The 71,634-nt window shown below is 44.4% G+C and overlaps 5 protein-coding genes and 1 long non-coding RNA gene across 7 annotated transcripts; 4 read left to right on the plus strand and 2 right to left on the minus strand.

Moving 5' to 3' along the window:
• Positions 1-1,275: 1,275 nt before the first annotated feature.
• LOC109733749 (mavicyanin-like) lies at positions 1,276-3,377 on the plus strand. The gene has a single exon (XM_040401157.1). It carries the CDS (start codon positions 2,676-2,678, stop codon positions 3,189-3,191), a length of 516 nt encoding a protein of 171 aa, XP_040257091.1. The 5' UTR covers positions 1,276-2,675; the 3' UTR covers positions 3,192-3,377.
• An 8,103-nt stretch (positions 3,378-11,480) lies between these two features.
• Positions 11,481-13,178, plus strand: LOC141041835 (uncharacterized). The gene is made up of 2 exons (XR_012203557.1): positions 11,481-11,684; positions 12,049-13,178. It is a non-coding gene; the product is annotated as an uncharacterized lncRNA (long non-coding RNA).
• A 5,384-nt stretch (positions 13,179-18,562) lies between these two features.
• On the minus strand, positions 18,563-20,365 carry LOC109733748 (berberine bridge enzyme-like Cyn d 4). Its single transcript, XM_020292965.4, has one exon. The coding sequence runs from the start codon at positions 20,280-20,282 to the stop codon at positions 18,693-18,695; it is 1,590 nt and encodes a 529-aa protein (XP_020148554.1). The 5' UTR covers positions 20,283-20,365; the 3' UTR covers positions 18,563-18,692.
• A 234-nt stretch (positions 20,366-20,599) lies between these two features.
• On the plus strand, positions 20,600-24,122 carry LOC109733771 (L10-interacting MYB domain-containing protein). Of its 2 annotated transcripts, XM_073509322.1 has the most exons (5): positions 20,615-20,698; positions 21,045-22,067; positions 22,155-22,234; positions 22,314-22,552; positions 22,637-23,082. In XM_073509322.1, exons 2-5 carry the CDS (start codon positions 21,487-21,489, stop codon positions 22,874-22,876), a joined length of 1,140 nt encoding a protein of 379 aa, XP_073365423.1. In that variant the 5' UTR covers positions 20,615-20,698; positions 21,045-21,486; the 3' UTR covers positions 22,877-23,082. The 2 variants fall into 2 exon arrangements, with proteins under 2 accessions (XP_020148572.1, XP_073365423.1); XM_020292983.4 differs by lacking the exons at positions 22,155-22,234; positions 22,314-22,552; positions 22,637-23,082 and adding exons at positions 23,110-23,449; positions 23,525-24,122 and having other exon boundaries at positions 20,600-20,698; positions 21,045-21,117.
• Positions 24,123-58,973: 34,851 nt separating this feature from the next.
• LOC109733765 (uncharacterized) lies at positions 58,974-60,550 on the plus strand. The gene is made up of 3 exons (XM_020292978.1): positions 58,974-59,868; positions 59,989-60,443; positions 60,539-60,550. Exons 1-3 carry the CDS (start codon positions 58,974-58,976, stop codon positions 60,548-60,550), a joined length of 1,362 nt encoding a protein of 453 aa, XP_020148567.1.
• Positions 60,551-68,286: 7,736 nt separating this feature from the next.
• On the minus strand, positions 68,287-69,434 carry LOC109733770 (ethylene-responsive transcription factor 7). Its single transcript, XM_020292980.4, has one exon. The coding sequence runs from the start codon at positions 69,044-69,046 to the stop codon at positions 68,465-68,467; it is 582 nt and encodes a 193-aa protein (XP_020148569.1). The 5' UTR covers positions 69,047-69,434; the 3' UTR covers positions 68,287-68,464.
• Positions 69,435-71,634: the final 2,200 nt, after the last annotated feature.

The raw sequence follows: 71,634 nt of genomic DNA on the forward strand, positions 1-71,634 counted from the left end.
GACCAATGGTTGTGGGCCAGGAGCGAGGCCCATTGGTCCCGATTCGTGCCAAGAGCCGGGACAAATGGGCCCAGACGAACCGGGACCAATGCCCATGAGGCCCCGGCCGGCCCCCTGGGCTCACGAACCGGGACAAATGTCTTCATTGGTCCCTGTTCGTGGCATAACCGGGACTAATGGGCTGACCAGACCCGAACGAAAGCCCATTTTTCTACTAGTGAGGGTAGACCTTGAGGTGGTGGAGTTGCCCGCAGACAAAGAACGGGTCGAAGTTTAGCACCGTGCGGGCCGGCGTCCGCGCCCACTTGGAGTACTCGGGCACCGTGAAGAGATACGTCATGGAATCTATCGTCTCGAACAGGCCGCACCTTACCGGCAGCGACGGCACTGCCGGCACCGCGTGGCTAGCGGTGGCGCCCATCGATCCCGGCCGCCGTTGGAGTTCGGTACGATATATTACGGCTATTGACTACCTATATTTGATGAGCTCCTCTCTCTCCGCCGGGTACGTACGTGGTATTATCATATCATCGAGTCGATTTTCGGTTTTGCCTTCCATGTAAATCATCGGGTTGCCATATATTCCCGGCCGATAGATGGAATGATTGGATTTTGAGACCAGACCACAAGGCACGGTATGGAAAGCCAAAATCAAGGCAAGTGATTTGCGCCCCTCCATATAGCGCGTTGGGAAGTACGTCCCGAGCACGCACGGCACAATGCCTCGTTTCACCCTCAGCAGCCACTCGGGGTCGAACCTGCCGTCGTCGTGCACCGTGTTTAAGACAGAGGCCACGACTCGTCTCTTCACCGTCGCCCGCTACTCGCAATGTGCGCGGAAGCTTGCCGGCTCCGTGCTTGAGTTCGACAGGTTCCGCCTTGGCGACCGCGCTACCGCCTCAAGGTGTACCCCGCGGGCTTGGATGAGGAGTCGGCAGGCTTCGTCGCTGTTCTCGTCACCATGGAAGACCACTGGGACTCGTTCTTATTCGGCGGGGCCGCCAGGACGATCTTCATAGAGATCCTGGACAAGGACGGGGAGCGCGCCGTCTTCGACAACAACACGGCCAGGTCGGAGCAGACGCTGCTCCACCACAACCGCAGCAAGGGCTACGTCCGGTTCGTCCCGAGGAGGGACCTGGATGAGTCGACGTGCGTCCGCGACGACGATTCCTTCACCGTCCAGTGCACGCTGTCCAGGGACGTGGAGGTGACCACCAAGCTCACATATCCAAGACCCACCCCCAAGGCCTGTTGAGAATACGATGATGTTTTATTATTTTATTTGAGTTGAGAATACAATTTTGATGGTTAACTGCAAAGTAATACCTCTGGTCAGTAATAGTTGCTCATAATTGATAAGAAATATATTCAGAAATGATATCGCTAAATCTCAGTCTCAGTCGATACTGTATCATCCATGAGATTTTACGTGGACATTCGGGTGAATTTTTCATTTTTGTTTTGTTTTTTTAATGTTATCTGTATATAAACGTGGTTCATCACTTGACTAGGACTTGATTAGTCTCAATCGGCTCAGATCTAGCCACAACCATTAATGTGTTTTCCTAAGTCTAGGATGACTAATTTTTTGAAAATATGTAGAGTGATTTTTTAGTTGAAAATGTGGACAAGTTTTAATAGGAAAAAGTGTAGTGAATGTACTATTTGCTAATTTTCAAATCCATTTAAGTATGTGTTTTGTTATAGATGACATGTTAAAGTGTCCCATAATGAAATTTTACACATTCATAAAATACATCTATGTGTGTGTGTGCGCCCGCGTGTGTATGTGAAATTGTTTTCAGAAGTTCTTGACACTTCATAATAAGTAGATTTCGTCAAAACAGGGCTAGCTGCATGGACTGAACACGAAAACATATTTCTGTCATTGTCGTGAAGGAGCTTTATTTTTATTTTTTAAATTTACTTGAATTTAATAATATATCACTCAATAATTATTTTACGCATTGTTATTTTGCAATACATCCACGATGATGTAATGTGGTCCTTTGTTCTGCTTAATTCATAGGCTGAAAGCTTCATTTTGCCAATTTTAATCATGTTAAATCTCTAAATAAATACCATTTGCCATCTAAGATGAAAATTGTAACCTTTTGTTTTTGAAACTTGAAGCTAGCATATTATTTAGTTGTGCCGTGGGATTCAGCCAATTGGGAGCTTGTAATTTTAGAGGAGAAAGTTTTTTATTTATTTAGAGAGGAGAATTAGGAGTTGAAATGCGGCTGTATCATTCGATTTACATCTAGAAGATTTGTGAATTGTGAAGATGGTCTACGTCTTTTTTTTAGGGAAAAGATGTTCTACGTCTTGTAGGTAGACCGCGTCGATATTGGAGCAGACGGCAATGGCTCCATGAGGACGCGTGAAAAGGTCAAAGAGCACAGCCCGGTCTTCAGATGTTCAGTATGACCAAGTACATACCAGCTGCCTAGCTTGTGTTCCCACGTAGAACATTCAAAGTCTGGGCATATTTCCACCTACCACACATGTTTCATCAACTGACCTGGGTATAGCCTGTACTGTATATATACCCAGCACAAGCACTTACGGAAGCAAGTCAAGCAACACAATCTCAGCTTGAGGATCAACACAGCACCGGGCTTACACTTCCTCTGCTAGCTCTCGTTGCCTTCCTTCAAGTTCCAACTGCAATGGCTGCCATGAGACTCAGCCTCCTCATCATGGCCGTGATGGCCGTCCTAAGCACCACGTCGGCGGCAAGCTACAACGTTGGCGAGCCGGGCGGTGCGTGGGACCTCAACACCAACTACGGCACCTGGGCGTCCTCCAGGAAGTTCCAACCCAGCGATCAGATCGTCTTCAAGTACTCCCCTCAGGCGCACAACGTCCTTGAGGTTAGCAAGGCCGACTACGACTCGTGCAGCACCGTCAACCCTATTGCGACCCTCAACTCAGGGAACGACATCGTCACCCTCACCGCCGTTGGCACCCGCTACTTCATTTGTGGGTTCCCTGGCCACTGCACTGGTGGCATGAAGGTCAAGATCGACGGCGTGCCTGGCTCCTCCTCGCCATCACCCGCCCCGGCCAGTGGCCCCAATGCAAGCAACGCTCCTCCAACCACGCCTGTCTCTACCGCCACCTCCGTGAAGGCCACGGGGTTTGGCTTCGCCATCCTGCTTGCCTTTGTCGGTTTCATGGCTTGAGTACATCTGTATAGCCCCACGCACATACCTAATTTATGTAAAGTCAAATAATCATTCCTAGTAAATATATGTGTGTATATTCCACTAATTGGATACACGACTTTGAGTTTCTTTTAATTCATTTTTGTTGAGAACGAAGAGCCGAGTGAATCAGCTCCTCTGTTGAGCGACATGTACTATGATTAAGTCAGGGAAGGTGCGTTTTGGTTGATTAGTAATACCAGTAATCGTGTACGTGCACGTCTAGTTTGATAGTAATATAATTTCCTTGATTAATATTGATAGTAAGATTAATATTCTCTTTAATGTAACTAATGTCGTTTTACAAATTACGATCAATGCAATTAACATGTTTCCAAATTATTCATGATGTGATGGATACATCGGTGAAGCAGCGTGTGACGTTGCATATAGGTTGCCCGATTGCTCGGATCATCTGGATTCACCAAGCTCATGCAATACATTTTTTTCTCAGTTCATATTGAAGCAACGAATAATCTTAATTTTTTTCCTAGGGTATCTTAATTTGATTTTACCTATGACTGATGATCTATTTCGTTGTCTGTCAAGAAACAATAAGGATTAGAACTCACACATCTGTGTGTTGCTAGCAATCAGTTAATCAATTGACTCATTGGCGTGTGATCACGCTTGGGCAGCACCACTGTTGTAAAAACAGTGTGTGTATAATATGAAGGTCTGCCGGGTGACATTCTATTAGTCTTCTCTCTCCAGTGTATTTTGAGTTTTCTGGAATTCCAAAATTTGTTGAAGTCCAAAGTTTCAGATTTTCATAGAATTGAAAATTTTCTGAGCATGCAATTTGTTGAAGTTGAAATTTTTGAAATTTTAGCCATAGTTCAAACTTCCAAAAGTTTGAAAAATTGGAAGTTTTAAATCCCATAAAAATTACTTGGGCCTGTTATATTTCTCAAACTATATAATATACTTTCTGAAAGTTACCAAAAAGAGAACTTTTACTTGTAGCATACTTTCTAGAAAGGGAAAACACTAGTTAGAAAGTGAACACCGTGGAGTCATCTGACCGTGACACAAGGGCGGTGGCGTGGTACACTAGACACAGATTCACAGGCCTAGGTCACCAAAGGACTATATTAGCCTGTTGAGGTGTGTTTGATTCGAGAGCGAAGTGTAATAGAATGTCATGCATCCATTCCACTGTAATGGGTCGGTTCTGTCTTGTATTCGGTATGAATAATTCGAAGGATGACTATTACATAGGCTTGCTAGCTAGAGACCGCTGCCTTCCTCCCGTTTTTTCGTTTTATATATTCTTTGGGGTGTGTGACTAAAAGAAACTAGTTACAGAAGGAGTGGTGATGTCATATCCACATATGGTGCTTGTAATCTTCTTGATGACCATCCTCGTATTAATGTCTCGTTGTGCGTACATCCATCTTGCACTTGCACTAACTTCTTGATGATAATCACCACTTAGTGTTGGCACTTCCTATATAGCGCGTAGGTCGCTGGCAAGCAACATACCGCGTAGCACCCCTCCCCCTCCCTCACGTGCTGCTGTTTCTACGGGCCGGCCGATTTCAGGATTTCACCCCCAACCGGTTTTGGGAAGGTTCTATATCCTTCCCTGAACCGGGTTTTCTCTTTTTTTATTTTTTTTTTCTTTCGGTTTTTCCTTTCTTTTCCATTTTTCATTTTTTTTCATTTTCATCTTTGATCCTTTTTCTGTTTTCTTTTTGTTTTTTCTTTTCTTTTCGGTTTTACTATTTTCATCTTTAATCTTCTTTTTTACATTTGCGAAAATAATTAAATTCATGAATTTCTTAAAATTTTGTGAACTTTTTTGGAAATGATGACAATTTTTAAATACTTGAACATTTTTATTGTTATTGTGGTTTTGTTTTTACAAATTAATTACATTCTCTTAAATCATGAACGATTTTTGAGACCATGAACATTTTTTAAAACTCACAAATGTTTTTTAGAAATCATAAATATTTTATAAATTCATGAATATTATTTATAAATTTGTGAAAATTCTTTTACATCATGAACATGTTTTCTAATTTGTGAACATTTTTCTAGAAAGCATGAACGTTTTTTTGCATCATTAACATTCTTTAAATTCAGGACTAATTTTTTAAATCATGAACATTTTTGAATTCGTGAACATTTTTTAAAATTCATGAACATTTTTTAACAAATTCATGAACATTTTTTGAATTCCGAAGCATTTATTTAAATCATTATTTTTTATTCAAAATTAGCAAAAAATTCAGAAATTTATAACTTTTTAATATCCCAATTTATTAAAATATGAAAAGAAGAAAAAAAACAGGCAGTGTCCCGGCCGCACATGGGCTGGCCCAGAAGGGGGTGTGCGCTCGCTTCGGTCGCCGTATATGAGGTCTCCTTAGGGTCATCATCACATAGTCTAGTTGATATCTCTTTTTGACACAAGCCCATGAGAAACACCTGGGGGGATTCAAGGCAGTTTCAGGGCATTTCCTATTTAGCGCCACAGGCGCCGGTTTTAGTTGTTTCACCAAACCGGCGCCTGCAGCACTCCCGCGATGGGCCAGCCCATGTAGGGTTTCTTCTCTGTGTTTTAATTCCGCAAAAGGAAATAGACACAAGCCCATGAGAAACACCTGGGGGGATTCAAGGCAGTTTTCAGGGCATTTCCTATTTAGCGCCACAGGCGCCGGTTTTAGTTGTTTCACCAAACCGGCGCCTGCAGCACTCCCGCGATGGGCCAGCCCATGTAGGGTTTCTTCTCTGTGTTTTAATTCCGCAAAAAGAAATGGACGCTCTTGTGGTGATTCGAACCCGCGCACCTCTGACCAATTTTTGCTGGAGTAACCACTGCGCCACCCTACCGGGATTTGTTCAATGAGAACTTTCTCTCTTATTTGTTATATATTCTCCCGTTTACCTAGTTTCCTTCCTTTTTCTTTTTTCTTTTTTTTAATTTTTCGTTTTCCTTTTTTTCCTTTTCCGTTTTCTGTTTTCTTTTTCATCCTGGTTCATTGAATTGTTTGCAAATACATGAACTTTTTCTTTTGAAATTCGATGAAAATTTTCGAATTTGTGAACTTATTTTCAAGTTCGGTGAACTGTTTTTCAAATTTGGTGAACTTTTTTGCAAACCGATGAACTTTTTATCAATTTCGATGAACTTTTTTTTTAAATCATTGACTTTTTTCGAGGTAGATGAACTAGTTTTCAAATTCAATGAACTTTTTTCAAGATTGATGAACTTATTTTCAAAGAACCAAAAGTTTATGTTTAAATTCAATGAACTTTTTCAAATTCAATGAACCTTTTGAAATTCAATGAACTTTTTCGAATTTTTTGTGAACTATTTTTCATTATTGATGAACTTTTTTCAGAATCATTGAACTTTTATTGAATAGGGCAAAGTGTTTCTGCATGTTCATAAACTTTTCCCGAAATCTGTGAAGTTTCAGTTTCTTTAAAGGAAATCATGTAACAGCGGCTTTAATAGCTTTTAAAGGTTTCGTGCTGCACTTAATCATGTCTAACCGCATGGCCGAGTGGTTAGCTGAACACCTGACGGTGCGCTGGTCGTGAGTTCGATTCCCCTCTGAGCCGCTATTTTATGGAAGTGTTCGCGCTTTTTTTGTGCGTTGCCCCTTCGTGGGCCGGCCCACCCCGCGGCCGCATCTCCTAGTCGGCGCTGTAAGCGCCGATTCGCGCCGCTGGCGCCTGCACGGACGCGAACTGGGCCGGCCCAGGAAACGCAGCGAGGCACACCTAGGTAGGTTGTTGGATCGCAAAAAAGTAACGTAGAACAGGGATTCGATCTCTGGTCGCCTGTGCGGTAACATTCGAACCCTACCACCTCCCTATGCTTTTCATTTGGAGAATAAATAACCTTACTATATACACAGCCTATTATGCTTATTATTTTATGATGAAATGAAATGAAAAAAAAAAGAAAAATGAATGCACAATATAAAAAACGTGAATTTCCTACAAACTGACAATAAAATCGTGAATTTGAGAGAACTTCGCAAATTTTTAAAAAGTTCACAAAAATTAGGATAAAGTTCATGGAATTTCGAAAAAAGTTCACATTTTTTGAAAAAGTTCATCAATTTTGAAAATAGTTCACCGATTTTGAACAAAAGGTTCACCAACTTAAAAAAGTTCATTGATTTTGAATAAAAAAATTTCCTCAAATTTGAAAAAACAGTTCACTGATTTTAAAAAAAGTTCGTTGATTTTGAAGAGAGTTCATCAAAAATTGAAAAAAGTTCATCAAAATTGAAAAAAAGTTCATCGATTTTGAGAAAAAGCCCTGTGACTTTGAAAACAAGTTCATGAAATTTGAAAAAAGGTTCATCCAATTTGAAAAAGTTCATAGAATTTCAGAAAAGTTCATCGAATTCAAAGGGATGCAAGGGGAACCTGGTCGTACAAAAAGGAAAAAACAGAAAACAAAAGAGAAAAAAGGAAAAAGGAAACAAGAGAGAGTAAAGGAGAGGAAACGTTGTAACTGCTAAGGATCAGCTGCGTGGTGGGGTGGTAACGAAAGGATGTAGCGACGAGCGAGGTCTCAGGTTCGATTCGCAACCTGCTGCATAATTTTTTTGCGTTCTAAAAACATAGAAGAAAAAAACCACTGGCACCCCTAGATGGGCCGGCCCATCACGGAGCGCTGCAGGCGCCAGTTTGCGAAATGCACACAAACGGGCGCCTGCAGCGCTAAATAGGAAATTTCGTTTTCAGTGCCCTGGGTTGTTTCCCTGAAACCTGACTGGATGGTTCTGGGATTGGGCCTTGGCATGGCCGATCAAACTGCTGGGATGACAACACAAGGGAGCGACCAAACAAGATTTTTTTTTCCATACGCGCGCACACACATATGCAGTCGAGATAGCGATCGGAGGATGGAGTTCTTGCTTACTTCAAAACGTCCGTTTGAGCGATAAATAATTCCAGACGAATGTAGTATTAGTTTGCTAGTGGAGAGCGTTATTTTGAAACATTCAAAAAGTCCATCTTATTTTTTTTCTTCAAAAAACAATAACGTACATACCGCTGGGTGCTACCCTTACGCGTCGCGCCATGCTAATTGTCCTTGGTGATGTCAACAATCTAATCATGTAACCGGGTTGGCAATCTCAAAGGAGCTGGAAGTCCACAGCATGCAAAAGACTCCCTGGTCCTGGCGGCTGGAACCCAAGCCGCCGCCAAGAGAAGCCATCTTTCAGCACCGTCCTCCGGCGGCTCCCCTCCGCCGGCGACCTCGGTCGTCGGTGGTGAGGGGGTCGCCGGATCCACGCGCGTGGATCGTTTTTACTTCCTTGTAGTCTAGGTTTTTAGGTTGTTCATTGTCTTGGCTTCGGCGGCGACGATGACGGCACTGAATAAAGATTCTTCGGATCCTTGCCTGACGAGGTCATTGGTCCTATGATTGGGGATGGATTTGAAAATCAGTCTGTTCAAGTAAGGATGGCGTGGCGGCGGCGGCATCCTCGTGGTGGACCTGTGTCCTCGGGCTCCGCCATTGCGACGGCGTTTGCCCCAGCGTCGGCGCGGAGCTTGGGAGGTAGTCCAGGAGCGGATGCAGATTGTGGTCTGCATCGACGACATCTGAAAGATGGAACGTGTGCTGGCTTTGTGGTTTGTGGATGACGGATATGGTTTCCTCCTTCGGCGTCTTAGTCGTGGTGGGGCGCCAGATCTAGAGTTTAATCGTGTCCGGGGTGTTGCCCCGGTCTGATTCGTTCAACGGCAATGGCTTCACTCTTGGTGAGCCACCTTGGAGGTCCGCAAAGTTGCATATTAGCGATGGAGCCGCGTCGAGCTCGGGTGAGGAGGTGATCCGTCATTCTTTTCTTCGGTGGCTGCTGTGGTGGTGCCGGAGGCAGGTGACGGACGTTGGTGTCAAGCTCAGAGATGTTCTGCCATCTTTTCAGTTTTGTCATGTCAGTCTTTACGTGACTTGTACTTTGTTCTTTATGATATGAATGAGACGCGTATTACCATGCAAAAAAAATCTAATCATGTAACCTAAAAAACAATCTAATCATGTAACTAAAAAACAATCTAATCATGTCAGAGCAGGAGGAGGATTCGGGTATCTATATCTATACCTACTATTAAAAGGTGTAACGCTTCTTCCTCCGGATTTTTGGTCCGTTTTGTACGTCAAAATTTGGTTCGTCCGTTCATCCACACGCGGTAAAAAACAGGCCACGTCGCATCTGAGCAGCAAAAACAGAAAGCAGCCCTCGATAGCCGGCGGCCTGCGCGCTCCGGTGGGCCGGTCTGGGCCTGATACGCAGTCGACCCTGCGCGCTCCAGTGGGCCGGTCTGGGCCTGATACGCAGTCGACCAGTTAATTAAAATTAATAATAAAAGGTCATGTGGGATTCGATCCCTCACCTTCCTGATAGATAGAGAAGCCTACCACCAACTGAGATAGTGATATGTTCATGCAAAATATAGGGTTGATGGCCCAATAATACCACCTCGGTTCTTTACACGAAATTCTACTGATTTATATACGTTTACAAAGTTTCCTATAGCAAGCCTCGGGAACCAAGAATCAAAGGAACAAATCAAGAATAGTAACTCGATAAAAGAGGAAGGACATGCGGGGGTTGCTTTAAAAATGCAAAATGGTTAGCTGCAAATGCAAAATCCAACACACCAGGAATAGTTTGGACCCCTCATCAAAAAATAAAAAGGAATGGTTTGGAGGATCAACTTGTCTCGGTCTTTTTTTTAGAGGATAAAGTTGGCAGAAACCCTTGAAGCAAAATGTAGTGCTGAAAACTTAGTCCAATCGGTCATTGACCACTCTAACCACCCGTGCTCAAGCATAGGCCATCGAAGCAATACATGCCGTTCACGTCGACGGCAGTGGTCATGTCAAAGAGAACACGACCTCGCCTTGCAGCAGGAGCGATAGGACGACGTCGAGCTGCCCATCCCCGTGGAAAAAGCGGAAGCGCCCGCAAGCTCCTAGGGCAAGTACATAAGTGGCCCCACACATATATTAACCCTCCATCGATTTTAGGAAGAACCTAGAAGATTTCAGTTGCTTTTTTCTTTTCTGGTCTTTTACTGGTTACCTTTTGGGGCTTTTCCCATTTCTTTTTTGCTTTGCCATTTTTTTTCTTTTTTGTTTATTTCTCTAAAATAACCATGAACATTTTCTAAATTAGGGATTTTTTGAATTTACAAAATTATTTTGTATGAATGTTTTTGTTTATTTGAGGACTTTTGATTTCACCAGCAAAATCAAAAATATGAGAAAAATAGGCATGTCTTCTCCCCTATTATTATAGCAAACAACCATGCAACAGTAGAAAAGGTAGGACGAAAAAACCAACGAAAAGCCGGGCCGACCGATCATGAGGGGACCGACAAACGTGCGTGGTGAGATTACTATGCCACAGCCCATGGGCGACACCTGTGCAGTTTGGGCTTTCAAATCTGTTATTCATTTGCATGTATTAGGAAAATTAGGAAGTGTCTTACAGAGAGATGAAACCCTACTTTATCATAATTAGCATTTGCACTATCGCAAACCACAGATCGTTGCACTGCTATTTTTTAAAAGGGTTGCCGTGTCAAAATTAGGTTAAAGATGTATATTTCTTTCACCCGTTGCAACGCACGGGCATGTTTGCTAGTATATCTTAACTATAGCGGTATATGCGGAAAACACGGCTGATACAATTACAATCTCGGTAGATAAACGCATGGAGATCGCAACGCACGGTACATCATCCATCATCGGCGGTAGCCTAGCTTCAATTTCAATCGATCGATCTATATTGAGGGCGACCGGCCAAGATGGGCCACGTCTTTAAGGTAAGCCCTTGCTTCCATCGATCGATCTACCATCGAGCACCGGTCACCGGGCAGGATCAGGATGGGCGCCACCGCTAGCAGCTTCTACTACTCGTCCTTGCCGCCGTCGCAGTCGCCGTCTCCTCCGGCCAAGTGCAGCCTGTGGGAGACGAGGTCCACGACGCGGCTCTTCACGGTCCCCGACTACTCCAACTGGGTGCAGATGGCCGCCGGCTCTGCGCTGCTCTTCGACGACACGATCCACCTCCTGGACCTCGGCTACAACCTCAAGGTCTACCCGGCCGGTTACGACAAGAAGGCGGCAGACTACGTCGCCATGTTCAATGTTATGCCTCAGTGCAAACTAGCTAGCCTCATACAGGAAGGAAGGAGCTCGGGTCAGGAAGCAGAGATACCACCCGAACACACTAAGGCAAAATAGTTACACAAGAAGGAATAACCTCGCTGGAGTCATGGTGGATGAAACCAAGCGGAATGGCAAGAGCAAAGAAGAGGAGCGATAGATTGGGGGAATGAACTCACAGTTGAGATGAATCAACCCTCGGTGTTCGGTCGTGGTGGACAGTCGAGGCCAAGGTCGTCAGACTTGATGATGTCCGCCAGGTCAGATAGGGGTCATCCATGGAGTCGGGCACTTGCTAATCCAAATCGAACAAAGTAAGAGCGCAAAGACTAGTATAATGGCTCACAGTCTTTTCGCTTGCTCAGTTTTTAAGGCTATATTTAGTACATCATTACCTTTCAAAAAGCACTTAGATACATATTTCTAATCTGGATGCAACAGTAAGAATCATCACTTTAATGACACAACAGTAAGATCTCACTGAATTGGTAATTAACACCCTAACCAATCAGACTCCAACACACAGCATAGTCACTACAAATGGGCTCTATTACAGCAGAGAGTTAGAAGTGCAATAATCCGATTCATCACTTCTAATCTGGATGTAGCAGTAAATAGGAATCATCTTTTCTATGACACAGCAGCAAGAATCATCACTTTTATGATTGAATATTTCAGATTGTATTGCATAGTGTGTGGGTGTCATTTCTGAACACCGGTTGTGCTGCCTTGGCCATCGTAATGCCATGTTTAAATAAATTGCAGAGCAGAAGGGTCAGGCATAAGTAACAAATTTATGTTGGGAACCTAAATCTCTACAATATAGAACCTTAATTATCAAGAGTCACACTGAAAGAATTGCGACAAATCACAAACAACTTGAGCAAGCATCTGTCAGGACTGCTACGAAGAAGATGCAGTCAATACTGAAGATCCAGCATACTTGAGATGCTATTTTCTGAAACTGGGATCTCATGAGACAGTATTTGTTCCCTCAAAGATGAGGAGTTCTTCTGTATAGCGACAAAACTGAAAATCAAAAGGTGATGAAAAGAGCACAGGTGCAGCGACCTTGTGCGGCGCGTCGTTGTGGTCGGGCTAGACGGCATCAGGCTGAGGTGGATGTCGTGGTCCTGGTCCATGGAGGGCGCCTGGTGCTTCGAATCGAACAGCCAAAATCAATACATCACACTCGAACCAAAAGAAGCAAACTGTAGACACCTTTGTTGATGCGGAGCATCGTACATCACCATGTTAAGAGTCCATTTGACAAGTGACACGTGCGACATCTACTTCACACACATAAAGGTGAATCATCTCCTTTACACGTGTTTACTTGACCCCTTCGAGGATGGTATACTACTTGACACCCCTCTCGTGTGCATGCATAGGTATTGTCAGAACGCTACGGACGTCGAGGAGGAGTGCAAGTGCCAAGGAACACCTACACCATCCGCGAGGGAAGCATGGAAGAGAAGACGGAAGAAGCGGATCAGCCAAGTCCGGGATGAGCGGTACTACCGCCCACACCAAGTGGTACTACCGCCTACAAGCGGTACTACCGCCCGATGTCCGGTACTACCGCCCCGCCTGTGTGCGCAGCCACGGGCCTTTGGCCATGTATCCCTTTCCCGCTTACCCCTTCGTGGCTTAGACTATAAATAGACCACCTCCACCTCCTTTCTAGGGATAACTAAGAATAGACACAAATCATAGAGCTTAGCTCATGTACCTCCCCTTGTGGGATTCCTCTTGAGAGAGAAGGCTCCATTGGAGTACAAGACCTCCATTGGAGAAGATCCCTAGGGGATAGCGGGGGTAGAGACGCCGGCGACCGAAAGCGGCTAAGGTTCGTCGCCGCGTCCATCGGGCCACTGGTGCCGCCGTCGCAGTAGAGGTGGGCCGCCGTGTGGCTGGGAAGTGGAGGATGGAGGCGTGGCGTTTGGGTGTGCAGATCGAAGGCACCTTCGTCGATGCGCGGCCGGGAAGGCCGCCTTCGCCGGAGTGGCGGTGGGAAAGGAAGTGGAGAAGACGGGTGTCAGAGCTCCGCCCCTGACTGCTCCCTCCTCTGCCGATGCGTGGGCGCGGGTGTGGTTGTGGAAGACGGCGCAGTGGTGGATCTAGGCTTCGCCTGAGCAGCTCGAGGAGGGAGAGGGTACGTCGATGGGAGAGAGGCCGGGGTTGGGGGAGAGGGTACGTCGATGGGAGAGAGGCCGGGGTTGGGGGAGAGGAGGTCGTCGGGGGCGGGGCTGGGGTTGGGGGAGAGGAGTTCATCGGCGGCGGGGCTGGGGAATCGGGAGAGGAGGAAGAAGACAAACAGCGGCGGAGCTAATTTGGGTGGGTTGGTTGGGGAGTCACGAGGTTAAAAGCCGCCGGGTGCTCCTTTCATTTTCATTTGAAATATGTGACCGCAAAACCTTGGCAGCGCCAAAGTTTGATATTTCAAATATGTTTGGGCGCGAGCAAGATGCCGATGTCCGAAATTTCAGAGCGCGGTTGGTGGTTTACATACGGGAGGAAACCCCTGTGTCCTTATTGGTCAATCCGGTCCTCCCACGGATTGCTCCTCTCAAGTCAATCTTAGCCGTCCATCCTTTCTAGATCCGATGGCAGAGACCTCAAGTCACGCAGATCACGCCCTGTAATATTGTCAAAGTTTTTTTACCGCTCCAGACAAAGTTTCTTGATGGCACCCACAAAAAAAAGTTTCTTGATGGAATACCGTAAAACAAAGAGAGGGAAAATCTAGAAAAACAACTTCAATATAAATGCATGGAACCAAAAAGTAAATGTTGAAATGGATCTTTTGTAATTGAAACGTCTACAAGTTTTTCGCCATGCGGACAATTGGTTACCTCCATTTTCGGAGTAGTGTTTGTTTTGTCCCTTACACCAAAATTTCAACCGTGCATTGAGTCGACAATGCCGCAACACCGAACTAGCTTGCCCACAACGACATCTAACCAATCCGTGTATTGTACCACGGTCCCGATGCTTCATGCTGCCCAGTGAGCTCTCTGAGGCCCGGTCTCCTACATTGAACTTTCGGATGACACATGTCGGGTGAGAAATAATACATGGCACGAGACGAGAAATTAGGTTGGAGATACCGGGCGGGAAACATGCAGCGGCATTTGTCGATGGAGATCCTGGACGGCAGCGGCGAGCGCACCGTCTTTGATAACCACACGGTCACCTCCAGGCAGAACGGCAAACTAAACACGGGCTACGTCTGGTTCGTCAAGCGGAGGGAGCTAGAGGCGTCAGGCTGCCTCTGCGATGACAGCTTCACCATACGGTGCACGGTGTCCGCAGACGTACGTGCAGGTCACCAGGTCGTCGGCCGAGGTCATGGAGGCCTTGACCGCGGCCGCTTCTGATCCCTCCAAGACGCAGCTCACTGGGTCCCACGTGCTGACGATCGACCGGTTCTCGAAGATCAAGGCGGTGCTCCCGACCGGGGACCGCGTGCACTCCACCCAGTTTAGCCTCGGCGGCAGCAACTGGTACTTCAAGGTCTACCCCAACGGCAGCGGGCGGTACCACGGTAGCTCCAGCTGCGGTATGTCCGTCTTCCTCGGACGCGGGAGGTCCGACGAGATCGGCGATCAAAAGGAGGTGAGATCCACGAAGCACACGTTCCGCCATCACGATCCCGAGCACGAGTTCCCGTACTTACAGTACTTTGCCGGAAAGACGATTGACGATGACCGACTTGTCGTCCGCTGCCATGTCCGCGTGATCAAGGCTGAGACGCCGACCTTGCTCCCTATCCAGTAGACGTCTGATGATGCGACGGAACATGAGTTTTGATTGTTGAATAAACCAAATGTCAGGGGCAAATTACCAGTGTGTATTGCCCTTACGTTCCTTTTCGTTTCACGTATACTCTTTTTCTCGATAAAGGGTGTCTTTTATGTTTCACGTATACTCTTGCAATGAAGAATATATATTTGTGTTTCACAATCTATGTCGTCTAATCCACAAACAACCAATGATGATTAGAACTCACGTATATCTGCTTTGTAACATCCAATAGGTAGGAGTTGTCTTTAATCTCAGAGCAAATCAACATGCCACGTATTATATGCAGACGGCGCCCTTTTCCTTCTCTTCTCTTTTGTCCCCATTCAGAGTCGCTCTATCCCCTATCTCTTCCTCAGGTGAGTTACCCTGGAGTAGAGAAGGGGAGAGGTCCATTGAAGTCCTTGTATATACGATTAGCAGGTCTAGGTGTAGTGTTGTCTTAGAGGTGAATGGCATGATGTCGGCTAGGAGCGTGTCACCGCCATTTTCGAGCACGTGTGGTGGCTAGCAGTGGCTGGAGATGCTAACGGAGGAATACGGACGAGTCCGTAAATCGATGTGTCTCATGATCCTGTGGAGGGCTTGCACTTCGACCTCAACTTTGGTGGCCTTGATGGTAGAGAAACACGAGAAGGGGAGAGGTGGAGCGCAAAATCTCGACGACCGGGTTCTGGTTCAACAATAGCATTGATGAGGAGCTAGGACAATGCTGCTGCCCACAGGCAACGGTGGACAATGGCTTGTGTGTTGTATCTTCTGGCCGAACGGAGGCCCTATGGAGCGGCACAAATGATACAACGGATAACATACGGGCGAAACCTACGGACTACTTTCTTCCTCTGGACCTGGAGCCATTAAGGGTGGCAGTTTGGCGCACGCTAGGAGTTCATCACTTCTTTCCCTAGTTTCCTCTAGAGCTGGTTGTGGTCCTTCTATGCCAAGTGGTATCGTCTCGGCAATGGCAGGATTGCATCCGAGTTGAAGCCTTGGTTTGGGCATAATTATAATCTTATATTTTGTTCTAGGGTCCTCCGTGAAAATAATATGCGCTTGGTAGTAATTTTCTTTCTTTCAAGTCATATTCTGAGTTTGTATTGTTACTGCTGTGATTTAATGAAGCTCTGGCTCCTTTGGAACATGTGTACAATTTTAAAGTAAAATGGGCCGATGTATTTCTAGCCATTCAGTAAACATGTTACTAATGAAAATGCAAAATAGTAATGCTATGGTAGTGTGCTAGCATGATCGTTGTCGTCTGAGGCGTCAAATTCAACACACATAATCATGGACGAACCAAACAGCCCACGCACACGGAAGCCCTACCTCCGCTTGACACCAACCCCTCTCGCCGCTGACAGGCTGCATCGCTGGGTGCGGCGGCGGCGGCGGCCAAGTGGTCCGGTTCAAGGGCGTTTTGCTGGAAAGGCTTGCAAGTTTTGGAGAGCTACTGCGGTCGGAGAAGGAGATGAGGGGTTGAGTGAAGGTCTTCGTCTGGCGGTGCTCGGTGGTGGCTTCTGTGAAGTTGGCGTCGGCCGAACGAACCCAGCGCGGTGTGCTTCTACGGTGGCCTATCCAGTCTAGGACACCGGAGAAGACTGTGTCGACACAAAGTCCGGGATGGTGGCGGAGTTCGATCTCAGATCTATACTTGGCCTATAACAGTGTGAAAATAAATGTCTTAGGTTTTTGTTAGGGGTCTTCGTGTTTGGTTTGGGGTGAAACCGTGGAGACGCTTTCCTAGTTTATGACTAATGCCCGTGGCACAGAACGCACCACGACTGGCCTTACCGTTACCATCTCAATAGGCATGCACATCGTCACCACAAGCATCACCATCAACCAAATTTCAACCAAGAACGTAACAACCTGTATTCACCAGTACCATCGATCAGCCGATACACCTAGCTAGCTAGCTTTTTGCGCATGGCACCCAACGCGCCACTACTGGCCTTATCTTTACCATCTCAGTAGGCATGCACATCCTAGCCACAATCATCGCAATCCAACCAAAATTTCAACCAAGAAGTACCGACGATCACGATGGATAAGCAGCCAAAATACAATGATCTCGACTTGTAGTAGGCACATCAGGATCGAAGTACCTAACACATTCTGTTTTGTCTATTCATGAAAGCAAACTGATCTCGACTTGTAGTAGGCACATCAAGATCGAAGTACGTAACACATTCTGTTTTGTCTATTCATGAAGAGTTAATTGCATAAAACCAACACATTTCAGGCTTCATCCGCAGAAAACCACATGGTCCTTAATCATTTGCAAAACTCACCGCGCATGCAGTAAACTTTTTGCAAAAAGCACTGATCAGGTGATTTAGCCCGTTTAACCACTTTCCGACAAGTGGGCCCGGAATGTAAGGAGCTGATTTGGCAACAAATTGACGTATACCTCCCTGGATCTTAAAAGAAAAAGCAATCAAGCCCCTCCCCCTCCCCCCACGGAGGGCATCTCCTTCCTCGCGCGCAGCAACAGGGGGGCACACCGGCCGGCGAGACGCGTGACAGCGCAGGAGATGTCCCCGCAAGCGCCGACCGTCTTCGCGAGCGCGAGGGCCAGCGGCGCACTGTCGCCACGAGCCTCCGTACGCTCTCGAGCCGCGCCACCTGGTCCTCTAGCGCACGCCACATCGTCGATCCAGGGTGTGGCGGCCATCGGAGCTCGGTCTGGGCGGCGGTGAGCTCCTGGATCCATGAAGAGGAGGCGACGAGGTTGTGGCGCACCTCTCCTCTGCTCCCCTGGAGCCGGCAGCACGCTCCTGGGCGTCGAGCGGCCTAGGCGTCCCCGAGAGATGGCCGAGGCACGGCCACGGCAGGGCCTGGGCGTCCCTGACAGATGGCCGAGGCGCGGCCACGACAGGGCCGGGGCGCGTCGCCGGCCTTCAAGGCCCTGAGCAGCAGCCACACTTGCGCTGCTTCCGGCAGATGGCAGGGCTGGTGGAGCGAGCGCGCGTCGGAGAACGGCCCCGTGGCCGCGAGTATGGAGGCGCTCCTCCCGCCACTTCTTTGTCGCCGCGAGTAAGAAGACGGGCGCGGCGGGCTGGCAGTGGTCTCCGACGATGGGAGGGGTGCGTCTGACAGCGGAGGAGCGGCGCCGATCGGACAGCAGCGCGCCGGCGGTCAAGGGCTTTGGGGTATTTGGACTGCTCGAGGTTATCCACAAAGGGGAGGGCCTTATTGCGTTTTTCTTTTAGATGTAGGGGTGTGTGTGTGTTAATATGTTGCCAAATCAGCTCCTTACATCCCGGCCCACTTGTCAAAAAGTGATTAAACGGGGTAAATCACCTGATCAGTGTTTTTTATAAAAAGTTTACTGAATGTGTACGGTGATTTTTGCAAATGATTAAGGACCAGGTGGTTTTCTGCAAAAGAAGCCTAAAATGTGATGGTTTTATGCAATTAACTCATTCATGAAAGCAAACTGATCTCGACTTGTAGTAGGCACATCAAGATCGAAGTGTTAATTCGTCTGATACCTCTCGCACATGCATGCAGCTCTCCTAGATCACTTGCGTCGTCGTCTCCATAAACGGCGGGATGCTCTGCTCGTTTCTGAAGTAGTTCGTCGGATCTACGCCGGCCTTCACCGCCGCTAGCCTTCGGTAGTTGCCCACGAAGTACCGCTCGCCCCAGACCTTTCCGCTCTCGAAGGTGCCGTCGTCGTCGTTCTGGCCGATGTCCAGGTCGCGGAAGTTCACGTACGCCCGCCTCGGGTTCGTGCTCACGTGCTGCCCCATGAAGTCGTACAGGCCGCCGATCCAGCTCTTGGCCGCAGCGCCGCCGTCACCCTGCTGCTGCCAGTATGCGATGTACTGGATGACGTACAGCACGCCGTTCCGGTGCGGGTACGGCCTGGCGGCGGCTGGGACGCTGTCCATGAACCCGCCGTGGGGCTCCAGGATGATGTCCCCCGCGCCGTCCATGCCGAACCAGCGCGAGAAGATTTCCTTCCACGCGGCCTTTGGGATGGCGCGCAGGACGTAGTCGGACTTGGCCTTGGTGAAGGCGCTAGTCCAGGCAGTCCTGTCCAGGAGCACTTCCTCCAGCGTGCCGTTGCTGGCGAAGCTGAGGAAGGGTGTGGCCGCGGACTGCAGCCAGGTCATCTGCTGGCAGTCGGCGCTCGTCATGCCGAGCTCCGGGAACTGCTCGCCCATCGTCGCCACCAGCGCGCCGCACGTGCCGAAGTACAGGGCCTGGAACAGAGCCTGCTGCCCCTGCTGCACGAGCACCCTTATGGTGAGGTCGCTGGGGAGCGAGGGCGCGATGTGCTGCCATCTGGTGAGGATGTCCACGGCGCCCTGGTCGACCATTCTTCCGATGTTGAATACCGTCACCGTCGGCGGGACCTGGACGAGCTGGACTTTCCACGAGAGCACGATGCCGAAGCTCCCGCCGCCGCCACCTCGGATGGCCCAGAAAAGGTCCTCCCCCATGCCGGCCCTGTCGAGTAGTTCCCCGTTGGCGTTGACCATCTTGGCGTCGACGATCTTGTCGACGGCGAGGCCATGCTTGCGCGTCATCATTCCGATGCCCCCGCCGCTGAAGTGGCCTCCCACGCCGACTGTCGGGCACTCGCCGGCCGGGAACGCGACCCGGGAGTCGTTCCTCGCGATGGCGTAGTACAGCTCCCCGATGGTGGCGCCTGATTCGACCCAGGCCGTGGACTCGATCCGGTCGACGCGCACGGCCAGAAGGCTGGCGCCGAGGTCGACCACCGCGAATACCTCGGACGGCCGCACCGAGCGGTACGACAGGCCCTCGTAGTCGTGCCCGCCGCTGCGCACGCGGAGGCGCACGCCCTGCCTGCGGCCGCACACCACGGCGGCCTGGACGTGGGAGGCGTCGCCGGGAGTGACGATGCAGAGCCGCGGGCTCACCGTGGCGGTGGTGAAGAACTTGGGGTTCTTGATGGAGGAGAACAGCACGTCGGTGAAGTTGCTGGAGCTCTGCGTGTACACCAGCTCGCTGGGCATCTTCTCCCGTAGGCATTGGAGGAAGCCATGGCCATCGGAGGAAGCTAGCGAAGGAACAGACGTCAGGTAGCATGAGAAGAAGCTCACGGAAAACGCGAGTGCCAAGCCTCTCAGCATTGTAAAGTTGAATGATCTGGAGCTCCACAATCCTCTGAGCGAGTGTTGTACTACTTCAATTATTACTGCTCCCTCTGTTCCACGTGAAACACGAGGTCGTGCACGCATTGCATCAACACTATGTTTGGATGTTGATATTCAGGCCAAGATATTGATATTGGCATTGGATAGGCCGAATTCTGCTGTTCAGATGCATTTGGAATTGAGTCCACCGAATTGGCCCAGAATATTGGATGGCCCGCTCGAAAGCCCGCCTCTCTGTTCCCGAATTCGGAGGGGCCAAGCTAGATTTTCGCTGTGATATTCGGTAACGCGCCCGCACTTACCCCTTCGACCGCGCTCACGAAAAGAAGAGGCAGAGCGGCGAGCGGGAGAGGAGGCGAACAGGGCGCGGCGCAGAGCTTCCGGCGGCGCAGGTCAGCCCCTCTCCGCCCTTCCCCTTCTTCTCCGTTCTCTCCGGGCGGTAGATCCACTCCTCCCCCACATGTGTCCAAGTCCCTGTGCCTCGCATCACCCGACCGGCCCACCTCCCCGCCTGTTCCGTCGTTTGCCGCCGATGGCCGTCCGCTTTTGCCATCGCTGCGGTGCCCCTCCATCGCTGGATGTCACGGGAGCCCTCCCCCTCCGCTTATTCATGAAGTCCCCCATAGCCCTCGTCCCTGTCCCAATCCCTAACCCCATACAGAAACCCTAAATCCCCAATCCCTTCTACTCACCATGTATGTGTCAGTATGCTAATTTATTTTTCCTTTTGATGAACAGCAACTTAGTGGATTGGTCAGCAGATCTGAAGGTCTGTGGATCGGAGGATGGATTCGGAGCAGGCAGATCAAAGGTAACTGAAGAACACACCATTCCTCGGTTATGCTTGTGATGGTCTGACATTGTAGAGATGTTCTTTTGATGCTTGTGATGGTCAGATTTGTTACATCTGATAAAGTAGCAATGATTTGTTACATATTTGTGATGGTCTGATAGTTGTAGAGATGTTCTTTTAATGCTTGTGATGGTCAGATTTGTTACATCGGGTAAAGTAGAATGATTTGTTACATACTTGTGATGGTCTGATATATGTACAATTATGCATTGTCCTTTCGATGCTTGCTTGAATGTGTAATTTGTTGATTCATTTTTTTTTTGTAGAAATGATTGATGCCTAATTATGTAATTATTGTGTAGTTCCATAACATGAGATCAAGTAGACATGATTTCTTACATAACTGAAGAGAACAAAAGGAGAAAGAGGAAAAGGATAATCTTGACAGAACTTTACTTTGAATCGGTTCTTCTCGGAATGGCATACCTTATTTCACAGAGAGCACCTCGTGGAATAGGTAGTTTTAGTGATGATGAGCACAAACACACACTTAGGAAGTACTTGTTGAAAGATATGTATGATGGCTCAGAAGTGGCATGCTATGATCAGCTACGTTTAACCAAAAGAAACTTTCATGATTTATGCACCATGTTGCGTGAGAGGTGTGGTCTAAGTGGTAGTGTGTATGTGACTGTGGAAGAAAAGGTTGCCATGTTCTTGCTAGTAGTGGGCCACGGTCTGAAAATGAGGTTGCTTCGAGGCACATACAAGCAGTCTTTGGGAACTATAAGTACTCACTTTTCCGCAGTCTTAAGTGCCATTCTATCTATGCATGGGGAGTTCATTAAGCTTCCAGATGCTAATGTTCAACCTCCCGATGATTACAAATGGAAGTGGTTTGGTGATGCACTTGGAGCACTAGATGGTTGTCATGTAGACGTTTCAGTTCCCGTGGCTGCCCAAGGGAGGTACAGGAATAGAAAGCAAGCTGTCACTACTAACATGCTCGGTGTGGTGGACTGGAACATGAAATTTCTGTATGTCTTACCTGGCAGGGAGGGTTCCGCTTCCGACTCAAGATTCCTCTGTGACTCCATGAGAACTGATCGCCAAGATGCATTTGTTGTACCTCATGGTATGGCTTTTTCTCTTGGCATTTTGTTCTCTTTAATTGTGGATGTCACAACCAACCTAATTGACTTGTTTACCAATAGGAAAATATTACTTGGCTGATGCTGGTTACACGAATGGGCCTGGATTTCTAGCTCCATTCAGATCCACTCAGTATCACTTGAAAGAGTGGGCATCAAGTCAGCAACAACCCCAAACTGCCAAAGAGTTATATAACTTGCGCCATTCTCGTGCTAGAAATGTAGTAGAGAGAACTTTTGGGTTGTGGAAGAAGAAGTGGGGTATCCTTCGCACTCAAAGTTTCTTTGATACAAAGGACCAGGTACATGTGTCCATTGGGTTTTCAATACGATGCCTAGCGGAGTGACAAATCATTAATGCTTAATTAAATAAAACATTCTTGCAGATTCGAATCATTAATGCTTGTTGTGTGTTACACAACTTTGCGAGGGATAGGCAACATATGATGGACAACTTATTGCTACAAGAATTGGATAATGAACTAGCTTCTCAGCCAATTGAGGCTGATGATGCTAACTCAATTAGAAGTGTCCAAGTCACTAATGCATGGACCAACTTCAGGAACCAACTATCTGATGACATGTTTGCTGAATATGTTGTGGCGCATGCAAATTTACAGCAGTAGTGGGGCATGTGGATTAGCAAGATGATGTATTTTGCTTTTGGTCTAGCTAGATGTTGGGTTAGCAAGATGATGTATGTTGCTTTTGGTCTAGCTAGATGTTGGGTATTATGTTCTCTTTTGTGCATAGCTAGTGGATGGAGACTTTTGGATATTTTGTACATCATCAGCACGAGAAAGCAATTAATATATGTTCTCTTTTGTTTGTCAATTGTTATTCAAATTTTTACTTGTAGCACCATGGTTGAAGAAACAAAGAAGAAGTATAGTAGAGATTACTTGACATGGACAGATGAGATGGATAAGGTATTGTTGGATGTCTTTGTTGAACATCACAACATAGGTGATCAGGGCCAAAATGGATGGAAGCCACATGTCTACACTGCTGCTATAAAGGCAATACGTGATAAGTGTGGACTGCATGTCACAAAGGAGAAAATATGTTCAAGGATGAAGACTTTTGACAAGCATTATGCTACGATTAGCAAGATTCTTTCTCAGAGTGGATTTGGTTGGGATTGGGTCAATAACAAGCTACTCATGGACAGTGATGATGTGTGGAACAAATATGTGCAAGTAAAAAAAAGTTGTTTACTTAATTTATTCTATGGCATATATACAACCAAGTGATTTACTTTGTATGTTGTGCAGGCTAATCCGAAGGCAGCTTGTTACAAGAACAAAGAAGTGAAGAATTGGGAGGCAATTTGCACAATATACTCCAAAGATCATGCAACCGGTGAAGGTGCAATGACAGGTGCTGAAACTGAAGCGCAACCAACAGAACCTGATGTAGTAGCCGTCGAAGACTCTCCTGAAATGCCACAAAAAAGGCAGCGAACAGGTGATGCTATCTTGTGCATGCTTGGAGACATGAAATGTTCTTTTCAAGATGCTTTGAAATCACTTGAGCCACTTGAACTGCCCAAGGTTACCCCTCCTCTTGAAATCCTTGCTGCCCTTGAAAAGATCCCAGAGTTGGCTCGTTCTGACATGTTGCGAGCATATGGTAAACTCATCCTTAGTGAACGCTTATTTCAAGCGCTTATGGAGTTGCCCATGGACTTTAGGAAGGAATGGTTGCTGATGCTCAATGAGAAGAACAACATTTGAGTAGTTTCAAGTGCTTAATAAGTGTTGTTTCTTGGTTCCATGTAATAGCTATGAACTTGATGGACCAATTACTATGTTATTGTTACATGTATGAGACTTGAATTTCCTATATTATGTTCTGTTGTTGGCTGATTTATAAGTGTTCCTGCTGTACAAGTGCTGCTGTTGTTGTATGTGTTGTTGTTACTGTATATGCTGCTGTACAAGTGCTGCTGCTGCTGTATATGTGCTGCTGTGCAAGTGCTGCTGTTGTATATGTGTTGCTGTTGCTAAGAAAGTGCTGTTGTGTATGTGCTGGTGTTGCTAAGAAAGTGCTGATGTGTATGTGCTGCAGCTGCCGTGTATGTGTTACTGTCTAAGTCATGTTTAATGTATAATTGTTGGTTTTGGTTAAGTGCATCTAGTTTATAACTGCTGCCATTGAAACATTACAACAAAGTTCAATGTGATCATATGACAAATGATCAATTCCAATGTAGATAATGACCATCCAAACAAGCTTCAGAATTGACCTTGTCATGAGAATACCAAGTGGCAATTCTGTGCACATCCAAACAACAGAATTGGGTTCAATGTCAATATCAAAGCCAAGGAGATTTGATATTGGGGTCAATTCAATTCCATGGCCCTGAATATCAACATGCAAACAAAGCGCAAGGGACATCGTTGATGCGTCTATGACTATACATGTAAGTCATGAGTGGGAACTATCTAGATAATGATTTTTTCTGCACTGACATGTGTTCCGTCGCTATTGTGAGATCCGTGCCACCCATGTTTTCTAAAATGAATGATAAATTTTGTGTTTGTTTCAAGTTATTGTAAGATGTTTTGTTAGTTTTTTCCTTATTTCAAAGTGTATCATGATGTTTCATTGTGCACCCGCAAATTCATTTTGACACAAGTGCACATCTTTGTTGGTACACAACAAAACATTAAACTTTGAAATGAGAAAAAAAGACCCAATAAAACATTATGTAATATATCGAAACCACATATATTTTGTCTCGAACTAGAAATGTGGCATGAATGCCAAACCGGCGAAACACTGTGCATGCATGCATGGAATATTTCGTGCATGGTAGGATGTCATTTCTAGAACTATCTATCATATGCATGAGAATATGAGGACTAGAAGATATTGAACCTGATCATTTCTTCCATGTACCAACTTTATAAACTAGATGATACCCCGCACATTGTTGCGAGAATATTTTGTAACATATTTCAATGTGATTCGTTGTACGAAACATGAATATAAGAAGTAATAATATAAAAAACTAAAACTAAAACTACATATAATTTGTTATGTTTGATTTCTATGTAGTTGTAAAATGTTTATTAAATATATATAGCATAATAAAATGAAAATCCTCATGTATGTTTGCATGTTAAGATGGGTCTTTTTCCATGCATGTCATGATGAAGTGGCATGATTGCATGTTGAGAGCTATATGGTAGTGGGTGTGGGCCTTTTTCTCATGCATATTGTGCGATGATGTGGCATGTTTGCACGTTGAGAGAAATAGTTAGTGGGAGCCAGCTATTTAGATACAGAAGATTTACTAGAAGGCACCATAGAGATAAAAGAAATTCTCATGGAGTTTTTATCTTTTTTTAGGTAAATGGAGTTTTTATCTTGTTTGTCTATTAGATCGATTTTGAGATCTAATAGATGGGCTTGATTTTAAATTTGGTCTTTGTAGTGCCTTGGTTTGTCAATTATGAGCCTACACTTTCAGGGCTATTATTGGGTTCAAAATTTGAAAATCTTGGCCAAAACGTCATAAGGCCTTCTCGATCTATAGCCACTCTCGCTGGAACCACAAAAGCATGACACCAGCGATGAATGCAGACTTGATGGCCCCTTTTTACGCCCGAGAAGGTTAAAAAAGCTCTCTTTCAAATGTCACGAAGGCTCCTGGCCTGGACGGGCTGCTCACTTCTTCCAGCGCACTGGGAGCTATGTGGTGCTGAGTCATTAATGTAGTTTTTCGCATTCTTCGAGGCGAGGAGAGCCTTGAGGTAATTAACGAGAAAATCTTAGTATTGATTCCGAAGGTAAAAGACTGGACATAGTTATCTCAATTCCGGCCCATAAGTCTGTGCAACGTCTTATATAAGATTGCTTCCAGGGTTTTATCTAATAGATTAAAGCAGATCTTACCTGACATTATTTCTTAGGAACAATCAGTGTTTGTCCCAGGTAGACTGATTACAGACAACATCATCATTGCATATGAATGCCTGCATTTCATGAAGAGGAACAAGGCCCAAAACAGATTTTGTGCAGTGAAACTAGACATGATGAAAGCATATGACCATGTTGAATGGGAATATCTCGAGGCTATAATGGTCAAACTGGGATATGCAACACCATGGGTGGCACTAATCATGAGGATGGTTAGTTCTATCAATTTTTTTGTCCTTTTCAACTGTGGTAAACTAGAAGACTTCACACCATCTAGAGGAATCCGTTAGGGAGACCCAATTTCTCCATACCTGTTTTTTTTAAGCCCAGGGCATTACATGCCTCTTAAAAACTAAAGATGAATCATCACACCTCAATGGAATATGAGTGGCTCCATCGGCTTCGCCGGTAAGCCATTTCTCTTCGCGGATGATAGCCTGCTATTTGTCAAAGCCAGTTCTTTTGGAGCAAATGAGTTGTCTTCTTTAATGGATAGTTACTGCAATGCTTCTAGTCAGAGAATAAACTTATCCAAGTCTTCTGTTTTCTTTAGTAAGGGGTGCCCAAACACACTAAGAGATGAGGTAAAGAATGCTTTAAACATCATAGATGAGTCCCTCTCTGAAAGGTATTTGGGTATGCCCTCTGATGTTGGCGGTAGAAAAAATGATGCTTTCAAGTTTCTGGAAGACGGGGTATGGAGCAAGATCAAAGGATGGATGGAAAAACTCCTCTCTACAGGAGGAAAGCGGGTCTTAATTAAATCGGTTGCACAAGTTGTTTAGGTTTACTCGATGTCGCGTTTTAAACTCCCTCGTGGTCTATGTGAACACATCAATTCTTCGATTCGCAAATTTTGGCGGGGCAGCAAGGAAGGACAGAGAAAGCCTAGCTGCGTATCTTGGAGCACATTGATGATGCCCAAACTCTGTGGAGGGTTGGGTTTTCGAGACATTAAACTGTTTAATATGGCTCGCCCAGCTAGGCAAGCCTCGAGGATCTTAATGTAACCCGAATCACTTACTGCAAGGGTGCTTAAAGCAAAATACTATAGTTTTGGTGATTTTTTGAATGCTGGGGAGGAGGACAGAGTACGTGCGTCTCTGGGTTTCAGTTAAAAGATCCTGGGTATGGAGCGGGCAGGATAAGTGGGCATAATTTCTTTTCAGTTCGGTGGCAACGGGATTTGGTGGGCACACATGGTTGGTGCTAAACATAGGGGGGCTATGGATCGTTGGATTACTTTTACTGGACGGTGCAGATACTTTGGATCTCCGCCCTTCGTGCTTTTACAGGGGTAGTGTTGGGGAACGTAGTAATTTCAAAAAATTCCTATGCACACACAGGATCATGGTGATGCATAGCAACGAGAGGGGAGAGTGTGTCCATGTACCCTCGTAGACCGAAAGCGGAAGCGTTAGCACAACGCGGTTGATGTAGTCGTACGTCTTCACGATCCGACCGATCCAAGTACCGAACGCACGACACCTCCGAGTTCAGCACACGTTCAGCTCAATGACGTCCCGCGAGCTCCGATCTAGCAAAGCTTTGCCGGAGAGTTTTGTCGGCACGACGGCGTGATGACGGTGATGATGATGCTATCGACGCAGTTCGCCTAAGCACCGCTACGATATGATCGAGGTGGATTATGGTAGAGGGGGCACCGCACATGGCTGGGAGAGATCAACAGATCAACTTGTGTGTCTAGAGGTGCCCCCTTCCCCCGTATATAAAGGAGCAAGGGGAGGTCGGCCGGCCCCTGTAGGGCGCGCCAGGAGGAGGAGTCCTCCTCCTAGTAGTAGTAGGACTCCCCTCTTTCCTACTCCTACTAAGAGGGGGAAAGTAAGGGGGGGAGGGAGAAGGAAAGGGGGGCGCCGCCCCCCTCTCCTAGTCGACCAGAGGGGGAGGTGCGCGCGGCCTGCCCTAGGCCAGCCCTCTCTCTCTCCACTAAGGCCCATAAGGCCCACTATTTCTCCCGGGGGGGTTCCGGTAACCCTCCGGCACTCCGGTTTTCTCCGAAACCACCCGGAACACTTCCGGTGTCCGAATATAGTCGTCCAATATATCAATGTTTACGTCTCGACCATTTTGAGACTCCTTGTCATGTCTGTGATCATATCCGGGACTCCGAACTACCTTCGGTACATCAAAACACAAAAACTCATAATACCGATCGTCACCGAACTTTAAGCGTGCGGACCCTACGGGTTCGAGAACTATGTAGACATGACCGAGACACGTCTCCGGCCAATAACCAATAGCGGAACCTGGATGCTCATATTGGCTCCCACATATTCTACGAAGACCTTTATCGGTCAAACCGCACAACAACATACGGTGTTCCCTTTGTCAGCGGTATGTTACTTGCCCGAGATTCGATCGTCGGTATCTCAATACCTAGCTCAATCTCGTTACCGGCAAGTCTCTTTACTCGTTACGTAATGCATCATCCCGCAACTAACTCATTAGTCGCATTGCTTGCAAGGCTTATTGTGATGTGCATTACCGAGAGGGCCCAGAGATACCTCTCCGACAATCGGAATGAGAAATCCTAATCTTGATCTATACCAACCCAACAAGTACCATCGGAGACACCTGTAGAGCACCTTTATAATCACCCAGTTACGTTGTGACGTTTGGTAGCACACAAAGTGTTCCTTTGGTAATCGGGAGTTGCATAATCTCATAGTCATAGGAACATGTATAAGTCATGAAGAAAGCAATAGCAGTAAACTAAACGATCATGTGCTAAGCTAACAGAATGGGTCAAGTCAATCACATGATTCTCCTAATGATGTGATCCCGTTAATCAAATGAAAAACTCATGTCTATGGTTTAGGAAACTCAACCATCTTTGATTAACGAGCTAGTCAAGTAGAGGCATACTAGTGGGAAGCAACTTTCTGGTGGACGCCGGCTCGTGTGGACTGTATCCTAGCCATAGAACGATTCCTCGAGATGCTCAAACATCACTTCCCTGTCCCCCGTACTAGTTTCCTAGGAGCAGGGTGTAGGTGGCATAGGCGTACAAGCTTGGCACAAGTGTATCATCGCGTGGATATGTACGTGCACATGCGCAGGGAAGGAGGAGTTGGTGACCTGTCGATGTACTGCTAGCTTGATGGGGTGGTGTGGGCCACAATGCAGAAACTTTTTGCCTGACGTGACAAAAGGAGACCCTGCTAATGTTTCATCATGCACAGTGCGCATCTCTCGCGTCTAGTGGATCTAAAAAGAAATTAGTCAGGGTCACTAATCAAATCTACTTGATTAGTTTAATGTGTCGGATAAAAACAGATCGATAAAATCTAAAAACAGTATCGTGGACGGTGCGTTTGATCCTTTTTTCAAATGATTCAAAAATCATATTTGTCAAGTTTCAAAAAAACAACTTTGAAAACTTATACATATTCACGATGGAACCTGTGAAAATTTGTTCAAAAAATATTATGACTTGCAAGCTGTACAAAAAAAAAATCTTGGTCCAACAACAAAAAAAATTGACCCACTTTTATTGACATATTTGTTTTTATTTGTTTACGTCCCATATGAAAGTACATTGTTATTAAATTTTGTTGAATGTGTTGTATATGCATTTGTGTATGTACAAAAAAAATTGATTTTTTTGCGCTGTGGAAATATTGTTTTTCTCAAAAGTCCACCAAAAGACATTTTTACCTTCTTACAGACTAGGCTCAAAGATGGTTTGTTGCAAAAGAACAAAATTCGGTAATACAAAAAATTATACAACGGGTGGCACAATAATACATTAATCTTTTATTTTCGGGAGAGTAATACATTAACCTAACAAACTGTGCGAGACCAATTCTTGTTCAGAGCCCCAACTGTGCAGAAACTTCTAACGGTCATATAAAAACAGTTTAATCCTAGTTTAGGTAAATGGCCCTGACAAGCACATGGTACTAACAGACAATATAGTAGTATTATTTTATGGATAAAATCGAAGAACACCTATAAGTCTACCTAATGAAATTATAAGGTGACAGTATAGACTTTAAGATAATTTGTGACCAGAAAAATATTTGATAATATTGAGAGTTATAAAAATATTTGGACGAGCGTCACAATAATAAATTTCTTTAAAGCAGTCTGTACGAGATTAATAGGTGTTCAGTGGACTTAATATACTGTTAATATCATACTCTCTGTGCATTACACTGACTAACAAATTGGTCTTATTGGCGGATTATTATTCTATGTGCTCTCGTGAGGGGTCAATTGGGCACAAGGTCACGTCACATCGAACTGTTCTTGGTGGCAGAGGGTAAATTGAAATGGTGCCGTACTCATCACGTGTGTTCCAGCAGCTAGATTCTTTGTCAATAAAGCTACCTACCTATAGCTGCCGGGATACATGCTTTGACGAGGCTCTTGGGGGGACAGAACTCGTAAATACCGGGAGGGATCTGATCAGTTAGGATAACGGATGGGCAGGATATGGTCCGCAGAGTGCTCGTCCATAGTAAGGCATTTTCGCATATTAGTGATATTATATTTGTCTATGTATTCACACATATATTATGTTTCCGGTTAATACAACTCTAGCATGAATAATAAACATTTATCATGATATGAGAAAATAAATAATAACTTTATTATTGCCTCTAAGGCATATTTCCTTCAGTCTCCCACTTGCATCAGAGTCAATAATCTAGATTACACAGTAATGATTCTAACACCCATGGAGTTTTGGTGCTGATCATGTTTTGCTCGTGGAACAGGCTTAGTCAACGGGTCTGCAACATTCAGATCCGTATGTATCTTGCAAATCTCTATGTCTCCCACCTGGACTTGACCCCGGATGGAATTGAAGCGTCTCTTGATGTGCTTGGTTCTCTTGTGAAATCTGAATTCCTTTGCCAAGGCAATTGCACCAGTATTGTCACAAAAGATTTTCATCGGTCCCGATGCACCAGGTATGACACCTAGATCGAATATGAACTCCTTCATCCAAACTCCTTCATTTGTTGCTTCCGAAGCAGCTATGTACTCCGCTTCACACGTAGATCCCCCCACGACGCTTTGTTTAGAACTGCACCAACTGACAGCTCCGCCGTTCAATATAAACACGTATCCGGTTTGTGATTTAGAATCGTCTGGATCAGTGTCAAAGCTTGCATCGACGTAACCATTTACGACTAGCTCTTTGTCACCTCCATAAACGAGAAACATATCCTTAGTCCTTTTCAGGTATTTCAGGATGTTCTTGACCGCTGTCCAGTGATCCACTCCTGGATTACTTTGGTACCTCCCTGCTAAGCTAATAGCAAGGCACACATCAGGTCTGGTACATAGCATTGCATACATGATAGAGCCTATGGCTGAAGCATATGGAACATCTTTCATTTTCTCTCTATCTTCTGCAGTGGTCGGGCATTGAGTCTGACTCAATTTCACACCTTGTAACACAGGCAAGAACCCTTTCTTTGCTTGATCCATTTTGAACTTTTTCAAAACTTTGTCAAGGTATGTGCTTTGTGAAAGTCCTATCAAGCGTCTTGATCTATCTCTATAGATCTTGAGGCCCAATATGTAAGCAGCTTCACCGAGGTCTTTCATTGAAAAACTCTTATTCAAGTATCCCTTTATGCTATCCAGAAATTCTATATCATTTCCCATCAGCAATATGTCATCCATATATAATATCAGAAATGCTACAGAGCTCTCACTCACTTTCTTGTAAATACATGCTTCTCCAAAATTCTGTATAAATCCATATGCTTTGATCACACTATCAAAACGTTTATTCCAACTCCGAGAGGCTTGCACCAGTCCATAAATGGATTGCTGGAGCTTGCACACTTTGTTAGCTCCCTTTGGATCTACAAAACCTTCCGGTTGCATCATATACAACTCTTCTTCTAGAAATCCATTCAGGAATGCAGTTTTGACATCCATTTGCCAAATTTCATAATCATAAAATGCGGCAATTGCTAACATGATTCGGACAGACTTAAGCATCGATATGGGTGAGAAAGTCTCATCGTAGTCAACCCCTTGAACTTGTTGAAAACCTTTCGCAACAAGTCAAGCTTTGTAGACAGTAACATTACCATCAGCGTCAGTCTTCTTCTTGAAGATCCATTTATTCTCTATGGCTTGCCGATCATCGGGCAAGTCAACCAAAGTCCACACTTTGTTCTCATACATAGATCCCATCTCAGATTTCATGGCCTCAAGCCATTTTGCGGAATCTGGGCTCACCATCGCTTCTTCATAGTTCGTAGGTTCGCCTTGGTCAAGTAACATGACCTAATGAATAGGATTACCGTACCACTCTGGTGCGGATCTTACTCTGGTTGACCTACGAGGTTCGGTAGTAACTTGATCTGAAGTTACATGATCATCATCATTAGCTTCCTCACTAATTGGTATAGGAGTCACAGGAACAGATTTCTGTAATGAACTACTTTCCAATAAGGGAGCAGGTACAGTTACCTCATCAAGTTCTACTTTCCTCCCACTCATTTCTTACGAGAGAAACTCCTTCTCTAGAAAGGATCCATTCTTAGCAACGAATGTCTTGCCTTCGGATCTGTGATAGAAGGTGTACCCAACAGTTTCCTTTGGGTATCCTATGAAGACACATTTCTCCAATTTGGGTTCGAGCTTATCAGGTTGAAGCTTTTTCACATAAGCATCGCAGCCCCAAACTTTAAGAAATGACAACTTTGGTTTTTGCCAAACCACAGTTCATAAGGCGTCGTCTCAACGGATTTTGATGGTGCCCTATTTAACATGAATGCAGCCATCTCTAAAGCATAACCCCAAAACGATAGTGGTAAATCAGTAAGAGACATCATAGATCGCACCATATCTAGTAAAGTACGATTACGACGTTCGGACACACCATTACGTTGTGGTGTTCCGGGTGGCGTGAGTTGCGAAACTATTCCGCATTGTTTCAAATGTAGACCAAACTCGTAACTCAAATATTCTCCTCCACGATCAGATCGTAGAAATTTTATTTTCTTGTTACGATGATTTTCCACTTCACTCTGAAATTCTTTGAACTTTTCAAACGTCACAACGTAACTGGGTGATTATAAAGGTGCTCTACAGGTGTCTCCGATGGTACTTGTTGAGTTGGCATAGATCGAGACTAGGATTGGTCACTCCGATTGTCGGAGAGGTATCTTTGGGCCCTCTCGGTAATGTACATCACTATAAGCCTTGCAAGCAATGTGACTAATGAGTTAGTTGCGGGATGATGCATTACGGAACGAGTAAAGAGACTTGCCAGTAACGAGATTGAACGAGGTATTGAGATACTGACGATCGAATCTCGGGCAAATAACATACTGATGACCCACAAGTATAGGGGATCTATCGTAGTCCTTTCGATAAGTAAGTGAAGGAAATATGCCCTAGAGGCAATAATAAAGTTATTATTTATTTCCTTATATCATGATAAATGTTTATTATTCATGCTAGAATTGTATTAACCGGAAACATAATACTTGTGTGAATACATAGACAAACAGAGTGTCACTAGTATGCCTCTACTTGACTAGCTCGTTGATCAAACATGGTTATGTTTCCTAGCCATAGACATGAGTTGTCATTTGATTAACGGGATCACATCATTAGGAGAATGATGTGATTGACTTGACCCATTCCGTTAGCTTAGCACTCGATCGTTTAGTATGTTGCTATTGCTTTCTTCATGACTTATACATGTTCCTATGACTATGAGATTATGCAACTCCCGTTTACCGGAGGAACACTTTGTGTGCTACCAAACGTCACAACGTAACTGGGTGATTATAAAGGTGCTCTACAGGTGTCTCCAAAGGTACTTGTTGGGTTGGCGTATTTCAAGATTAGGATTTGTCACTCCAATTGTCGGAGAGGTATCTCTGGGCCCACTCAGTAATAGACATCACTATAAGCCTTGCAAGCATTGTAACTAATGAGTTAGTTGCGGGATGATGTATTACGAAACGAGTAAAGAGACTTGCCGGTAACGAGATTGAACTAGGTATCGAGATACCGACGATCGAATCTCGGGCAAGTAACATACCGATGACAAAGGGAACAACGTATGTTGTTATGCGGTCTGACCGATAAAGATCTTCGTAAAATATGTGGGAACCAATATGAGCATCCAGGTTCCGCTATTGGTTATTGACCAGAGAGGTGTCTCGGTCATGTCTACATAGTTCTCGAACCCGTAGGGTCCGCACGCTTAACGTTATGATGACAGTTATATTATGAGTTTATATGTTTTGATGTACCGAAGGTTGTTCGGAGTCCCGGATGTGATCACGGACATGACGAGGAGTCTCGAAATGGTCGAGACATAAAGATTGATATATTGGAAGCCTATGTTTGGATATCGGAAGTGTTCCGGGTGAAATCGGGATTTTTCCGGAGTACCGGGAGGTTACCGGAACCCCCCCGGTAACTTAATGGGCCTTAGTGGGCCTAGGTGGAAGAGAGGAGAGGAGGCGAGGGCAGGGCCGCACGCCCCTCCCCCCCAAGTCCGAATAGGACAAGGAGAGGGGGGCGGCGCCCCACCTTTCCTTCCTCCCCTCCACCTCTTCCCCCTTTCTCTCCTAGTCCAACATGGAAAAGGGGGGAAGTCCTACTCCCGGTAGGAGTAGGACTCCTCCTGGCGCGCCTCTCCCCTTGGCCGGCCGAACCCCCCTTGCTCCTTTATATACGGGGGCAGGGGGGCACCTCTAGACAGACAATTGATCATTGATCTCTTAGCCGTGTGCGGTGCCCCCCTGCACCATATTACACCTCGATAATATCATAGCGGTGCTTAGGCGAAGCCCTGCGTCGGTAGAACATCATCATTGTCACCACGCCGTCGTGCTGACAAAACTCTCCCTCAACACTCGGCTGGATCGGAGTTCGAGGGACGTCATCGAGTTGAACGTGTGCTGAACTCGGAGGTGTCGTGCGTTCGGTACTTGATCCGTCGGATCATGAAGACGTACGACTACATCAACCGCGTTGTGTTAAAGCTTCCGCTTTCGGTCTACGAGGGTACGTGGACAACACTCTCCCCTCTCGTTGCTATGCATCACCATGATCTTGCGTGTGCGTAGGAATTTTTTTGAAATTACTACGTTCCCCAACAGTAAGAGTGTCGAACCCAACGGGGAGCAGAAGGAAATGACAAGCAGTTTTCAGTAAGGTATTCTCTGCAAGCACTGAAATTGTCGGTAACAGATAGTTTTGTGATAAGGTAATTTGTAACGAGTAACAAGTAACAAGTATAAATAAAGTGCAGCAAGATGGCCCAATCCTTTTTGTAGCAAAGGACAAGCCTGGACAATTTCTTATATGAAGGAAAACGCTCCCGAGGACACATGGGAATTATCGTCAAGCTAGTTTTCATCACGTTCATATGATTCACGTTCGGTACTTTGATAATTTGATATGTGGGTGGACCGGTGCTTGGGTGCTGTCCTTACTTGGACAAACATCCCACTTATGATTAACTCCTATTGCAAGCATCCGCAACTACAAAAGAAGTACTAAGGTAAACCTAACCATAGCATGAAACATATGGATCCAAATCAGCCCCTTACGAAGCAACGCATAAACTAGGGTTTAAGCTTCTGTCACTCTAGCAACCCATCATCTACTTATTCCCAATGCCTTCCTCTAGGCCCAAACAATGGTGAAGTTTCGTGTAGTCGATGTTCACATGACACCACTAGAGGAGAGACAACATACATCTCATCAAAATATCGAACGAATACCAAATTCACATGACTACTAATAGCAAGACTTCTCCCATGTCCTCAGGAACAAACGTAACTACTCACAAAGCATATCATGTTCATAATCAGAGGAGTATTAATATGCATATAGGATCTGAACATATGATCTTCCACCAAATAAACCAACTAGCATCAACTACAAGGAGTAATCAACACTACTAGCAACCTACATGTACCAATCTAAGGCTTTGGGACAAAGATTTGATACAAGAGATGAACTAGGGTTTGAGAGGAGATGGTGCTGGTGAAGATGTTGATGGAGATTGGCCCCCTCCCGATGAGTGGATCGTTGGTGATGACGATGGCGATGATTTCCCCCTCCCGGAGGGAAGTGTCCCCGGCAGAACAGCTCCGCCGGAGCCCTAGATTGGTTCCGCCAAGGTTTCGCCTCATGGCGGCGGAGTCTCGTCCTGAAAGCTTGCTTCTGATTTTTTTCTCGAACGAAAGACTTCATATAGAAGAAGATGGGCACCGGAGGGCCACTAGGGGGCCCACGAGGCAGGGGCGTGCCCAGGGGGTAGGGCGCGCCCCCACCCTCGTGGCCAGGGTGTGGGCCCCCTCTGGTATTTTCTTCGCTCAGTATTTTTTATTATTTCCAAAAATAACTTCCGTGGAGTTTCAGGACTTTTGGAGTTGTGCAGAATAGGTCTCTAATATTTGCTCCTTTTCCAGCCCAGAATTCCAACTGCCGGCATTCTCCCTCTTTATGTAAACCTTGTAAAATAAGAGAGAATAGGCATAAGTATTGTGACATAATGTGTAGTAACAGCCCATAATGCAATAAATATTGATATAAAAGCATGATGCAAATGGACGTATCAACTCCCCCAAGCTTAGACCTCGCTTGTCCTCAAGCGGAAGCCGATAACGATAAATATGTCCACATGTTTAGAGATAGAGGTGTCAATAAAATAAAGTACGGACATGAGGGCATCATGATCATTCTTATTATAGCAACATATATGGATATTGTCATATTATTTCTTGTGATAAAGTAACAATCTATCCACAATGTCAAGTGTGAATCAGAAACTTCATTGAGAACTAACAAACTATAATCTCAGTCATTGAAGCAATTGCAATTCATCATAACATCGGAAAGAGTCTATGTAAGAGCTTTTCAGCAATTCCACATACTCAACTATCACTTAGTCTTTCACAATTGCTAACACTCACGCAATACTTGTGGTTACGGAGTTTTAATCGGACACAGAGAAAGATAGGGGCTTATAGTTTCGCCTCCCAACCTTGTACCTCAAGGGTAATGTCAACAATAATAGTTCATGCTAACTTACATCCAATTGGATATATATATCAGGATCTTTCCAACACAAGGTACTTGCCAAAGGATAAAAAGTAAAAAGGAAAGGTGAAGATCACCATGACTCTTGCATAAGGGTAAGAGATAAAAGTAAAAGATAGGCCCTTCTCAAAGGGAAGCAGAGGTTGTCATGCGCTTTCATGGTTGGATGCACGAAATCTTAATGCAAAAGAACATCACTTTATATTTCCACTTGTGATGTGGACCTTTATTATGCAGTTCGTCGCTTTTATTTCTTCCACATCACAAGATCGTATAAAGCTTATTTTCTCCCACACTAATAAGTCATACATATTTAGAGAGCAATTTTTCTTGCTTGCACCGATGACAACTTACTTGAAGGATCTTACTCAATCCATAGGTAGATATGGTGGACTCTCATGGCAAAACTGGGTTTAAGGGTATTTGGAAGCACAAGTAGTATTTCTACTTGGTGCAAAGAATTGGCTCGCATGAGGGAGAAAGGCAAACTCAACATGTTGGATGATCCATGACAATATACTTTATTTCAGATATAAGAAAACATGACCCATTACGTTGTCTTCCTTGTCCAACATCAACTCTTTAGCATGTCATATTTTAATGAGTGCTCACAATCATAAAAGATGTCCAAGATAGTATATTTATATGTGAAACCTCTCTTTCTTTATTACTTCCTATTAATTGCAACGATGACCAAAACTATGTTTGTCAACTCTCAACAACTTTTAATCATCATACTCTTTCTATGTGAAGTCATTACTCTCCATAAGATAAATATGATCTCTTTGTTTCTTTTTATTCTTTCTCTTTTCTTTATTCCCTCAAGATCATAGCAAGATAATCAAGCCCTTGACTCAATACTAATCTTTATTATATATAGCTCACGGACTCGATTACATAGAAGGATCATAAAGCAAAACTCAAAACTAGATCATACCAAAAACTTTATTCTATTAGATCAAGATATTACTAAAAGGATCGAACTAAGAAAAACGGTAAAGATAGGAGTGTGATGGTGATACGATACCGGGGCACCTCCCCCAAGCTTGGCAGTTGCCAAGGGGAGTGCCCATACCCATGTGATTATATCTCCTTTGCTGGTGGAGAAGATGGTGGAGTTGTTGATGATGACAGTTGTGCCTTTAGCTTCTTCATACTGTAGTTCAGAAGAGCAATTTCCTCCTTTAAATCATCGACCTCCGATTCCAGCTTCAAGATCTTGTCACATAAATGTCCTTTGCTTTTCTGCCAAAAACGAGAAGGAATATATCGGTTGTTAGATAGTTTAGCCCTCTTAGGGAGACTAGATTTCTTGAACTTCATGTGTATATCCCCAGGTTGAGGTAGAGGGACATCCTCCTCCTCCGAACTTGAATCATTGATCCTCATCAAATGAGCATCCTCCTCCTTATCCATAGTTCGACCACAAGGAGATAGATCCCCATAGGTCTTTCGGTCAGCAATGAGGTGTGAGATATAGCTCTCTCCGTCGGAATCCTGAGATGACTTCTTGCTCCAAATCTGCTACAGAAACAGCTCAAAACAAAAACAGAGGATATTTGCGTGATACGGTGGTCAAAACCTTCGGGAGATTATATAATGAATTTTTACCGACCGAAAGAAGTATCGTGCAAGAAAACGGAGTCCGGAGAGCACACGAGGTGCCCACGAGGTAGGGGGCGCGCCCAGGGGGATAGGGCGTGCCTCCTACCCTCCTGGAAGCCCCGTGTCCTTCCCGGACTGCTTCTTATTTTCCTATTTTCTTAAATATTCCAAAACAGAGAAAGTTGCTATTAGAACTATTTTGGAGTCGGTTTACTTACCGTACCACATACCTATTCCTTTTCGGAGTCTGAAACGTTCTGGAAAGTGTCCCTTATGTATTCCTACGGTGTTACGGTTTCAATAACATTAGTTTCAACATTTATAGGGTTACCTGAGATATAATGTTTGATTCTTTGACCGTTCACCACCTTCGCATTTGTGCCTTCAAAGTTGTTGATTTTTATGGCACCGGAACGATAGACCTCCTCGATAACGTAAGGACCTTCCCATTTAGAGAGAAGTTTTCCTGCAAAAAATCTTAAACGAGAGTTGAATAGCAACACATAATCACCTACATTAAACTCACGCTTTTGTATCCTTTTGTCATGCCATCTTTTGACTTTTTCTTTAAACAACTTGGCATTCTCATAGGCTTGGGTTCTCCATTCATCAAGTGAGCTTATGTCAAATAGCCTCTTCTCACCGGCAAGTTTGAAATCATAATTGAGCTCTTTAATGGCCCAGTATGCCTTATGTTCTAGTTCGAGAGGTAAATGACATGCTTTTCCATAAACCATTTTATACGGAGACATACCCATAGGATTTTTATATGCAGTTCTATAGGCCCATAATGCATCATCAGGTTTCTTGGACCAATTCTTTCTAGATTTATTAACAGTCTTTTGCAAAATTAATTTGAGCTCTCTGTTACTCAATTCTACTTGACCACTAGACTGTGGGTGATAAGGAGATGCAATTCTATGATTAACATCATACTTAGCAAGAATTTTACGAAAAGCACCATGAATAAAATGTGAACCACCATTAGTCATTAAATATCTAGGGACTCCAAACCTCGGAAAAATAACTTCTTTAAGCATCTTAATAGAGGTGTTATGATCAGCACTACTAGTTGGAATATCTTCTACCCACTTAGTAACGTAATCAACAGCAACTAAAATATGTGTATACCCATTAGAGGAAGGAAAAGGTCCCATATAATCAAAGCCCCAAACGTCAAATGGTTCAATAACAAGTGAATAATTCATAGGCATTTCTTGACGTCTACTAATGTTACCAATTCTTTGACATTCATCACAAGATAAGACAAACTTACGAGCATCCTTGAAGAGAGTAGGCCAATAAAAACCAGATTGCAATACCTTATGTGCAGTTCTATCTCCAGCGTGGTGCCCTCCATAAGCCTCGGAGTGACACTTGCGTAGGATCCGTTCCTGTTCATGCTCACGTACACAACGCCTAATAACACCATCTACTCCTTCTTTATAAAGATGTGGGTCATCCCAGAAGTAATGTCTTAAATCATAGAAAAACTTTTTCTTTTGCTGGTATGTGAAACTAGGTGGTATAAATTTAGCAACAATGTAATTAGCATAATTAGCAGTACCATGGAGCAGTACGAGAAGCATTTATGACATTTAATTGTTCATCAGGAAAGCTATCATCAATAGGTAGTGGGTCATCAAGAACATTTTCTAACCTAGACAAGTTATCTGCAACGCGGTTCTCAGCTCCCTTTCTATCAATAATATGTAAATCAAATTCTTGTAGCAAGAGAACCCATCTAATAAGTCTAGGTTTAGCATCTTTCTTTTCCATAAGATATTTAATAGCAGCATGATCAGTGTGAATAGTTACTTTAGAATCGACCATATAAGGTCTGAACTTATCACAAGCAAATACAACTGATAAGAATTCTTTTTCAGTGGTGGCATAATTTGTCTGGGCATTGTCTAGAGTTTTACTAGCATATTGAATAACATTTAATTTCTTATCAACTCTTTGCCCTAGAACAACACCTACAGCATAATCACTAGCATCACACATAATTTCAAAAGGTAAATTCCAATCAGGTGGCTGAACGATAGGTGCAGAGATTAATGCTTTCTTAAGTATTTCAAATGCTTCTACACAATCATCATCAAAAACGAAAGGTATATCTTTTTGTAAGAGATTCGTCAGAGGCCGAGAAATTTTTGAGAAGTCCTTAATGAACCTCCTAATAAAACCGACGTGACCGAGGAAACTTCTTATACTTTTAATGTCCTTGGGACATGGCATATTTTCAATAGCATCAACTTTAGCTTTATCAACTTCAATGCCTCTTTCAGAAATTTTATGCCCCAAGACAATACCTTCATTAACCATAAAGTGGCATTTCTCCCAATTCAGAACAAGATTAGTTTCTTCACATCTCCGCAAAACTCGATCAAGGTTGCTCAAGAAATCATCAAAAGAGGATCCATAAACAGAGAAATCATCAATGAAAACCTCACAAATCTTTTCACAAAAATCAGAGAATATAGCTATCATGCATCTTTGAAAGGTAGCAGGTGCATTACATAAACCAAAAGGCATACGTCTATAAGCAAAAGTACCAAAAGGGCAAGTAAAAGTGGTCTTTTCTTGATCATCAGCTCACACAGGTATTTTAGAGAAACCAGAATAACCATCTAGAAAGCAAAAATGTGTGTGTTTGGATAATCTTTCTAGCATTTGATCAATGAATGGCAAGGGGTAATGATCTTTTTTAGTAGCTTTATTTAATTTACGGAAATCAATTACCATCCTATAACCTGTAATAATTCTTTGCGGAATCAATTCATCTTTATCATTAGGAACGACAGTAATACCTCCCTTCTTAGGGACACAATGGACAGGACTTACCCACTGACTATCAGCAACGGGATAAATTATACCTGCCTCAAGGAGCTTTAATATTTCCTTTCTTACCACTTCTTTCATCTTAGGATTTAACCATCGCTGATGATCAATAACTGGTTTGGCGTCTTTCTCCAAATTTATTTTGTGTTGACATAGAGTGGGACTAATGCCCTTAAGATCATCAAGAGTATATCCAATAGCAGCACAGTTCTTCTTCAGAGTTTTCAATAATTTCTCTTCTTCATGCTCTGAAAGGTTAGCACTAATAATAACAGGATATCTTCTTTTCATCTAGATAAGCATATTTAAGAGTATCAGGCAATGGTTTAAGCTCAAACACGGGGTCACCCTTGGGTGGAGGAGGATCCCCTAGGATTTCAACAGGCAAATTGTGTTTCAGAATAGGTCCCTGTTTAAAGAATACTTCATCTTTTTCCCTTCTTTCATTCATAAACATATCATTCTCATGGTCTAGGAAATATTGTTCTAAAGGATCACTAGGAGGCACGGCAATAGAAGCAAGACCAATAATTTCATCCTTACTAGGCAATTCCTCATCACGAGGTTGTCTATGAAATTTAGAGAAATTAAACTCATGAGACATATCATCCAAACCAATAGTAACAACATCCTTTCCGCAGTCTATCTTAGCATTAACAGTGTTCAAGAAGGGTCTACCAAATATAATGGGACAAAAGCTATCTTGTGGGGAACCAAGAACAAGAAAATCAGCAGGATATTTAGCCTTCCCACACAAGACTTCAACATCTCTAACAATCCCAATCGGTGATATAGTATCTCTATTGGCAAGCTTAATGGTGACATCAATTTCTTCTAACTCAGCTGGTGCAACATCATGCATAATTTCTTTGTATAAGGAAATAGGTATTGCACTAGCACTAGCACCCATATCACACAAGCCATGATAACAATGATCTCCTATTTTAACAGAAATAACAGGCATGCCTACCGCAGGTCTATGTTTATCTTTAGCACCAGGTTTAGCAATTCTAGCAGTCACGTCACAGAAATAAATAACATGCCCATCGATATTATCAGCCAAGAGATCTTTAACAATAGCAATATTAGGTTCAACTTTAACTTGCTCAGGAGGTGTGTGTGTCCTAATATTACTTTTGTTGACAACAGTTGAAGCTTTAGCATGATCCTTAATTCTAACAGGGAAAGGTGGTTTCTCAACATAAGCAGTAGGAACAATAGGATCATTATAAGTGATAGTCTTTTCTTCAACTTTAATAGGTGCAACTACTTTTACTTCAATGGGAGGATTATATTTAAACCACTTTTCCTTAGAGAGATCAACATGAGTAGCAAATGATTCACAGAAAGAGGCTACTATCTCAGAGTCAAGTCCATATTTAGTGCTAAATTTACGGAAAACATCGGTATCCATAAAAGATTTAACACAATCAAACTTAGGTGTTATAGCTGACTCCTTACCTTCGTCGAGATCCCAATCTTCAGAGTTGCGTTTAATCCTTTCCAATAAATCCCATTTGAATTCAATAGTCTTCATCATAAAAGAACCAGTACAAGAAGTATCGAGCATGGAGCGATTATTGTCAGAAAGCCGAGCATAAATTTTTTGAATAATCATTTCTCTTGAGAGCTCATTATTGGGGCATGAATATAACATTGACTTAAGCCTCCCCCAAGCTTGAGCGATGCTTTCTCCTTCGCGAGGCCAAAAATTATATATATAATTGCGATCACGATGAACAAGATGCATAGGAAAAACTACTGATGGAATTCCAATTTCAACCGTTTGTAGTCCCATGATCCCATATCATCACATAGCCTATACAATGTCAATGCATCTCCCTTCAAAGATAAAGGGAAGACCTTCTTCTTGATAACATCATCGGGCATACCTGCAAGCTTAAATAATCCACAAACTTCATCCACATAGACGAAGTGTAAATCGGGATGCAATGTTCCATCTCCTGCAAAAGGATTAGACAGCAGTTTCTCTATCATACCCGAAGGAATTTCGAAGTAAACATTTTCATTTTCAGTAGGTTCAGTAGGTTGAGGAGCAACTCTTTGCTCTACTGGTCGAGGTGAAGATACCCCGAACAAGCCCCTCAAAGGATTACTTTCCATAGTAACAAGTGACAGTAAATTTCAGCACACTATATAAATTTTTCCTTACCAACTTCCACCTACCAAAGGCGCTTCACTCCCCGGCAACGGTGCCAGAAAAGAGTCTTGATGACCCACAAGTATAGGGGATCTATCGTAGTCCTTTCGATAAGTAAGAGTGTCGAACCCAACGAGGAGCAGAAGGAAATGACAAGCGGTTTTCAGTAAGGTATTCTCTGCAAGCACTGAAATTGTCGGTAACAGATAGTTTTGTCCTAAGGTAATTTGTAACGAGTAACAAGTAACAAGTATAAATAAAGTGAAGCAAGATGGCCCAATCCTTTTTGTAGCAAAGGACAAGCCTGGACAATTTCTTATATGAAGGAAAATGCTCCCGAGGACACATGGGAATTATCGTCAAGCTAGTTTTCATCACGTTCATATGATTCGCGTTCGGTACTTTGATAAATTGATATGTGGGTGGACCGGTGCTTGGGTGTTGTCCTTACTTGGACAAACATCCCACTTATGATTAACTCCTATTGCAAGCATCCGCAACTACAAAAGAAGTATTAAGGTAAACCTAACCATAGCATGAAACATATGGATCCAAATCAGCCCCTTAAGAAGCAACGCATAAACTAGGGTTTAAGCTTCTGTCACTCTAGCAACCCATCATCTACTTATTACTTCCCAATGCCTTCCGCTAGGCCCAAACAATGGTGAAGTGTCATGTAGTCGACGTTCACATGACACCACTAGAGGAGAGACAACATACATCTCATCAAAATATCGAACAAATACCAAATTCACATGACTACTAATAGCAAGACTTCTCCCATGTCCTCAGGAACAAACGTAACTACTCACAAAGCATATTCATGTTCATAATCAGAGGGGTATTAATATGCATATAGGATCTGAACATATGATCTTCCACCAAAGAAACCAACTAGCATCAACTACAAGGAGTAATCAACACTACTAGCAACCTACAGGTACCAATCTGAGGCTTTGGGACAAAGATTGGATACAAGAGATGAACTAGGGTTTGAGAGGAGATGGTGCTGGTGAAGATGTTGATGGAGATTGGCCCCCTCCCGATGGGAGGATCGTTGGTGATGACGATGGCGATGATTTCCCCCTCCCGGAGGGAAGTGTCCCCGGCAGAACAGCTCCGCCGGAGCCCTAGATTGGTTCCGCCAAGGTTCCGCCTCGTGGCGGCGGAGTCTCGTCCCGAAAGCTTGCTTCTGATTTTTTCTCGGACGAAAGACTTCATATAGCAGAAGATGGGCACCGGAGGGCCACCAGGGGGCCCACGGGGCAGGGGGCGCGCACAGGGGGGTAGGGCGCCCCCCACCCTCGTGGCCAGGGTGTGGGCCCCCTCTGGTATTTTCTTTGCTCAGTATTTTTTAGTATTTCCAAAAATAACTTCCGTGGAGTTTCAGGACTTTTGGAGTTGTGCAGAATAGGTCTCTAATATTTGCTCCTTTTCCAGCCCAGAATTCCAGCTGCCCGCATTCTCCCTCTTTATGTAAACCTTGTAAAATAAGAGAGAATAGGCATAAGCATTATGACATAATGTGTAATAACAGCCCATAATGCAATAAATATCAATATAAAAGCATCATGCAAAATTGACGTATCACATGCCGATGACAAAGGAAACAACGTATGTTATTATGCGGTTTGACCGATAAAGATCTTCGTAGAATATGTGGGTGCCAATATGAGCATCCAGGTTCTGCTATTGGTTATTGACCGGAAACGTGTCTCGGTCATGTCTACATAGTTCTCGAACCCGTAGGGTCCGCACGCTTAACGTTCGGTGACGATCGGTAGTATGAGTTTATGTGTTTTGATATACCGAAGGTAGTTCAGAGTCCCGGATGAGATCGGGGACATGACGAGGAGTCTCGAAATGGTCGAGACATAAAGATCGATATATTGGACGACTATATTCGGACATCGGAAAGGTTCCGAGTGATTCGGGTATTTTTTGGAGTACTGGGGGAGTTACGGGAATACGGGAGTACATATGGGCCTTAGTGGGCTTTAGTGGAAAAAGAGGAGAAGCCACGAGGGCTGGCCACGCGCCCCCCATGGGCCTAGTCCGAAATGGACTAGGGGAGGGGCCGCGCCCCCTCTTTCCTTCTCCTCCCCCTCTCCTTCCTTCCCCCTCCTAGTAGGAGTAGGATTGATTCCTCCTCCCCTTGCGCGCCTAGAGAGGCCGACCGGCCTTCCGTCCCTCCTTTATATACGTGGGGAGGGGGGCACCCTAGAACACACAAGTTGATTGTTCCAAGCCGTGTGCGGTGCCCCCCTCCACCATAATCCACCTCGGTCATATTGTAGCGGTGCTTAGGCGAAGCCCTGCGTCGGTAGCAACATCATCACCGTCATCACACCGTCGTGCTGACAGAACTCTCCCGTGAAGCTCTGCTGGATCGGAGTTCGTGGGACATCATCGAGCTGAACGTGTGCTGAACTCGGAGGTGCCGTGTGTTTGGTACTTGGATCAGTCGGATCGTGAAGACGTACGACTACATCAACCGCGTTGTTATAATGCTTCCGCTTTCGGTCTACGAGGGTACGTGGACAACACTCTCCCCTCTCGTTGCTATGCATCACCATGATCTTGCGTGTGCGTAGGATTTTTTTTGAAATTACTACGTTCCCCAAAAGAGGTATCAGAGCCAGGTTTATGCGTATATGTTATATGCATGAATAGAACACAAGTGAGTTGTGGGAGATACTAGTCATACTGCTTACCAGCATGTCATACTTTGATTCGGCGGTATTGTTGGATGAGGCGGCCCGGACCGACATTATGCGTACGCTTATGCGAGACTGGTTCTACCGACGTGCTTCGCACACAGGTGGCTGGCGGGTGTCAGTTTCTCCAACTTCAGTTGAAACGAGTGTGGCTACGCCCGGTCCTTGTGAAGGTTAAAACAACACTAACTTGACGAAATATCATTGTGGTTTTGATGCGTAGGTAAGAACGGTTCTTGCTCAGCCCATAGCAGCCACGTAAATTTTGCAACAACAAAGTAGAGGACGTCTAACTTGTTTTTGCAGGGCATGTTATGATGTGATATGGTCAAGACATGATGCTAAATTTTATTGTATGAGATGATCATGTTTTGTAACAGAGTTATCGGCAACTGGCAGGAGCCATATGGTTGTCGCTTTATTGTATGAAATGCAATCGCCATGTAATTGCTTTACTTTATCACTAAGCGATAGCGATAGTCGTAGAAGCAATAGTTGGCGAGACGACAACGATGCTACGATGGAGATCAAGGTGTCGCGCCGGTGACGATGGTGATCATGACGGTGCTTTGGAGATGGAGATCAAAGGCACAAGATGATGATGGCCATATCATATCACTTATATTGATTGCATGTGATGTTTATCTTTTATGCATCTTATTTTGCTTTGATTGACGGTAGCATTATAAGATGATCTCTCACTAAATTTCAAGGTACAAGTGTTCTCCCTAAGTATGCATCGTTGCCAAAGTTCGTTGTGCCGAGACACCACGTGATGATCGGGTGTGATAAGCTCTACGTTCATATACAACGGGTGCAAGCCAGTTTTGCACACGCAGAAATAGTCGGGTTAAACTTGACGAGCCTAGCATATGCAGATATGGCCTCGGAACACTGGAGACCGAAAGGTCGAGCGTGAATCATATAGTAGATATGATCAACATAGTGATGTTCAACATTGAAAACTACTCCATCTCACGTGATGATCGGACATGGTTTAGTTGATATGGATCACGTGATCACTTAGATGATTAGAGGGATGTCTATCTAAGTGGGAGTTCTTAAGTAATATGATTAATTGAACTTTAATTTATCATGAACTTAGTCCTGATAGTATTAGCATATCTATGTTGTAGATCAACAGCTCGTGTTTAGCTCCCCTATTTCATTTTTGATATGTTCCTAGAGAAAATAAAGTTGAAAGATGTTAGTAGCAATGATGCGGATTGGATCCGTGATCTCAGGATTATCCTCATTGCTGCACAGGAGAATTATGTCCTTGATGCACCGCTAGGTGACAGACTAATCGCAGGAGTAAATGCAGACGTTATGAACGTTGGCAAGCTCGATATGATGACTACTTGATAGTTTAGTGCACCATGCTTTACGGCTTAGAATCGGGGCTTCAAAGACGTTTTTGAAACGCCACGGAGCATATGAGATGTTTCAAGAGTTGAAATTAGTATTTCAGACTCATGCCCATGTCAAAAGGTATGAGACCTTTGACAAGTACTTTGCCTACAAGATGGAGGAGAATTGCTCAGCTAGTGAGCATGTGCTCAGAATGTCTGAGTACTACAATCACTTGAATCAAGTGGGAGTTAATCTTCCAAATAAGAAAGTGATTGACAGAGTTCTCTACTCACTATCACCAAGTTACTAGAACTTCGTGATGAACTATAATATGCAAGGGATAACGGAAACGATTCCCGAGCACTTCCCGATGCTAAAGGCTGCGGAGGTAGAAATCAAGAAGGAGCATCAAGTGTTGATGGTCAACAAGACCACCAGTTTCAAGAAAAAGGGTAAAGGGAAGAAGAAGGGGAACTTCAAGAAGAACGGCAAACAAGTTGCTGCTTAGGAGAAGAAACCCAAGTCTGGACCTAAGCCTGAGACTGAGTGCTTCTACTGCAAAGGGACTGGCCACTAGAAGCGGAACTGCCCCAAGTATTTGGCGGATAAGAAGGATGGCAAAGTGACAAAGGTATATTTGATATACATGTTATTGATGTGTACTTTACTAGTGTTTATAGCACCCCTCAATATTTGATACTAGTTCAGTTGCTAAGATTACTAACTCGAAACGGGAGTTGCAGAATGAACAGAGACTCAGGGGCAGACCTACGTGAAGAGCCGTGGGGGCAGCTGCCCCCACTTGATTTTTCTAGCGAGGTATAGTAGTACCATGTGATTCATTAGTGCCCCCACAAAGGCTAATGATGTGCCCCCACTAAGCCTAATTCCTTGATATTTTAGAAGCCCAATACTAAAAAAGTAAGCCCAGTAAAAAGAACTGCCACAGCCCCGTCCCGTAACTCTCACCCTTGCCTACAGCCTGCAACGCCTCCAGTTAAGAAAAATACAGACTGGGATTATTCCTAAAAAATGCATGGGACTAAAAAAGCCATCACGGCCTCGCCTATTGTATCGCCTCAATCTCGAACCACCGCGAGTCATCGGATTGCTGCGGCGCCGCCGGCAATCGTCGACTCCCCCTCGACCTCTCGTCCGTCCCTTGCTGCTCGCGCTCCTGGCGACCTGGCCGGCAATGTTGCAGCAGCACTGCGGCAACACGGCGACGGTCGACAGTGATCCAATCTCCTGACCTCTTCCTGCAATTCCCCAACTTCAATTGACACATCAAGGCAAATCCCTAGAACGTTTTTCTTCAAGCTTTTTGTTTGTTGGTTTCTATGTTAAAAAGCATCTTAGTCTTGTTAACTCCTGTGTATAAATTATTAGTTTGTGTGATTAGGTCAGTTCAAACCTTTCTTCCACTGACGTTTGAATTATTGGCACATAACATTACAGGACAGCTAATGGAGAGGTTTTTAAAAAAATCAACAACTTCCGCGATGCCCGAACTAGTTGATTTGGAGAAGCTTCCTAGGGATCCATCTAAAAGGAAGAGGATTATAGATTACAATCCCAATTAGCATGAGGACGTACAAAGGAAATACTTGATGTGGGGGCCCCATCGACCTGAACCAAAAACTTTTAAGCCAAGGATGATTGGGAAGACCAATAGGTATTTTAATCCTGATTGGTATGAGGAGTTGAAGGAAATATGCCCTAGAGGCAATAATAAAGTTATTATTTATTTCCTTATATCATGATAAATTTTTATTATTCATGCTAGAATTGTATTAACCGGAAACATAATACATGTGTGAATACATAGACAAACAGAGTGTCACTAGTATGCCTCTACTTGACTAGCTCGTTGATCAAAGATGGTTATGTTTCCTAGCCATAGACATGAGTTGTCATTTGGTTAACGGGATCACATCATTAGGAGAATGATGTGATTGACTTGACCCATTCCGTTAGCTTAGCACTCGATCGTTTAGTATGTTGCTATTGCTTTCTTCATGACTTATACATGTTCCTATGACTATGAGATTATGCAACTCCCGTTTACCGGAGGAACACTTTGTGTGCTACCAAACGTCACAACGTAACTGGGTGATTATAAAGGTGCTCTACAGGTGTCTCCAAAGGTACTTGTTGGGTTGGCGTACTTCGAGATTAGGATTTGTCACTCCGATTGTCAGAGAGGTATCTCTGGGCCCACTCAGTAATACACATCACTATAAGCCTTGCAAGCATTGTGACTAATGAGTTAGTTGCGGGATGATGTATTACGGAACGAGTAAAGAGACTTGCCGGTAAGGAGATTGAACTAGGTATCAAGATACCAACGATCGAATCTCGGGCAAGTAACATACCGATGACAAAGGGAACAACGTATGTTGTTATGCGGTCTGGCCGATAAAGATCTTCGTAGAATATGTGGGAACCAATATGAGCATCCAGGTTCCGCTATTGGTTATTGACTGGAGAGGTGTCTCGGTCATGTCTACATAGTTCTCGAACCCGTAGGGTCCGCACGCTTAACGTTACGATGACAGTTATATTATGAGTTTATATGTTTTGATGTACCGAAGGTTGTTCGGAGTCCCGGATGTGATCACGGACATGACGAGGAGTCTCGAAATGGTCGAGACATAAAGATTGATATATTGGAAGCCTATGTTTGGACATCGGAAGTGTTCCGGGTGAAATCGGGATTTTTTCGGAGTACCGGGAGGTTACCGGAACCCCCCGGTAACTTAATGGGCCTTAGTGGGCCTAGGTGGAAGAGAGGAGAGGAGGCCAGGGCAGGGCCGCGCGCCCCTTCCCCCCCCCCCAGTCCGAATAGGACAAGGAGAGGGGGGCGGCGCCCCCCCTTCCTTCCTCCCCTCCACCTCTTCCCCCTCTCTCTCCTAGTCCAACATGGAAAAGGGGGGGGGAGTCCTACTCCCGGTAGGAGTAGGACTCCTCCTGGCGCGCCTCTCCTCCTTGGCCGGCGGCCTCCCCCTTGCTCCTTTATATACGGGGGCAGGGGGGCACCTCTAGACACACAATTGATCAACGATCTTTTAGCCGTGTGCGGTGCCCCCCTCCACCATATTACACCTCGATAATATTGTAGCGGTGCTTAGGCGAAGCCCTGCGTCGGTAGAACATCATCATCGTCACCACGCCGTCGTGCTGACGAAACTCTCCCTCAACACTCGGCTGGATCGGAGTTCGAGGGACGTCATCGAGCTGAACGTGTGCTGAACTCGGAGGTGCCGTGCGTTCGGTACTTGATCGGTCGGATCGTGAAGACGTACGACTACATCAACCGCGTTGTGTTAAGGCTTCCGCTTTCGGTCTACGAGGGTACGTGGACAACACTCTCCCCTCTCGTTGCTATGCATCACCATGATCTTGCGTGTGCGTAGAATTTTTTTGAAATTACTACGTTACCCAACAGTGGCATCTGAGCCTGGTTTTATGCGTTGATGTTATGCACGAGTAGAACACAAGTGAGTTGTGGGCGATATAAGTCATACTGCTTACCAGCATGTCATACTTTGGTTTGACGGTATTGTGAGATGAAGCGGCCCGGACCGACATTACGCGTACGCTTACGCGAGACTGGTTTCATCGTTGCGAGCACTCGTTGCTTAAAGGTGACTGGCGGGTGTCTGTCTCTCTCACTTTAGTTGAACCGAGTGTGGCTATGCCCGGTCCTTGCGAAGGTTAAAATAGCACCAACTTGACAAACTATCGTTGTGGTTTTGATGCGTAGGTAAGAACGGTTCTTGCTAAGCCCGTAGCAGCCACGTAAAACTTGCAACAACAAAGTAGAGGACGTCTAACTTGTTTTTTCAGGGCATGTTGTGATGTGATATGGTCAAGACATGATGCTATATTTTATTGTATGAGATGATCATGTTTTGTAACCGAGTTATCGGCAACTGGCAGGAGCCATATGGTTGTCGCTTTATTGTATGCAATGCAGTCGCCATGTAATTGTTTTACTTTATCACTAAGCGGTAGCGATAGTCGTAAAAGCATTAGTTGGCGAGATGACAATGATACTACGATGGAGATCAAGGTGTCGCGCCGGTGACGATGGTGATCATGACGGTGCTTCGGAGATGGAGATCACAAGCACAAGATGATGATGGCCATATCATATCACTTATATTGATTGCATGTGATGTTTATCGTTTATGCATCTTATCTTGCTTTGATTGACGGTAGCATTATAAGATGATCTCTCACTAAAATTTCAAGATAAAAGTGTTCTCCCTGAGTATGCACCGTTGCGAAAGTTCTTCGTGCTGAGACACCACGTGATGATCGGGTGTGATAGGCTCTATGTTCAAATACAACGGGTGCAAAACAGTTGCACACGCGGAATGCTCAGGTTAAACTTGACGAGCCTAGCATATGTAGATATGGCCTCGGAACACGGAGGCCGAAAGGTCGAGCGTGAATCATATAGTAGATATGATCAACATAGTGATGTTCACCATTGAAACTACTCCATCTCACATGATGATCGGACATGGTTTAGTTGATATGGATCACGTGATCACTTAGAGGATTAGAAGGATGTCTATCTAAGTGGGAGTTCTTAAGTAATATGATTAATTGAACTTGAATTTATCATGAACTTAGTACTTGATAGTATCTTGCTTGTCTATGTTAATTGTAGATAGACGACCTGTGCTGTTGTTCCGTTGAATTTTAATGCGTTCCTTGAGAAAGCAAAGTTGAAAGATGATGGTAGCAATTACATGGACTGGGTCCGTAACTTGAGGATTATCCTCATTGCTGCACAGAAGAATTACGTCCTGGAAGCACTGCTGGGTGCCAGGCCTGCTGCAAGAGCAACACCAGAAGTTATGAACGTCTGGCAGAGCAAAGCTGATGACTACTCGATAGTTCAGTGTGCCATGCTTTACGGCTTAGAACCGGGTCTTCAACGACGTTTTGAACGTCATGGAGCATATGAGATGTTCCAGGAGTTGAAGTTAATATTTCAAGCAAATGCCCGAATTGAGAGATATGAAGTCTCCAATAAGTTCTACAGCTGCAAGATGGAAGAGAATAGTTCTGTCAGTGAGCATATACTCAAAATGTCTGGGTATAATAATCACTTGATTCAACTGGGAGTTAATCTTCCGGATGATAGCGTCATTGACAGAATTCTTCAATCACTGCCACCAAGCTACAAGAGCTTCGTGATGAACTACAACATGCAAGGGATGAATAAGACAATTCCCGAGCTCTTCGCAATGCTAAAGGCAGCGGAGGTAGAAATCAAAAAGGAGCATCAAGTGTTGATGGTCAATAAGACCACTAATATCAAGAAAAAGGGCAAAGGGAAGAAGAAGGGGAACTTCAAGAAGAACAGCAAGCAAGTTGCTGTTCAGGAGAAGAAACCCAAGTCTGGACCTAAGCCTGAGACTGAGTGCTTCTACTGCAAGCAGACTGGTCACTGGAAGCGGAACTGCCCCAAGTATTTGGCGGATAAGAAGGATGGCAAGGAGAACAAAGGTATATGTGATATACATGTTATTGATGTGTACCTTACTAATGCTCGCAGTAGCACCTGGGTATTTGATACTAGTTCTGTTGCTAATATTTGCAACTCGAAACAGGGGCTACGGATTAAGCGAAGATTGGTTAAGGACGAGGTGACGATGCGTGTGGGAAATGGTTCCAAAGTCGATGTGATCGCCGTCGGCACGCTACCTCTACATCTACCTTCGGGATTAGTATTAGACCTAAATAATTGTTATTTGGTGCCAGCGTTGAGCATGAACATTATATCTGGATCTTGTTTGATGCGAGACGGTTATTCATTTAAATCAGAGAATAATGGTTGTTCTATTTATAGGAATAATATCTTTTATGGTCATGCACCCTTGAAGAGTGGTCTATTTTTGTTGAATCTCAATAGTAGTGATACACATATTCATAATATTGAAGCCAAAAGATGCAGAGTTGATAATGATAGTGCAACTTATTTGTGGCACTGCCGTTTAGGTCATATCGGTGTAAAGCGCATGAAGAAACTCCATACTGATGGACTTTTGGAATCACTTGATTATGAATCACTTGGTACTTGCGAACCGTGTCTCATGGGCAAGATGACTAAAACACCGTTCTCCGGTACTATGGAGAGAGCAACAGATTTATTGGAAATCATACATACAGATGTATGTGGTCCGATGAATATTGAGGCTCGTGGCGGATATCGTTATTTTCTCACCTTCACAGATGATTTGAGCAGATATGGGTATATCTACTTAATGAAACATAAGTCTGAAACATTTGAAAAGTTCAAAGAATTTCAGAGTGAAGTTGAAAATCATCGTAACAAGAAAATAAAATTTCTACGATCTGATCGTGGAGGAGAATCTTTGAGTTACGAGTTTGGCCTACATTTGAAACAATGCGGAATAGTTTCGCAACTCACGCCACCCGGAACACCACAACGTAATGGTGTGTCCGAACGTCGTAATCGTACATTACTAGATATGGTGCGATCTATGATGTCTCTTACTGATTTACCGCTATCGTTTTGGGGTTATGCTTTAGAGACGGCTGCATTCACTCTAAATAGGGCACCATCAAAATCCGTTGAAATGACACCTTATGAACTATGGTTTGGCAAGAAACCAAAGTTGTCGTATCTTAAAGTTTGGGGTTGCGATGCTTATGTGAAGAAACTTCAACCTGATAAGCTCGAACCTAAATCGAAGAAATGTGTCTTCATAGGATACCCAAAGGAGACTGTTGGGTACACCTTCTATCACAGATCCGAAGGCAAGACATTCGTTGCTAAGAATGGATCCTTTCTAGAGAAGGAGTTTCTCTCGAAAGAAGTGAGTGGAGGAAAGTAGAACTTGATGAGGTAACTGTACCTGCTCCCTTATTGGAAAGTAGATCATCATAGAAATCAGTTTCTGTGACACCTACACCAATTAGTGAGGAAGTTAATGATAATGATCATGAAACTTCAGATCAAGTTATTACTGAACCTCGTAGGTCAACCAAATCAAGATCCACACCAGAGTGGTACGGTAATCCTGTTCTGGAGGTTATGTTACTAGACCATGACGAACCTACGAACTATGAAGAAGCGATGGTGAGCCCAGATTCCGCAAAATGGCTTGAGGCCATGAAATCCGAGATGGGATCCATGTATGAGAACAAAGTATGGACTTTGGTTGACTTGCCCGATGATCGGCAAGCCATTGAAAATAAATGGATCTTCAAGAAGAAGACTGACGCTGACGGTAATGTTACTGTCTATAAAGCTCGACTTGTTGCGAAAGGTTTTCGACAAGTTCAAGGGATTGACTACGATGAGACCTTCTCACCCGTAGCGATGCTTAAGTCTGTCCGAATCATGTTAGCAATTGCCGCATTTTATGATTATGAAATTTGGCAAATGGATGTCAAAACTGCATTCCTGAATGGATTTCTGGAAGAAGAGTTGTATATGATGCAACCGGAAGGTTTTGTCGATCCAAAGGGAGCTAACAAAGTGTGCAAGCTCTGGCGATCCATTTATGGACTGATGCAAGCCTCTCGGAGTTGGAATAAACGCTTTGATAGTGTGATCAAAGCATTTGGTTTTATACAGACTTTTGGAGAAGCCTGTATTTACAAGAAAGTGAGTGGGAGCTCAGTAGCATTTCTGATATTATATGTGGATGACATATTGCTAATTGGAAATGATATAGAATTTCTGGATAGCATAAAGGGATACTTGAATAAGAGTTTTTCAATGAAAGACCTCGGTGAAGCTGCATATATATTGGGCATCAAGATCTATAGAGATAGATCAAGACGCTTAATTGGACTTTCACAAAGCACATACCTTGACAAAGTTTTGAAGAAGTTCAAAATGGATCAAGCAAATAAAGGGTTCTTGCCTGTACTACAAGGTGTGAGATTGAGTAAGACTCAATGCCCGACCACTACAGAAGATAGAGAGAAGATGAAAGATGTTCCCTATGCTTCAGCCATAGGCTCTATCATGTATGCAATGCTGTGTACCAGACCTGATGTGTGCCTTGCTATAAGTTTAGCAGGGAGGTACCAAAGTAATCCAGGAGTGGATCACTTGACAGCGGTCAAGAACATCCTGAAATACCTGAAAAGGACTAAAGATATGTTTCTCGTTTATGGAGGTGACAAAGAGCTCATCGTAAATGGTTACGTTGATGCAAGCTTTGACACTGATCCGGACGATTCTAAATCGCAAACCGGATACGTGTTTACATTGAACGGTGGAGCTGTCAGTTGGTGCAGTTTTAAACAAAGTGTCGTGGCGGGATCTACGTGTGAAGCGGAGTACATAGCTCCTTCGGAAGCAGCAAATGAAGGAGTCTGGATGAAGGAGTTCATATCCGATCTAGGTGTCGTACCTAGTGCATCGGGACCAATGAAAATCTTTTGTGACAATACTGGTGCAATTGCCTTAGCAAAGGAATCCAGATTTCACAAGAGAACCAAGCACATCAAAAGACGCTTCAATTCCATCTGGGATTTAGTCCAGGTGGGAGACATAGAAATTTGCAAGATACATACGGATCTGAATGTTGCAGACCCGTTGACTAAGCCTCTTCCACGAGCAAAACATGATCAGCACCAAGACTCCATGGGTGTAAGAATCATTACTGTGTAATCTAGATTATTGACTCTAGTGCAAGTGGGAGACTGAAGGAAATATGCCCTAGAGGCAATAATAAAGTTATTATTTATTTCCTTATATCATGATAAATGTTTATTATTCATGCTAGAATTGTATTAACCAGAAACATAATACATGTGTGAATACATAGACAAACAGAGTGTCACTAGTATGCCTCTACTTGACTAGCTCATTGATCAAAGATGGTTATGTTTCCTAGCCATAGACATGAGTTGTCATTTGATTAACGGGATCACATCATTAGGAGAATGATGTGATTGACTTGACCCATTCCGTTAGCTAAGCACTCGATCATTTAGTATGTTGCTATTGCTTCTTCATGACTTATACATGTTCCTATGACTATGAGATTATGCAACTCCCGTTTACCGGAGGAACACTTTGTGTGCTACCAAACGTCACAACGTAACTGGGTGATTATAAAGGTGCTCTACAGGTGTCTCCAAAGGTACTTGTTGGGTTGGCGTACTTCGAGATTAGGATTTGTCACTCTGATTGTCGGAGAGGTATCTCTGGGCCCACTCAGTAATACACATCACTATAAGCCTTGCAAGCATTGTGACTAATGAGCTAGTTGCGGGATGATGTATTACGGAACGAGTAAAGAGACTTGCCGGTAAGGAGATTGAACTAGGTATCAAGATACCGACGATCGAATCTCGGGCAAGTAACATACCGATGACAAAGGGAACAACGTATGTTGTTATGCGGTCTGACCGATAAAGATCTTCGTAGAATATATGGGAACCAATATGAACATCCAGGTTCCGCTATTGGTTATTGACCGGAGAGGTGTCTCGGTCATGTCTACATAGTTCTCGAACCCGTAGGGTCCGCACGCTTAACGTTACGATGACAGTTATATTATGAGTTTATATGTTTTGATGTACCGAAGGTTGTTCGGAGTCCCGGATGTGATCACGGACATGACGAGGAGTCTCGAAATGGTCGAGACATAAAGATTGATATATTGGAAGCCTATGTTTGGACATCGGAAGTGTTCCGGGTGAAATCGGGATTTTTCCGGAGTACCGGGAGGTTACCGGAACCCCCCGGTAACTTAATGGGCCTTAGTGGGCCTAGGTGGAAGAGAGGAGAGGAGGCCAGGGCAGGGCCGCGCGCCCCTCCCCCCCCCCCCCCAGTCCGAATAGGACAAGGAGAGGGGGGCGGCGCCCCCCCTTCCTTCCTCCCCTCCACCTCTTCCCCCTCTCTCTCCTAGTCCAACATGGAAAAGGGGGGAGTCCTACTCCCGGTAGGAGTAGGACTCCTCCTGGCGCGCCTCTCCTCCTTGGCCGGCGGCCTCCCCCTTGCTCCTTTATATACGGGGGCAGGGGGGCACCTCTAGACACACAATTGATCAACGATCTTTTAGCCGTGTGCGGTGCCCCCTCCACCATATTACACCTAGATAATATCGTAGCGGTGCTTAGGCGAAGCCCTGCGTCGGTAGAACATCATCATCGTCACCACGCCGTCGTGCTGACGAAACTCTCCCTCAACACTCGGCTGGATCGGACTTCGAGGGACGTCATCGAGCTGAACGTGTGCTGAACTCGGAGGTGCCGTGCGTTCGGTACTTGATCGGTCGGATCGTGAAGACGTATGACTACATCAACCGCGTTGTGTTAATGCTTCCGCTTTCGGCCTACCAGGGTACGTGGACAACACTCTCCCCTCTCGTTGCTATGCATAACCATGATCTTGCGTGTGCGTAGAATTTTTTTGAAATTACTACGTTACCCAACAGGAGTATGGTGGTACTTCGCTAGAGTACAGTGAGGCAAATGACAATGCATATTGTTTGTGTTGCTATTTATTCAGGGACAACATCAAAGGTAACAAACCTTGGCATGATGCATTTGTAGTAGATGGCTTTCACAATTGGAAGAAGCCAGAAAGATTTGTGACTCATGTAGGTGATCGCAACAGTTTCCACAATAGAGCACTAAAAAACTATGAGGATCTAGAGAACATAGATCAATCAATCCCAATAGCCTTACAGAAGCAAACTCAACTTGAGAAAACTGAGCATCTTATTCGGGTCAATGCTGCAATTGATGTATGTCGATACTTGTTGCATCAGGGACAACCATTCCGTGGTCATGATGAATCAGAAGAGTCGGTAAATAAAGGACTGTTTGCAGTTGATGGAGTATACTATTAGTCAGAATGAAATTGTAGCCAAGGCATTCAAAAACGCCCCACATAATAATCAAATGTTGTCTCCCAAAATTCAGAAAAGTATTACTAAATGCTTTGCAGAAAAAATCTTGTCATGTATTTTGCAAGAAATTGGCAGTGATGTGTTCAGCTTATTGGTTGATGAGTGTCGTGATATTTCTGACACAGAGCAGATGGCATTGGTTCTACGATATGTGAGTGGTGGACTATCATATGAGAGGTTTGTAGGTGTTGTTCACGTTGAGGAGACTACAACTACTTTTCTGAAGTCCAAAATTGATTTTATGATTGCAAAGTCTGGTTTGAGTTTGAAACAAGTGAGAGGACAAGGGTATGACGGTGCAAGCAACATGGCAGGTGAGTTCAATGGTTTGCAAGCAAAAATTATGAGAGATAACAGTTTAGCTTATTTTGTACATTGTTTTGCGCACAAACTTAACTTGGTTGTTGTGGCCATTACAAAGAAAATTACTGATGTTGGAGATTTCTTTGATATGATATCACTTATGGTGACTGTTGTTGGATCATCTTGCAAGAGAAAGGATAAACTTAGAGTGGATCATCAAGAAGAAGTGAGGAACGCAATTGGTAAGGGTGAGATTGCTACAGGAACTGGACTAAATCAAGAGCTTTCTCTTCAAAGACCAGGAGATACTAGATGGAACTCTCACTATAGAACTTTGGTAGGTTTGTCAAAGATGTTTCCATCGGTGGTTAAAGTGCTAGAATATGTTGAGGAAGATGGTACTGATCCTATTAAGAAACGTCAAGCTAGTGGGATTCTGAAATATTTTCAATCATTTGATTCTGTATTCTATCTACACATGATGATGATTATATTTTCTTTAAAAAATGGGCTATCTAAAACATTTCAGAGAAAGGATATGGACATTGTTAATGCCATATCAGATGTGGAATCTACTAAGAGAGAGCTACTAAAGCTTAGATCTGAGCATGGTTGGAATGATCTTCTAGACAAGGTACGTTCTTTTTGTGAGAAGAACGACATTTTAGTGATGGACATGGAAAATGATTATGTGAATCCAAAGAAGATAAGGCAAAGGACCGGTATTAACAATGAGCATCATTATCAGATTGATTGTTTCTTTGTTGTCCTAGATATGTTGGTAGAAGAGTTAAATGGCAGATTCAATGTTATCAATTCTGAGTTACTTTGTTGTATGTCAGCTTTGAGTCCAAGTGATCAGTTTGGTCACTATAATGTTGAGAAGTTGAAGAAATTGGCTCAGTTTTACCCAGATGAGTTCAATGATTTGGTGGGTCTTGAGCATGAACTTGATCTCTATTTGGATAATGTAACCCATGATACAAGGTTTGCTAGCTTGGATAATATTGGTGATCTGGCTGAACTAATGGTGACTACAAAGAAGCATCTTTCTTATCCTTTAGTATACCGACTTATAAAGCTAGCACTTACTTTGCATGTTGCCACTGCAACCGTTGAGAGGTGCTTCTCAGCTATGAAGATAGTGAAGAATGCTCTACGTAGCAAAATTAGTGATGATTTTATGAACCATAGCCTTATCCGCTTTGTAGGAAAAGAATTGTTGAACAAAATTCCAAATGAAGTGATAGTAAAACGTTTTCATGCCGTGAAAGAACGTCGTGGGATAAAATGGAAGGTAATGCTTGTCCTAAAGCTCTTACTGTTTTTTAATACTATCCTTCAACATTTCCATCCCCTCAATTTTGATCATGTTTTTCGTTATTGTTGCAGGTTGTAGATTAAGTGTTAGAACAATGTGTCAATGTTCTCTTTTGCAACTTCAGAACAAGAAATGGTTTTATTGCCGTGATTACTTTTATCTCAAATGGTTAGTTTCCTTTCACATTTCAATGAACTTGGCTACCATGTGGATAATAAAGTGATTAATCCCGCGTTTTATTTTACATGGATGTTTTTTGTCTTGTTGATTTATCATTCATGAATATGGCCATACATTTTTTGCCCCCTCTCAATTATTTTCCTGGGTCCGCCCCTGCAGAGACTAGTTAAGGATGAAGTGACGATGTGTGTTGGAAGTGGTTGCAAGATTGATAAGATCATCATCGCACACTCCCTATACTTTCGGGATTAGTGTTGAACCTAAATAAATGTTATTTGGTGTTTGCGTTAAGCATGAATATAATTTGATCATGTTTATTGCAATACGGTTATTCATTTAAGTTAGAGAACAATTGTTGTTCTGTTTACATGAATAAAACCTTCTATGGTCATACACCCAATGAAAATGGTTTGTTGGATCTCGATCGTAGTGATACACATATTCATAATATTGAAGCCAAAAGATGCAAAGTTAATAATGATAGTGCAACTTATTTGTGGCACTGCCGTTTAGGTCATATTGGTGTAAAGCGCATGAAGAAACTCCATGCTGATGGGATTTTGGAATCAATTGATTATGAATCACTTGATGCTTGCGAACCATGCCTTATGGGAAAGATGACTAAGACTCCGTTCTCTGCAACAATGGAGCGAGCAACTGACTTATTGGAAATAATACATACTGATCTATGCGATCCGATGAGTGTTGAGGCTCACAGCGGGTATCGTTATTTTCTGACCTTCTCAGATGATTTGAGAAGATATGGGTATATCTACTTGATGAAACATAAGTCTGAAACATTTGAAAAGTTCATAAAATTTTGGAGTGAAGTGGAAAATCATCGTAACAACAAAATAAAGTTTCTACGATCTGATCGTGGAGGAGAATATTTGAGTTACGAGTTTGGTCTTCATTTGAAACAATGCGGAATAGTTTCGCAACTCACGCCATCTGGAACACCACAGCGTAATGGTGTGTCCGAACATCGTAACCGTACTTTATTAGATATGGTGCAATCTATGATGTCTCTTACCGATTTACCACTATCATTTTGGGGTTATGCATCAGAGACAGCTGCATTCACGTTAAATAGGGCACCATCTAAATCCGTTGAGACGACACCATATGAACTGTGGTTTGGCAAGAAACCAAAGTTGTCGTTTCTTAAAGTTTGGGGTTGCGATGCTTATGTCAAAAAGTTTCATCCTAATAAGCTCAAACCCAAATCGGAGAAATGTGTCTTCATAGGATACCCAAAGGAGATAATTGGGTACACCTTCTATCACAGATCCGAAGGCAAAACATCCGTTGCTAAGAATGGATCCTTTCTAGAGAAGGAGTTACTCTCGAAACAAGTGAGTGGGAGGAAAGTAGAACTTGATGAGGTAATTGTACCTTCTCTCGAATTGGAAAGTAGTTCATCGCAGAAATCAGTTCCAGCGATGCCTACACCAATTAGTGAGGAAGCTAATGATGATGATCATGTAACTTCAGATAAGTTACTACCGAACCTCATAGGTAAACCAGAGTGAGATCCGCACCAGAGTGGTACGGTAATCCTATTCTGGAGGTCATGTTACCTGACCATGACGAACCTACGAACTATGAGGAAGCGATGATGAGCCCAGATTCCGCAAAATGGCTAGAGGCCATGAAATCTGAGATGGGATCCATGTATGAGAACAAAGTATGGACTTTGGTTGACTTGCCCAATGATCGGTGAGCCATTGAGAATAAAATGGATCTTCAAGAGGAAGACGGACGCTGATAGTAGTGTTACTATCTACAAAGCTAGACTTGTCGAAAAAGGTTTTTGACAAAGTTCAAGGTGTTGACTACGATGAGATTTTCTCACTCATAGCGATGCTTAAGTCTGTCTGAATCATGTTAGCAAATTGCCACATTTTATGAAATCTGGCAAATGGATGTCAAAACTACATTCCTTAATGGATTTCTTAAAGAAGAGTTGTATATGATGCAACCAGAAGGTTTTGTCGATCCTAAAGGTGCTAACAAAATATGCAAGCTCCAGTGATCCATCTATGGACTGGTGCAAGCATCTCGGAGTTGGAATATACGCTTTGATGAGTTGATCAAAGCATATAGTTTTGTACATACTTGTGGTGAAGCCTGTATTTACAAGAAAGTGAGTGGGAGCACTACAACCTTTCTGATAAGTATATATGAATGACATATTGTTGATCGAAAATGATGTAGAATTTTCTGGAAAGCATAAAAGGAGTGTTTGAAAGGAGTTTTTCAAAGAAAGACCTCGGTGAAGCTGCTTACATATTGGGCATCAAGATATATAGAGATAGATCAAGACGCTTGATAAGTTTTTTCAATGAGTACATACCTTGACAAATTTTGAAGTAGTTCAAAATGGAACAGTCAAAGGAGTTCTTGCCTGTATTGCAAGGTGTGAAATTGAGTAAGACTCAAAGCCCGACCACGACAGAAGATAGAAAGAGAATGAAAGTCATTCCCTATGCCTCAGCCATAGGTTCTATAAAGTATGCCATGCTGTGTACCAGATCTATTGTATACCCTACACTGAGTTTGGCAAGGGAGTACAATAGTGATCTAGGAGTAGATCACTGGACATCGGTCAAAATTGTCCTTAGTGGAATAAGGATATATTTCTCGATTATGGAGGTGACAAAAGGTTCGTTGTAAAGGGTTACGTCGATGCAAGTTTTGACACTAATCCAGATGACTCTAAGTCTCAATCTGGATACATATTGGAAGTGGGAGCAATTAGCTAGAGTAGCTCCGTGCAGAGCATTGTTGACATAGAAATTTGCAACATACGGATCTGAATATGGCAGACCCGTTGACTAAACTTCTCTCACAAGCAAAACATGATCACACCTTAGTACTCTTTGGGTGTTAATCACATGGCGATGTGAACTAGATTACTGACTCTAGTAAACCTTTTGAGTGTTGGCCACATGGCGATGTGAACTATGGATATTAATCACATGGTGATGTGAACTATTGGTGTTAAATCACATGGCGATGTGAACTAGATTATTGACTCTAGTGCAAGTGGGAGACTGAAGGAAATATGCCCTAGAGGCAATAATAAAGTTGTTATTTATATTTCCTTATATCATGATAAATGTTTATTATTCATGCTAGAATTGTATTAACCGGAAACTTAGTACATGTGTGAATACATAGACAAACAGAGTGTCACTAGTATGCCTCTACTTGACTAGCTCGTTGAATCACAGATGGTTAAGTTTCCTAGACATAGACATGAGTTGTCATTTGATTAATGGGATCACATCATTAGAGAATGATGTGATTGACTTGACCCATTCCGTTAGCTTAGCACTTGATCGTTTAGTATGTTGCTATTGCTTTCTTCATGACTTATACATGTTCCTATGACTATGAGATTATGCAACTCCCGAATACCGGAGGAACACTTTGTGTGCTACCAAACGTCACAACATAACTGGGTGATTATAAAGGTGCTCTACAGGTGTCTCCGATGGTATTTGTTGAGTTGGCATAGATCGAGACTAGGATTTGTCACTCCGATTGTCGGAGAGGTATCTCTGGGCCCTCTCGGTAATGCACATCACTATAAGCCTTGCAAGCAATGTGACTAATGAGTTAGTTGCGGGATGATGCATTACGGAACGAGTAAAGAGACTTGCCAGTAACGAGATTGAACGAGGTATTGAGATACTGACGATCGAATCTCGGGCAAGTAATATACCAATGACAAAGGGAACAACGTATGTTGTTATGCGGTTTGACCGATAAAGATCTTCGTAGAATATGTGGGAGCCAATATGAGCATCCAGGTTCCGCTATTGGTTATTGACCGGAAACGTGTCTCGGTCATGTCTACTTAGTTCTCGAACCCGTAGGGTCCGCACGCTTAACGTTCGGTGACGATCAGTAGTATGAGTTTATGTGTTTTTATGTACCGAAGGTAGTTCGGAGTCCCGGATGAGATCGGGGACATGACGAGGAGTCTCGAAATGGCCGAGACGTAAAGATCGATATATTGGACGACTATACTCGGACATCGTAAAGGTTTTGAGTGATCCAGGATTTTTCGGACCGGGGGAGTTACGGGAATACGGGAGTACATATGGGCCTTAGTGGGCTTTAGGGAAAAAAGGGGAGAAGCCACGAGGGCTGGCCGCGCGCCCCCCATGGGCCTAGTCCGAATTGAACTAGGGGAGGGGTTGCGCCCCCTCTTTCCTTCTCCTCCCCCTCTCCTTCCTTCCCCCTCCTAGTAGGACTAGGAAAGGAGGAATCCTACTCCTACTAGGAGGAGGATTCCTCCTCCCCTTGGCGTGCCTAGAGAGGCCGGCTGGCCTCCCCTCCCTCTTTTATATACGTGGGGAGGGGGCACCCTAGAACACACAAGTTGATTGTTTCAAGTCATGTGCGGTGCCCCTCTCCATCATAATCCACCTCGGTCATATCGTAGCGGTGCTTAGGCGAAGCCCTGCTTCGGTAGCAACATCATCACTGTCATCACGCGGTCGTGCTGACGGAACTCTCCTGTGAAGCTCTGCTGGATCGGAGTTCGTGAGACGTCATCGAGCTGAACGTGTGCTGAACTCGGAGGTGCCGTGTGTTCGGTACTTGGATCAGTCAGATCGTGAAGACGTACGACTACATCAACCGCGTTGTTATAACGCTTCCGTTTTCGGTCTACGAGGGTACGTGGACAACACTCTCCCCACTCGTTGCTATGCATCACCATGATCTTGCGTGTGCGTAGGAATTTTTTTGAAATTACTACGTTCCCCAACACTCTCGGCCTAGAGAAAAAAAGAGTTTGGACTGGGAGTAATTGGGATGGGCCGGCGAACCTGGACAACACGGTACACGTGTCCTTTCTTTTCCGCGCATGTATCAAGGACCAACTAATTAAAGGGTACTACCTCCATTCTGATTTATTAGTCCCCCTTGTATTTTGGGTTATATTTGGATCATTATTTTAATAAATAAAATATAAGTTATATGTAGCAAAAATAATATCACTGCTATATTCAAATACGAATCCAATAATATAATCTTTTGTGACATGCATTGTCATTTTGCTAGTCAAATATATGGTCAGATTTTAACTCAAACTACAATGAGGACTAATAAAACAGAACGGAGGTAGTACCCTCTAGGGGCAAGCAAGAGATCACTTTTGGTAGGCTGGAAGCATGCCAATTGATGCAGGCAGCTGCCGTCATGTGTCGTACGCTAGACTGTCCCTCGGGATTTTGGCTTTTTTACATACAATTTTTTGGATTTGTTTTTTTGGCTTTTTAGCTTTTGCTTGGTTTTCCGTAGGTTTTGGTCAAAATATATTGTTTTCCTTTGGGAAGAAGTATTTTTGGTGAGAAGCACAACTATGCTTCTCGAAAAGTGAAAAGCACAGTCGTGCTTTTTCTTAAAAAAAAGGTAATGGCACAGTTGTGCTTTCCAAAAAGGGGAAATCAGAGTCCGTGCTTCCGCGAGAAGCATAACTGAGCTTTCTAAAAAGGGAAAATCACAACTCCTGTTCCACGAGATGTACAATCTATGACTCCACTAGAAGCACACCTCTGCTTCTCGAAAAGGGAAAAGGAACAATTGTGCTTGCCCCAAAAGGAAAAGCACTGTATGTGGCACAATTGTGCTTCCGGGTTCTGTTTTCGTTTTCCGTTTTATTTTTCAATTTTCAATTCTTTTGTGCTTTTTTTATCAAAACCTACTAACATGAGACCTAGTCTCAAATATTTCGACACAAGAAATCTACGGTAATGACGGTTCGTGATCTGGACGCACTATTCAAGAGATAAAATATTTTGTAAAATTGAATCTGTGAAAAAAAATACGCCAGTTACCACTACCAGAAAAGATATGCGACCTTTACAAGGGATAAAATGTTTTGTAAAAACTAATGATCTTGACTCATTTCAGGCGGATCCAATTTCGCCCTTGGTCACTAGATAGCGACCTACCGTGTACCCAGCCCCAATTCGTCTCTTTCTTACCAGCCCACTCTCTCGCTCCGTTGTCAGGCAAAGTAGCAGTGCGGTAGTTTCCTTTTGGTAGGCTGTCGTTCGGGTGTTCCTTTTTCTCGTTGTTTTTTCTTGTCGTTTTTCTCTCTCTTTTTTTGGTTTTTTGTTTTTGAAATACGGAACCATTTGTATAGGTCGTGGATACTTTTGAAATTCGGAAACGTTCCTCAAAACTTTAAACTTTCTTTTAATTTGGCACATTGTTCAAATTCATGAACAACTTTTTAAAGATCTTTTTTTTTAAATATGGGAACAAGGTTTGGAATTTGAAACATTTTTATAATTTTGGGATTTTTATATAATCGAGGAATAAATTTTAAAATCTGAGAAAAAACCATATATAATATTTTATCAAATTAATTATGTTTTTTTAATCTACCAACAGTTTTAAAACTCATGAAAACTTTCTTGAAATATGAGAACATTTTCAATATGTGAACATTTTTTTATATTTTGAACATTTTTTCACATTTATGAATTTTTTAAAAATCTGGAAAAAAATACATCTGAGAACATTTTTTAGACATCATGAGTAAATTTTTAAATCCGTAAACATTTTTTTGGAATATGGAACTTTTTTCCAAATTTATCCTCAGTTTTCTAGAATTTGAACAAAATCATAAATATTTTTTTTGAAATCCAAGAACATTTTTTCCTTAGGGAGCTTGCATTCGGATTATTTGGTTTGAATATAGAGAACTCGCATATGCTTTGGAAGGTTGCATAAGCAATCTAGTTGTTTCGGTACTACAAGTAAATCGGCGATAAGTAATATGGATCAGAGGGAGTAACACTGATATGTTTTTTAAAAGAGTATATCGGTACTACAACTAAATCAGTGATAAGTAATGTGGTTTGGAGGAAGTAATATTTATTTCAAACGGTGTTCAAATTGGTGGGCCAATAGGTATTTATCTCGTTACTGACTGTAGCAGTGTAGTAGTGTTCTTTTTATGGTGATATACGTGTCCTTTTATATCCCGAAGAATATAGTACAAGTCAAGTAAATATTAATACTGTAAAGATAGCAGAACGCTAAACTTTGAAAAAACAGTAGTCAAGAAAGAAAATTACAATGAAGAATCTTTTGAGCTTGTCAGCAACATTTGTCACCTAACTCCGGCACAACCAGAGAAGCCATCAATGAATAAAAATGACAAATCACCTTCTCACCCGAGCTCGACGCAGTACAACGCTGATATATCACCCACATGTTATCCGCGAACACGCCATCGAACTCATCAAAATCCACGAACCACAAACCCAGAACGTGATCCACCATCTTCTTCAAATTGGTGGGCCCATAGGTATTAATCTTACTGACCGTAGCAGTGCAGTGTTTGCAAAGAGGAATCTTCAGTCCAGTTTGAATACAGAAGAAACCCTTGCAAATAAAATTAAAAAATAGTACAGAAGAAACAGCAGGGAGGGAGGGAGCAAAGGAAACATGAATGGAACATCTCAAACCCCACCACTAAACAATTCACAAAGTTGCTGCAAATGCTCTCGGGTTACACTTGCACGCAAGATATCCATAAAGTTGCATCCAAGTGGGCAAGCAAAAATCAACTCTTAATCAGATCGCAAAATTTGGGCGCAAATCTCCGTCAATCAAATCAACCGCAATTCTTATCGCGTAAAGAATAGTAGTGGTGGTGGTACAATCGCTCTTGCACACAGCATCATCTGTCTAATCTAATAATCAGGAGGAAAAAGAATAGAAGAAAAATAAAAAATCGCTAGCTTTGGTGCGCAGCTCGTCCGGCGACCCGGGTCCGGTGTATCCTAGAAGAGCCGTAGCTCGGTGCACAGCTCGTCCGACGGCGGCGGGAGGTTGAGGTCGAACACGAAGGGCGCGCGAGGCCGGACGGCGGCCGAGGCGGCCTCGTCGCCGCCGTCGTCCACGACGGAGGCCGACGAGGCGCAGTCGCTCTGGCATCCTGCGTCGCCGCCGGAGCGCTCCGCCAGCAAAGGTGCCGGCGCTGACACGCGCGGGACGGCCCGAGGCGCGTTCGCGGCTCTGGGCCCGCTGTAGGACTCGACGGTGGAGCTGGCGCTGCAGGCTGGGCCGGGGGAAGCCGGTCGAGACGGATGCGGGAGCGTGGGGAGCGTGGGGAAGGAGACGGGGTCCTGGGGAAAGTTGGTGGTGGCGAGCGGGCCGCGGAGGGTGCGCGCGGCGACGTCGTAGGCCCGCGCGGCGGCCTCGGCGGAGTCGTAGGTGCCGAGCCAGACCCGCGCCCGCTTGGCCGGGTCCCGGATCTCCGCCGCGAACCTGCCCCACGGCCGCTTCCGCACCCCCCTGTACCGCGGCGCCACGCCCAGCCCCACAGCCGCCGCCGCGTCGCACACGGTGCTGCCGTTCCTCATAGTAGTAGATCGCCGGCCCGCTGAGGCTTCAGTCCTTCCGCTCCTTCCGCCCGGTGACTGTCTCGGCCTGGCTACCACCACCAGAGGGGCTGAATGAAACGCGCGTGATCTCGAGCTTCAAACAGCCTTGATTCTTTGGCTCTGGGTAGAGGGAGCCGAGCCGCGGTGCTGGAGCTGAGAGGCGGCGGGAAGAAGGCTGTGATGGTGTGAAGGGGCGGGGGAGGGGGGTAGAAGAAGGGGGAGGAGGCGCGTGCGGGTGCGTGGTGGGGTGGGAGGCGACGCGCGGGCGGGAGGGATAGCTCAGCGTTGGTGGGCGGCCGCTTCTTCCCACCTTCCGCACCCTTCAACCTCACTCTCCCTACCTCCCACACGAGACTGGTCTTCGCCGAGTTTACTTTGTTCTCCCGCGTCGGCAGCAGGGATAACACGTTTCCTTTCGGTTGTGCCGCCGCTCCAGTGTGACGGACGACTACGCGTAGCTCGCCGGCTGTGGGTGCGCTGTCCGCGACGTGGAGCGCGCTCCGCCCGCACTAGATTAGACTAGATCGGATCGGATCGGAAGGGGCGGCAGACTGCGCGCCGAGATTCGGTGGCGTTCAAATCGAACCGCCCCGCCCCGCCCTGCGGTGCAGCGTGGTCAGTACGTGACGCTGGGTAGGCGGGGCCGCGGGGGTAGGGTTGGATTGGATTGGATTGGATCGGATCGTATCCTCCGTGCGCCGTGCTGCGGCTGGCACGCAGACGCAGCCTCACTGTCACGGGCGATGCCTGACCAAATTGAATATATCGGCGGTGCAAATTACAGACGTTCGGCAGTATAGTAAATTACGAATCCCAGCCGTCTGCGTTTTGTTGGGGCCAGTCGTACTAATAAACTACTGCCTCGGCTCATCATTTACTATCGTGAATTATGCGAGTGGTCTGTTCCACTGTGGCGCCGAAAGCACAGAAGATTCAAATCAAACGGTACTCCCGCTAGGATATGCACGGCATGATCCCGGGCAAAGAGAAGGCATCGCTTTTACATGATGAAGCAGCCGTCAGGGTACCTACATATTTCGAATTCCAAGACCCACCATACTATTCAGCCAGAGCAAATAATTTGGGCTTTGTTGATCAAACTTGGGAAGGCCTTGGGGTCATGTTTGGTTTCTAGGCTGAAATCGCCGCCATAACCAAGTTTAAATATTTCTCAACAAAAAAAACTAAGTTTAAATGTATTAAACACATGACTCCTGATAAAATGTCTTATATTTAGGAACAGAATGTGACTACAATACAGAATGTTGTAGACATGTTTGGTGTTGTAGTTGTGGTTTCCTCGCTTACAAGTTCTCAGACATATCGTTCGCAACCTTTTTTTTCAAGGAGAAGGGGGGGGGGGGGGGGGGGACAGAACCCACAATAGGGTATTAGCCAACATCACGAGGTGCCACCATAACAAGTGCTCCAAGCCAGGCATAGGCATGGTTATGGTCGTTCATGAATAGTTTTTCCCGCCACAACATTGTGTCATCCCTACAACACTAGAGGACACACGCAAGGGGGGCAGGAGCAACCCTTGGAATGCGTTGCGATGTCTCGAAAGATGCCAACAACAGAGGAGCACGAAAGTCCCCAAGGAGGCGGTGCCAACCGCTGCATGGGCGTCAAGGAGGTGAAGGGCGCACACGACGCACCGACGGTGTCCACCCTCTGCCTACACTAGAAGGCAGAAACGAAAGGGCATTGGGAGAGCAAGTGGTCCGCAGTTTCCATGTCGGCGGAGCTGAGAGGGCAACCTACTTCCCTCAGTTCAATGATGATCTTCCACAGCAGTAGGTCGCGCGTGTGCATGCGTCGTTGGACAAGCAGCCATGCTGTAACGCCCACGATGCGGCTATATCTCCCACGTGTCGAGGAACGACTTAGAGGCATAACCGCATAGTGGTTTTGTCGCAAGAAGGGTCATCTTCACACAATCCCATGTAATGAACAAGAATGGGATAAAGAGTTGGCTTACAATCGCCACTTCACACAATACATAAATATAATTCATACATCATCCAAAATACAATCATATATAGACCGACTACGGTCAAGATCCAAATGAAAATAAGACAACCCCAAATGCTAGATCCCCGATCGTCCCGACTGGGCTCCACTACTGATCATCAGGAAAAGACACATAGTAACGACCACGTTCCTCGTCGAACTCCCACTTGAGATCGACCCCATCATCTGCACTGGCATCGTCGGCACCTGCAACTGTTTTGGTAGAATCTGTGAGTCACGAGGACTCAGCAATCTCACACCCGCGAGATCAAGACTATTTAAGCTCATAGGAAAGGATGGTGTAATGAGGTGGAGCTGCGGCGGCAATAAGCATATATGGTGGCTAACTTGCGCAAAAGAGAGCGAGAAGAGAAGCAACAGAACGGTCGTCATCTAGCAATGACCAAGAAGTGATCCTGAACTACTTACGTCACACATAACTCAGACCGTGTTCACTTCCCGGACTCCGCCGAGAAGAGACCATCACGGCTACACACGCAGTTGATGTATTTTAATTGGGTCAAGTGACAAGTTCTCTACAACCGGACATTAAC

The sequence above is a fragment of the Aegilops tauschii genome, chromosome 2 (assembly GCF_002575655.3).
Source record: "Aegilops tauschii subsp. strangulata cultivar AL8/78 chromosome 2, Aet v6.0, whole genome shotgun sequence".
Taxonomy (NCBI): Eukaryota; Viridiplantae; Streptophyta; class Magnoliopsida; order Poales; family Poaceae; genus Aegilops; species Aegilops tauschii.

Coding starts and splice junctions, on each gene's coding strand:
- LOC109733749 (XM_040401157.1), top strand. CDS start 2,676: ATGGCTGCCATGAGACTCAGCCTCCTCATCATGGCCGTGATGGCCGTC.
- LOC109733765 (XM_020292978.1), top strand. CDS start 58,974: ATGGCATTGGTTCTACGATATGTGAGTGGTGGACTATCATATGAGAGG. Junction 59,869..59,988: donor GAAGATAAGGCAAAGGACCG/GTATTAACAATG, acceptor GTTGTATGTCAG/CTTTGAGTCCAAGTGATCAG.
- LOC109733770 (XM_020292980.4), bottom strand. CDS start 69,046: ATGAGGAACGGCAGCACCGTGTGCGACGCGGCGGCGGCTGTGGGGCTG.
- LOC109733748 (XM_020292965.4), bottom strand. CDS start 20,282: ATGCTGAGAGGCTTGGCACTCGCGTTTTCCGTGAGCTTCTTCTCATGC.
- LOC109733771 (XM_073509322.1), top strand. CDS start 21,487: ATGATTTCTTACATAACTGAAGAGAACAAAAGGAGAAAGAGGAAAAGG. Junction 22,068..22,154: donor CCCGTGGCTGCCCAAGGGAG/GTACAGGAATAG, acceptor CTTACCTGGCAG/GGAGGGTTCCGCTTCCGACT. Junction 22,235..22,313: donor TGCATTTGTTGTACCTCATG/GTATGGCTTTTT, acceptor GTTTACCAATAG/GAAAATATTACTTGGCTGAT.